The 72,089-nt window shown below is 32.3% G+C and overlaps 3 protein-coding genes across 4 annotated transcripts; all 3 read left to right on the top strand.

The window, feature by feature from the left end:
- The first annotated feature begins 28,965 nt into the window (after positions 1 to 28,965).
- Positions 28,966 to 30,447, top strand: LOC128037418 (zinc finger BED domain-containing protein RICESLEEPER 3-like). The gene is made up of 4 exons (XM_052627335.1): positions 28,966 to 29,386; positions 29,492 to 29,543; positions 29,642 to 29,751; positions 29,903 to 30,447. The coding sequence occupies exons 1-4, from the start codon at positions 28,966 to 28,968 to the stop codon at positions 30,445 to 30,447; spliced, it is 1,128 nt and encodes a 375-aa protein (XP_052483295.1).
- Positions 30,448 to 32,503: 2,056 nt separating this feature from the next.
- Positions 32,504 to 35,984, top strand: LOC105794407 (endoglucanase 8). 2 transcript variants are annotated; one of them, XM_052627336.1, is made up of 7 exons: positions 32,504 to 32,779; positions 32,873 to 33,280; positions 33,414 to 33,506; positions 33,623 to 33,784; positions 34,932 to 35,043; positions 35,221 to 35,315; positions 35,431 to 35,984. In XM_052627336.1, exons 1-7 carry the CDS (start codon positions 32,555 to 32,557, stop codon positions 35,752 to 35,754), a joined length of 1,419 nt encoding a protein of 472 aa, XP_052483296.1. In that variant the 5' UTR covers positions 32,504 to 32,554; the 3' UTR covers positions 35,755 to 35,984. The 2 variants fall into 2 exon arrangements, with proteins under 2 accessions (XP_052483296.1, XP_012479022.1); XM_012623568.2 differs by having other exon boundaries at positions 35,152 to 35,315.
- A 512-nt stretch (positions 35,985 to 36,496) lies between these two features.
- LOC105794409 (protein C2-DOMAIN ABA-RELATED 9) lies at positions 36,497 to 42,639 on the top strand. Its single transcript, XM_012623569.2, has 3 exons — positions 36,497 to 36,835; positions 41,970 to 42,065; positions 42,173 to 42,639. The coding sequence occupies exons 1-3, from the start codon at positions 36,722 to 36,724 to the stop codon at positions 42,479 to 42,481; spliced, it is 519 nt and encodes a 172-aa protein (XP_012479023.1). The 5' UTR covers positions 36,497 to 36,721; the 3' UTR covers positions 42,482 to 42,639.
- The last annotated feature ends 29,450 nt before the right edge of the window (positions 42,640 to 72,089 follow it).

The raw sequence follows: 72,089 nt of genomic DNA, 5'->3' as shown, positions 1-72,089 counted from the left end.
CAACCTTCTTTACTATTCTCGAACCTCAAATTCGTTTGAGTGTGGGCTCAAACAACACAAACCAAACACATAAAATGAAAAGCTTTATTAACTTTCAATAGTAAAGTTAATTCTCTCTTTAACCGAAAACTATGTGTTCTTCTGAGAAAATAAAATTTATTCTGTAAAATAAATTCACCATTTTTTGACAGAATAATAATGCTTTATGATGGGTGTTAATAGTTCAACACATAGTACCTATTTATAGAGAAATGACATAAGAGTTCTGTTCGAATAATGTTTAATTTAATAATAACATTTTAACAGAAAATACAACTTCTACTCCAAGTAAAAGACAGGGGCGGCATGCCCTATAGGATACTAAGGTTTGCCGCTCATTGTGTGTAACAAGGCATAATTGGGCCTTTCATGTATTGGGTCCAATTATATTGCTATCTAGACTTTTATCCAACACTTACAATTTATTCAATCCAATAACTATTTTCAATTTCAAAAAATATTAATTAATTAAACTAAATTAATTTCTCAACTCAATTCTAATTCGTTTAAGGTCATGATAGGTTTATTGTACTAGAATCTATGAGGAATTACATTTAATTGTCTTAATCAACAATACATGATGACTAATTTATTTAATTTTCACTTCAAATTTCAATTATTTAATTACATTTAATTAAATAATAATTTGAAGAAATTAAATTAATCTCTAAGCTAGCTTCAATACTTAGCGAGGCAATACATCCATTACGGATAGTCATACATGAAATCCATTTATCTTAATTTATTATTTTCATTCATTCCATATTATTAGCTTTACATGCAATTCATTTTTATTATCATGAGTTAGTGAAGGGATCGATTAGACATATAAAATTAGGGCTCAAATAATTTGTATTAAGTTCTGACTCTTGGCCTATTAATTTCAACATTATTTAGTCATGAAGTCATTCCACTAAAGTATAATAATGATTAAGCTCTCCCTTATTATATATCATTACAAAAGCTACTCATTAAGCGCTCGTTCAATGACCTTTATCATAAGTGTGTTACCCTCATTGGATATCCTTAATCTCTTTGGGATAAATATGTTCTCCTGATATGATCATATTTTATCTCATGGTAGCCATTACATCTTCCTTCATTAAAAGTCAATTATTAATAAATAGTAATTAAATCATTTATCTTTAATCCAAATGACCCGTAGCCACATTATTTTTCATCTATCATGTAATACCAATAAGATGATATCATTTACCATTTATTGGGCTATGAATTCCACTATTGTTGAATGATGCTACATTATGCAGAAGTCTTATACCCAACATACCAGCTTTCAGTTCCTTATCTATTTGAGCTCAAGCTTTTATTTACATTAAAAATATATGAGTTATGCATACATATTCCATCATTCACTTAGGATTAAGGTACACCACACTATGAACCTCACAAGTGATTAAATCCAAAAACGGATCTACGATCTATTCTACTTGGATCTTGCCTGATATACTATTTGACCAGTCAACCACATCTATGTCTCTATCTTCTAGGAGTCATCTGTTTTGATACCCAAGAAAAAATATTTCCCCAATTAGACTTGATAAACAACATATAAATCTTTCAATCGATTTGCTCATTTCCAATTAGACTAAGGACATGCTTAGATTATCTATTAATATAAGTTATCTTTTCGCATTACGATTCAACCACATAATATTGCTTAATATTAATTAAATGTTAGATAATCGGTGAGTTATTATTTGCTTTCATTTTATTTTATATGCAAAAACCATTGATGATAATATACAAAGATATTAATGATTTTGATAGATATTTTATTAAACCAAATTGTTAAAAAAAATTACAAGTATATAGACAAATTCACTACACTAAGGACACTAGATTCCAATATAAGGTGTGCAACAAGGACAAATATTTTTACTTCACTTTCTTTCTTATTGTTCATATTATTCATATTATTCAAAACAAATATAACTCGCGTGAGAAACATCAAATAAAATTGAGATGAAGTGAGAAATTTAATGCCTAAGCCCAATGCTACTACAAATGAACAACCTAACACACATCCAAATCCACTTAGAAAGTATCAGCCAATGAGATTTTAACTTACCAGGGAAGAACTTCAATCTGAAATTAAACAGTAAGACTGTTGACCAGCTTCAAACTCACGAACTCGAATGTGTCTCTCATGCCACCTTTTTAGTCTCTCTTTTCATAGCTTGGCATTTTCATATGAAAACTTTCGAAGTTCGTCTAATTCATTAAGCTGCAACATTCTCTTCTCTCCAACAAGCTTGAGGTCCAAATTAAGTTACTTGATAGCTCAGTAAGCTCTATGCTCTAACTCCAAAGGCAAGTGATAAGATTTTCCAAAAACTAACCGATAGGGAGACATCCTAAAGGTGTTTTGAATGTTGTGTGATAGGCCCATAAAGCATCATCTAGGCTCTTGGACCAATCTTGTCGGTTTGGCTAGACTACCTTTTTGAATATGCATTTTATCTCTTTGTTTGCCAACTTAGCTTGCCCATTTTTCTGTGGATGATAAGTTGTGGAAATCTTGTGCTGCACTCTATGTTTTTTGAACAACCATTTCAACCATTTGTTCACAAAATGGGACCCTCCATAACTAATGATAGCCTTTGAGGTTCCAAACCTTGTGAACACATGTTTTTTTAGAATTTCATCACCACATTGGAATCATTTTTCGAATATGCCTCAGCTTCAATCCATTTAGATACGTAATCAACTACTACTAGAATGTACTTGTGACCAAAAGAAAGAGGAAAAGGACTAAGAAATTCAACACCCCAAACATCAAATAATTCTACCTCAACAATGTTTGTTCGTGGCATCTTATTTCTGTTGGTTATATTTCCACTCATCTGGCATTGATCACAACTTTTTACATAAACATATACACCTTTGAACAGAGTTGGCCAAAAGAATCTGACTTTTAATGCTTTTGCCGTGACACGTGATCTTCCAAAGTGTCCCTTACTTGGAGCTGGATGACAATGACATAAAATTTCATTTACCTCATTTTCCGTCATACATCTCTTAACCATTTGGTCTTTGCATTGTTTGAACAAGTATGACACCTCCTAAAAATAGTACTTCAGCTCGTGAGAAACTTTTTCCTTTGCTGATATGTCTTGTCAGGTGGCATCAAACCATAAGCTAAATAATTAGCAAAATCAGCAAACCAATAGGTATTATGGGCGTGATTTACTTTAAGTATGTGCTCGTCCAGAAATATCTCCTTAATAAGTATATGAGAAGAAGTCCCTTCTTGCTGTTCCAATCTGGATAAGTAATCTGCTACTTGGTTTTCTACCTCTTTTCGATCTTGAATTTCTAGATCGAACTCTTCAAGTAGAAGTACCCCCCGAATCAATCTCTACTTGACATCTTTCTTATGAAGTAAATATTTGATAACAGAATGATCTATAAAAATTAGTCACTTTGGTACCTACAAGATAGGATCAAAACTTGTCAAAAGCAAATATAATAGCAAGTAACTCTTTTTCCATTATCATGTAATTCAGTTGAGCTCCTATTAAAGTTTGACTTCCATAGTAGATGGGATGAAAGATCTTGTTCCTTCGCTATCCCATTACGGCTCCCACAGTAAAGTCACTTGCATTACACATTAATTCAAACAGAGTCTCCCAATCTAGTGTGACAATGATTGGTGTTTAGACCAACTGACTCTTCAAATCATCAAAGGCCTTCAAAAATTCTTCATTAAAGTTAAATTTTGCGTCCTTCTCCAATAATTTACGTAAGGGTTTAGCAATTTTAGAGAAGTCTTTGATGAACCTCTGATATCTATCATGTCCCAAAAAACTCCTAACACCCTTAACAAATGTTGGAGGTGGGAGTTTTTCATTGACATCTACCTTTACTTTATCTATTTCAATCCTTTGTCTAGTTATTCAGTACCCCAAAATAATATATTCTCGTACCATGAAATGAAACTTTTCCCAGTTGAGCACAAGGTTTGTTTCTTCGCACCGCCTCAGTACCTTGGCTAGATTAGCTAGGCAGTTATCGTAAGTATCTCCGAACATTGAAAAATCATCCACAAAAAGTTCCAAAAACTTATCAACCATGTGAGTAAAAATTTCCATCATACATCTTTGAAATGTAGTAGGAGCATTACATAAAACAAAAGGCATACGTCTAAAGGCAAACATATCGTACGAGCATGTAAATGTTGTTTTGTGTTGATCCTTCGGTACTACTATGATATGGTATCTCAAGTATCCATTTAAAAAATAGTAATAGTCTCGCTTTGCGAGTCTATCCAGCATCTGATCCAAGAACGAAAATGGGAAGTGGTCTTTCCAAGTCGCCTTGTTCAATGTCCGGTAATCTATACAAGTTATCCATCATGTAACTGTCCTGGTCAGTATTGTAACAACCCATTTTTTAGTAGTATCAGAAATAGTGGTTTTAGACCACAATTCTGATAAATAAGTTAGTAAATATTATTTATTTAATATTTACGAGTATTTATTAGTGTCATATTAAAATTTAGTTAAGCAATTTTAACGTTTAGATAGTTAATTAAGTAAAAAAGACTAAATTGTAAAACACGCAAAAGTTAGTTCCTAATAGCTAAAGTTGTTAAGTGGCTATATAAATTAATGGACTTAAATGGTAAATATACCATGTAGATATATAATGGACGGTTGTGGACATTGTTTTGTTAATTGTTAAGTAAATTTTTAAGGGTAATTTAATAAATAATCAAATATTGTCAAAAATAAATATGTAAAAAAATGCTATTATCTTCTTTCTTTCTTTATGGAACCAAAAATCACCATTTTTTTAGTTTGAGAATCGACCAAGCCTAGTTTCCATGCATGGTATTTTGCCCATTTTTAATTATTTTTATACCTTTGTGATCGTTTTAGCTTAATCTAGCTAACCTGAGAGGTAATTCATAAAATTGTTAAATATTATAGCTTATGCCATTGATGAGTTTAAAATGTTTTTGAAGTTTAATGGTAGATTACTAAGCACTGGTTGTTAAATAAAATTATTTTGAAAGTAGTTTTAGTAATTTTAATGTTTAGGGATTAAATTGTTAAAGTAGTAATACTTCATGGAATTATTGTGAAATTGTGATAACTAAGAGCTATAGAGTGACGCTAGAAATTTTGCTTGCATGGTTTTTGATTAAATGTGGTTAATTTGTAAGTTTCAAGTTTAGGGACTAAATTGCATAAAGAGTAAAATGTTGGGGTAATTTTGTAAATTTATAAGGAAAGAACTTATAAACTTAAGTTTAATTATTTTAGATGTTTGAATGGGTTAATTGAGTAAAAATTATTATTTAGATCAAGAAATGAATCAATCGAACTCAAATAGTGGAAAAGCTAAATTAACGGATTAGTTGTCGACATTGTATTCGTAACTGTTTTTGTTTAGGTATGTTCATATATTGTTTAAACTTATTAATTGTTTCTTTTGGTAACATGTTAACTATTACTCATGTTAGGTATAGTTAAATTGAATGACAAACAGCGATTAGTGATTTTGGACTAAATTGCAATGTTGATTAAATTGATGATTATGGTTGGAAAATGTGAAATACATGGATGTGAGCTTGAAATGGTATAGTGAAAATGAGTTAAGTGATTTAGATTTGTAATGTGGCCCATATGGACCACATGAATACTTAGGGTACAAATGACATGTCATTATGGGTTATTTACTACTTCGGGTGCTAATCTTGGAAGTCCTATCGATAGCTAATGTCATACATTTGTTGCGGATTCTCCATAGCTTGAGTGAACAGCATCGTGTAGCTTAACATCCAAACACGCAGCTCATGTGAGCAGACCAATTTCATAGCTCGTGTGAGTATATACGATTATAGTCACAGCTTGTGTGAGCATTTTCCCGAGTATCCGATGTTATTTCATTTGGCTCAACGGGTAATAAAGGCTTAAACAAATGAACTTATTTATATGAAATGTTACGTGATCTTGATAGATGAAATGGAAAATGTTGACATGAATGCTTTGAAATGAAAGAGTGATGGTTATTGGATATGTGATGAATGAAATGTATATTTGACATGTTTAATATTACATGTTTCATGTTATGTTAAGATTATATGTTTCATTATTATACAACTAAACTTATGAAGTTTGAATTGTATAGGAAAGAAATATATGCTCATGATCTAATGAATGAATTTAAGCATGAATGGTTTGAATATATACATGTTTGGTAAGTTTAAGTTTACATTATACGAGCTTACTAAGCACTAGTTGCTTACGTTAGTTGTTTTCTTTCCTTGTTGATCATCAGAAGTCTTGGTCGATTGGGAGTTCAAGTCAGAGCGCACACACTATTCGTTCTTCACCTCAGTAGAAGTCTTGTTCATTTTAATGTTGGGTTATAAATGGCATGTACTAGGAGCTTTTAAGTTCGTTTGTTATGATAATGTTGTTTAAACTTTAGTTTAAGCATACTTGTGGATATGTATTCAAATCTTTTGTTTTGGTTTGTATATTTCCATATATATGCATTTGGTTATTTGATTCATGCTTCTTGGAAGTTGGTTGAGATATGGTAAAATGAATGTAAATAGAATGGATGAATTGGTATGTTTGGCATGTGCATAAGGTAAGAACTTGTAATCTGTGAATGTGAATTTAGTTCGAAATATGAAATGTGGTGCCAATGAGGGCATATTGGTTAGACACTTAGGTTGAATGTTTTGGTATGTTTTAAGCATGTTTGAATGTGTTTTGAAGGTATGAAAATGGTTGGAATTGGCTTGGCTTGGTTATTTTAGCTGCACATGGCCTGAGACACGGGCTGTCACACAGACGTGTGCCACACACAATTACTCCACAAGGCCATGTGGCCTATTTAATTTTGATACAGGTTTTTCCCACACGGCGACAAGTTGTTACACGGCCTGGCGCAATGGTCGTGTGACCCTATTTCAAATTGCACATGGCTTGGCAACAAAATTGTGTGACCTTATTTTCAAATTGTACATAGTTTGACCACACGGCCATGTCCCTAAGTTACACGACCTGGGCACTGTCACACAGCCGTGTGACCCTTGTTTTCAATTTTTCTATAATTTTCAATTTTGTTTCAAATTAGTCCCTAATTGTTTCAAAGTTGATTTTTAAGTTTCGTTTACTCGATTTAATGTTCGTTTTTGTATGAATACCATGAATGATGATTGGTTATGAATAAATAATATTTAAATTAGTATTTGATTGGTTTTATGGTGTATTGAGGTTTGTTATGTGCCGTAATACTCTGAAACTCTAATCTGACGACGGAGACGGGCTAGGGGTGTTACATTTAATGGTATTAGAGCTACAGTTTAGTCGGTTTAGGAATACATATCATTCTATAACTTGTGATAGTGTGATGTCTCCTGACTCAAATTGATTTTGTTTTTTTTATATAGATAAAAGATGTCATTTAAATCCAACTGAGCTAATTTTGATGAAGTTGAGAGCAATGCTCAAGCCTCGGTACATAGGGCTGTTCATAGTAAGCCCGTTTCTAAGGGCTGAGGAAGTGAGGCACAGGAAGCCTTCTTCTATATGATGTTTAAGTGGTTCACTATTTTTTTGAGAACTAATCTGATGGTTCAACAAACTCCGTAGCCTCTCATACGCCAATCGATACCCCTTAATCCTTAAGGTTTGGAATAGGTAGCTACTCAAAAACCTCATATTGATAAAATGCAAAACTATGGGGTTGAAGAATTCCGCAGTAAAGTCGAGGATGATCTGGAAAATGCCAAAGTATTCGACGAGTTGTCGTGTTCTCCCAATGGTTGTTTGAAGTGTGCTATTTTGTTGTTAAAAGATGAAGCATACCAGTGGTGGAATACTCTATCAACGGTTGTATCAAAAGATCAGTTGAGTTCAGACTTTTTCTAGACTAAATTCCAAAAGAAAATGTCAGCTAGCGATACCTTGAAAAAAAGTAAAAAGAGTTTTTTGAGTTGAAGCAAGGATGTAGAATAGTGGGTGAATATGAGAGAGAATTTATTTGGCTCAGTAGGTATGCCAGAGATTTAATTCTGACAGAAGCTACTATGTGTACTCATTTTGAAGAAGGCTTGAATGAACGAATCCAATTGCTCGTCGGGGCACTTGAGTTGAAATAGATCGTTGTGCTAGTTGATAGAGCTCAGAAAATAGAGAACGTTAGCAAAACAAAAAAAATAGATTTAGAAATTTGAGACTCGAGTAAAAGGAAATTGGTAACAACTTTATCTTCTCTTTCAAAGAAAGTAAACAAATCTTGCAGTCGTATGTTAGCTCCGTCTGGATTTTTTAGTAGAGATCGAGGAAAGCAAGCTAGTTCGAGACCTTCAATCTACCTCAATAGCTAGTGTTGACAGTGTTCATTATGTCAACAAGCTAGAGTGTCAACATTGCAACCAAAGACATTTTAGTGAGTGTCAGTTGAAAGAAAGATCGTGTTTTAAATGTGTCTTGTCAGATCATTTCCTCTGTGATTGCAAAGATAGATCTAACAGGGATAAAGTTTAGAATATACGATTAGGGGATATGCTTTCTAAAGCTAGGCCACCAAAGAACAGTGGAAATGTTGGAGTCAGTAGAAGTGGAATGAAAGATACTGCGGTTTTTTATTGTAGAAGTGTGTCGCTTCATTACTCACCAGAGCTCTAGGTGTTCCAAACCTTGAAAAGATATTTCTACGGAGAAACTTCACTACTGCTTTAGCATCATTAGAAGAAAAGGCTACCACTTCGACCCATTTGGAAACATAATCCACTGCTAATAGAATGTAATGATTCCCAAAAGAGTTGGCGAGAGGTTCCATAAAATCAATCCCCCATACGTTGAATATTTCCACTTTTAGGATTCCTATTTGAGGCATTTCGTCACATTTGGAAATGTTTCTAGTTCTCTGACACCGATCACATCTTCTAACAAATTTGTACGCATCGCAAAACATCGTTGGCCAATAAAAATCAGATTGCAGTATTTTTGTGATGTACTATTTCTACCAAAGTGGCCCCCGCATGGGGAAGTGTGACACCCCATGAGGATGTCCTCCATCTCTTCCTCGGCTGTGCACTTGTGTAATAGTTGATCTGCACATTACTAGAAGGCATAAGGTTCCTCTCAAATATAATCTTGTGCATCGTGAGTTATTTTCTTCTTTTGTTGACTAGATGCTTCTGGTGGGAAAATTCCTTCCACAAGGTAATTTACATTATCGGCGTACCATTGCGTTGAGATCATTTTTCTCATCACAAAGCAGCAATTGATGCAAAATAGTTGTTCATAAACGAGGGTGTCATCAACCGCTCTACTTTTCTTTTGGTCACCTTTATGCTCTAAACGAGATAAATGGTTTGCCACTTGATTTTCTGTCCCCTTCCTGTCAAGTATCCACAAATTGATTTTTGAAGCAATAATACCCATATCGTCAATCTACCCTTTTTTTCTTTTTCCTTCATCACATATTTAAGAGCTGGATGATCTACGTATAGATAAAGCATGTTTGCCATTAAATACAAACAAAATTTCTCACATGTGAATACCACGACTAACATTTCTTTTTTGGTGGTAGTGTAATTGCATTGGGTTGGATTCAAAGTTTTGCTAGCATAATGGATATCATGGAAAACTTTGTTTTTATTTTCACTTAACACAGTCCCGATAGTAAAATCGCTAGCATCGTACATGATAACAAATGGCTCATTCCAAGTAGGGCTGCAAATGATGCTACAAATGATGGGGGCGGTTACCAATTTTTCCTTCAAGGTAACGAAAGTAAGATTACGTTCTTCGTAAAAGATGAATGAAACATCTTTCTGAAAAAGACGGCTCAACGATTTGGAGATGTGCAAAAAGTCTTTGATTAAACACCAATAAAGGCCAACATGTCCTAGAAAATTACGGATTCCACACAACGAAGTTGGGGTGAGAGTTTTTCAATAACTTTAACTTTTGCCCAGTCAACCTCTAACTTTTTTTTGAGATCTGATGCCCCAGGACAATGCCCTCCGTAACTATGTAATTGCACTTCCCTCAATGCAAGACTAAATTTGTTTCCTCACATCGTTCCAGTACCTTCTTGAGGGTTCCCAAACATTCAATGGAGGAATCTCCATATACTGAAAAGTCATCCATAAATATTTCCAACCCTTCCTCGATCATGTTAGCAAAAATAGATGTCATACACCTCATGATTGTGGCAGGAGTATTACATAACCCAAAAGGCATCATTCAGAAGGCATAAGTACCAAATAAGCAAGTGAAGGTGGTTTTTTCTTTATCATCTAGGTGAATTGGAATTTGATGATATCCAAATTACCTATCTAAGAAACAATAAAACTCTCTCCCCGCTAGTTTATCCAACATGTAATCATTGAATGGAAAAGGAAAATGATCCTTTCCTGTAGTGTCATTAAGCTTCCGATAATCAATGCAGACACGCCACCCAGTCACAGTTCTAATCGGTATGAGTTTATCTTTTTTCATTTGAAACCACAAATATCCCTCTTTTTTTCGGGACACAATGTATGGGACTTACCCAATCACTATCAGAAATAGCGTAGACAATATCGACATCTAACCAGTTTGTGAGCTCCTTATTCACTACTTCTTTCATTGCCATGTTGAGTAATCGTTGTGCATCTACCACAAACTTTTTTCCCTATTCTAAGAATATTTTATGTTGGCAAAGGGGTGATCTTATTCCCTTGATGTCAACAATCATCCACCCAATCGCCTTTTTATGTGCTTTTAACACATGAAGGAGTGCAACTTCTCTTTCATCCCTAACTAAGAATAGATAACAACATGTAAGGTGTTGTGTTCTCCCAAATACCCATACTTTAAACCTTCAGGTAAGGGTTTCGATTCAAGCACAATAGGTCCAATTGTCAAAGGAATCATTTTCTCAGACGCATCTTCAAGAGGCCATACAGGCTTTTTGTAGTGTTTCCACCAATCAAGTTGATGCACATACTCTGCGCTAATTGAATTTCCATGTCTTCAAGCAAGTCATTATCCTCTTCTTCAACATTTAGTTCACCCATGTCTGGCATAGAGAGAACTTAACATTCTTCTATGCTCTCAATTTCAGTAGACTCAATACTTCAAATATCTGAAAATGGTTTCAATTCGTAATCTTCCTATACAAAGACTTCTCATGTTTCTTGGACCAGAGTCGTCCTTGGTATGATGGGTCCTTGAATCATTTCCACTTCCTGGCTCTCTAATCTTCTGAACATATCATTAGATTTATTATTATCAAAACCTCAATTATCCCTGGAAAAGGAATCTCTGATGCTAACATTCTCAAGCATGACTGTTATCTCTCTCACTATTCTAGTCCACATACTTCCCCCAGAAATTACCTCAAATTTTGCCTTATTGTCTACATCCAAAATACCACAGAAACATTGCAATTGTGTCACTATTTTTACTCCATTCACGATGAGGATTCTCAAATCCTTTTTAAACCTTTCCTATACTTCCCTAAAGTTTCAGTCTCTTTTGCTGGAACTCGAACAACTCTTTATAAGCATTAAGTATAATCACAATGGGCATATTCTTCTTTAAGAACAACTGAAGAAAGTCTTCCCATGTAGCAATAGTGTTAGGAGGCAACATATCCAACCATTCCTTCGTTTTCCCTCAAAGAGCAAAGGGAATCAACAAGAGTCTGATACTGTCAAGATGTACCCTTCATAAGTTACGGTGTTACATATGTCTTAACTCTTGTAAAGAAAGTTCACTGGATTTTTATTGTCGTTTACATGAAATTGAAGATTAGTCACAACCCACAAAATAAGGGATAGATTAATCTCGACATGCGGAACCTCAACATTAGGTGTCGTTATCCCAGGTCTTAACCATCTCCAATCATGCAACATAACATCAAGTAAGGAGGTCATGAGTAATGATACATTCTAGTTTCAGCTCAAACGAGAAGAGACTATTACTGGTTCAAGTCATACAACGTGCCTACAAGCACGAGAGATTGAAGAAAATTAACTAAAAGTTGAATAACACAAAAATAAATGGAAAATAAAATTGTATCTATAAATCCTACTTTGGCTACTTATCTATACCTAAAAGTGTACACTAAAACTTACTCAATCTTACATGGTCTTCCCAGGCAAAGATACCAACTTGACTGGTTGCACGTGTGCGCACTAAAACAACGAATTTATACAATAATTTTTAAAGCCCGATTTTACTACAAATGTATAGGTCAGTTAATTTATAGTGTTAGAATGAAACCCTAAAGTATTCCAAGGATCAAACCCAAAGGAAAAGGTGATTAAGTAATAACTAGCCTACACAATAGAGGCTAAGTGGCTACTAATACGATTTTATATTACGACGATTCACAAAAGATAAGTTTGCAAGAAAATTAAATATTCTACTCTAGGTACTAAATTGCAAGAAATATAAACTAGAGGGACTATCTAGCAAATGACTGATGGGGGTTGGTTGACTTCGATGTGGTTCACCAAATCTCAAATTAGGGCAAAAAATCACATAAATTACCAAGTGGCTCCAATTTATCTTCCAATCTCAATTTTACCGACTTAGACAAATTCGGTCCAGTTTATCTTTTGATCTCGCCAGTTAATCTAGGACTAACGAATGGGTGCGCGACAAGATGACCGTGTGAAAATGTTTTGGTATGTTTCAAGCATGTTTGAATGTATTTTGAATGTACGAAAATGGTTGGAATTGGTTTGGCTTGGCACCTGAGAAATGAGTGGTGATTTGCCCTTTTTTGAAAGTCATTTTGGGTGGACACAGGCTGTCACATGGCCGTGTGCCACACACGATCACTCCACATGGGCATGTGGCCTATTTAATTTTGGTGTACATTTTTCCCACATGGTCACATGTTGTTACACGGCCTAACAATACGACCGTGTGACCCTATTTCAAACACACAACCTAACGTCACAGTCATGTGACCCTATTTTCGAATTATACACGATTTGTACACATGACCATGTCCTTAAGCCACATGGCCTGGGCTCTGTCACACAGTCATGTGACCCCCTGTTTTTAGTTTTTTCTTCATTTTTCTATTTTATTTCAAATTAGTCCCTAATTGTTTCCAAGTTGATTTTTAGGTTCCGTATACTCGATTTAACCCTCATTTTTGTATGAATGCCATGAATGATGATTGGTTATGAATAAATAGTATTTGAATTAATATTTGATTGATTTTATGGTGTATTGAGATTCGTTATGTGTCGAATATTCTGAAGCCTTAATTAAGCGACGGAGACGGGATAGGGTGTTACAGGTATTAACTCATTGTTTTCATTCTCCACTTAATAAATACACCCTAATTCTTTTCTTTAGCAGGCACTGGACCGGACTTACCCATGAACTATGTGAGATGGGATAAATTATACCCGTATCTAACCATTTAATAAATTTCTTTTGTACCACATCTTTCATAATGGGGTTCAGTCTCCGTTGTCCATCAATCATTCCTTTTTCACCATCCTCTAAGATGATTTTTTGCATGCACACAGATGGACTAATACCACGGATACCGACAATGTTCATCCGATAGCCTTTTCAAATTATTTCAGCACTCCAATCAATTTGTTTTCCTACTTTTTAGTTAGTTTTGCTGAAATATTCACATGCAAAGTAGAAGCATCACCTAAATAAACATATTTTAAGTGTGAAGGAAGTACCTTAACTTTTAATTTAGGTGGCACCTCGATCGACACTTTTGGTTGGACATACTCCCGTTTAACTAAGTCCAAATGTTTAAATTGGGATTAAGGAATAAAACCCCTTGATTTAGTTTCAAGCAAACTAAATACTCTTCCCCTTCCTCATCACTTAGAAGGTCTGACATTAAGACTCGTTCTAATAGATCCTCAGCAGAATTGAGTTCCCATTCTTCGACTAACTCCACTAATTCGAATACTACAGAACATTCATCAATTGTGTCATGAAATCGCATAGACTTAAATACATTAAACGTTACCTAGTCGTCCTGAACACGCATGGTAAGCTCACCTTTCTACACATCAATTAAATTCCTTCTGATTTCCCAGAAAGACCTTCCCAAGATGATTAACACCTCTATGTCTGCTTCAAAATCTATAACAACAAAATCAACATGAAAAATGAAAAATGAATTTATCTAAACGTACCAATATATCCTCGATTTTTCCTTTTGGATGCGCAAATGATCAATATGCTAATTAAAGCGTAACCGTAGTGACTAACTTCACCTATTCCCAACTTTCTAAATACGGACATAGGCTTCAAGTTGATGCTTGCACCCAAATCACACAATGCCTTACCACAATAAGATGTCTTAATATTGCAAGGGATGGTTAACCATCATGGATCCTTCATTTTTGGAGGTAGCTTATCTTACAAGAATGCGTTGCAGTCCTTTGTCAGAGCTACCATATTAAATTCTTAAAGTCTCCTTTTTTTTGGATAGGATGTCCTTCATAAACTTAATGTAATTCAACATTTACTCAAGAACTTCTACCAACGAAATTTTTATATGAAGTTGCTTGAGTACGTCTAAGAACTTCTTGAATTGGACTTCCTGGTTTTGTTTTTGAAGCCTTTAAGGGTAGGGTCGTGGAGGATTCCTAACTTGTATAAGGTAATTCGTCTGCTGCGACATTTTTTCTACATCTAATGAAGATGCTAGTTTATCAGAATTGACTGGTTTAGGGGTTACCTTATCAAAATTTACAGATTCTGGATCTTGTGAAAGTGGAGTTTCAACACTTGGTTGAACTTCCACTTTTTCTCGAGCGTCAGCGGGCTCCTCTTCAATTTTGACAATGTTGGGCTCTAACTTCTTTTCGATCTTTAGAGTCAATGCTTTGTAATGTTCTTTCCTTGAATTTCTTAAATTTTTCATATCATTGGGAAAAATACCTTATGGTTAATTTTGAAGTTCATTAGCAAGTTGACCCACTTGATTTTCCAAATTCCTTAAAGTGGCGTCATTCTTTCTCATATAGGCTTTCAATAGGTTTTCCAAGTTATTAGAAGGTTCAACTTGTGGTGGTTTCTGAACTTGTTAAGTAAATCTAGGTGGTTGGGTTTGTCTAGGTTGCACATAAGTGTTACTTGGTCCAACTCCTTGGTTACTCCAAGAAAAATTCAGGTGGTTCTGCCATGATGGGTTGGAAAAATTAAACTGCGGTTCTTGCCTACCTTTGTTCTAGTTATGATTGCCCATGTAGAAAACTGACTTTGGGTTTGATGGGAAATTTTAAAACAAGTGCCCTTCCCCACAATATACACAAGCTATGTTCTCGAATTGATTAGGTGGCTTAGCTACAACATTATTAAACCCATTAGTAGTAAGATTCTTAAGCATTGAGGATATCAAAGATACCTGAGCTGCTAGTGAAGTGAAGACATCCACTTCATGTACTCCTGGTATTTCTTCTTGAGGCTTATCAGTTGGTTGGTCATGGATAATTATTGCTAGCAATTCTCTCAATAATTTAATAAGTTCTATTATAAGAATTAGAAAGGAGAGCAACATTCGCTGAAGCATCTACCACTATCCTCATATGAGCATTAAGACCATTATAGAATGTCTCTAACTGAATATAGTACGTAATTTCGTAATGGGGCTTTCCTTAATAACTTTTAAAATATTCACATGCCTCATATAAGGATTTGTCATCCATTTGCAGGAAGGAAGTGATCTCATTTCACAACTTAACATTCTTTCTATATGAGAAATACTTCATTAGGAAACGTTCTGCCAACTCTTGCCATATTGTAATGGAATCGGGTGGCAATGAGTTCAACCAGGCTTGGGTCCATCCCTCAGTGAGTATGTGAACAACTTCAGGCTCAGTGCATCTTCTAGTATTCCAACTAGATTGAAGGAATCACTCACCTCCATAAATAATTTGAGCTTAAGGTGAGGATCTTCAGTAGGCATTCCATTAAACTGAACCAGTATCGAAGCATTTAGAACATAACTGGCTTCAGCTCAAATTACGGTGCCTTAATCTTGGACCTTCTAATTCTCGGATTAAGCTAATTAAACAGTGGCATGGCATATTGTTTTAAGGCTCGATCCTTCTCATCAGCAAAAATTATGGTATTCTAAGCATGATTTTCACCATTTCTTTTATTCAGGTTCTCAAGGTTCATATCTTCTGTCCTTCTTTAAGCTGTTTGTCTTCTCCTTTGTCTAAAAGTCATTTCATTATCAAGATCTACATGGAATAGGTCAATGATTTGATCAATACTCGTAAACTCCTGAAACAATTACAGAAAATAATGGAATTAAAATTGAACGAAAAAAGAAACCAAAATGCAAAATTAACAATTTCACAAATAATGTTTTTTTAAAAATAGTCCCCAACAACAATGCCAAAAACTTGGAACGACGGAAATGTGCAAGTGTACACAACCGTAACAAGTAATAAAGTGATAAGTATATCAAGTTATCGTCTTTACAGGGACTGTTAAGCAATTCTTTGTGAAAAGTTAAAATTTATACAAATTGGCTTAAGTAAAATAATATGAGTTAAAAATATGGGTAAACAAATAAACGTGAATTAATTATTCTAAATTGATGAACTAAAGATTATCTCAAGATGCAATTAAACACAAAGTTAGGCAAGTCTTAAGAGTTTATCACAACAACATATAAGTGTCGGAACAATCATCTTTCCCGCTTTAGAATTATTCAATTTATTAAAAGATGTTACGAAAATTTCATGACTAAATCTAACATTTACTAACCCTAATCACGCTTAGTAAAGTATTTAACTTAATTAATTATTAAACCTATCTCACATATTTCTACGCTTAATGATTTAAAATTTAATACGTAAAACAATTTACAGTGTTTATGTAAGGTAATAATAGTTTTGGTATTATTACAAATTTAATCCCTACATGATTAAACATTACACCATACAAGTATTGTATCAATTAATTAAAATTGTGGTTGGATTAATTACTTAATTCATAGATTCCTTCATAAAAATCATGCAACAAAAACTTAATCATGATTTTACTTGCATGAATAAATAGATCAAAAAGCAGACAACATCACTTAACAAAATTAAATAAAACAAACTAAGGAAATCAGATCATTCCAATACAAATAAATTTAAGCAATCATGATATTATTGAAAATCAAATGCTTAATTGAAATCATGTCTATGAATTGAACAAAACAAAATATCTCTAGCCGATTCTAGACGTTCTTGAGGCAAAAATTGTTCACTCCTTCCTTTGTTTTATTGAGTTGTCATCGAAACTAAGCAAATTGCTCCCGACAAAGCTAACTAAGATTGCTCCCAAGGCTATAGAAATTCTATTTTTTAAGAGAGGGAATGGAAAGGAAAAGGAAAAGCTAGTGGAAAGAAGAGAAAATATGAGTGAATGAAATGAATGCTTGATGAGTGAATAAATGAGTATGGGAGGCACTTGAGGGCTCTATTTATACTAATATTTGAGGGCTAAAAATAGAAATAAGAGCCTCAAAAATCTCCCTCAAGTGGCCGACTATGCTAAGTGGGAGGGTAGGTTGGGATAGTTTACTAATTTTGGCTTGTGGCTAGAAATAAAATACATGAAAAGAGGATGGGTTTGATCAACATTGAGAGAAAGGTAAGGAGCTGTTTTGAAATTATTAAGTCAACTTAAAATGACTAATTTGGGCAGCAAATTGGGTTAGCTTGGGCTGCTCTCTTTCTTATGGATCAGTCCCTTATAATTTAATTATTTTGGGTCATTTTCTCTACATCAGGCTAGGAATGAATTCATCTCAATTTTTATTGGATCAAATAAACTCTTTAATAGGCCCAAGGAAGCTGATTTGGGGCATCTATGGTTGTCAAATAATCAGTTATCCTCAGGTGATAGATGTTTTAAGAGATGCTTCAGCAATCCTAGTCATTCTCAAGGTCCTTTAAATTAGGTTTTTTTTCATCGCGTAAAACTGCTAAAAATGGGAAAAACTTTGAAAGTTAAGCATAAAAGTACTTAAAAATATAAAATTGTTTCTAATTTGTCCAATTCTTATATTTTGTAATAAAATTACAAAAAAATATGTTAAAAGAGCTCAAAATTGATAAAAATTGTTAGTTAGAAAGTGCTGAAAAGTATATAAATTTTTTAGTTTCTAGGGATCTTCCAAATGCATCTACGCAAGAATTGCCTACTTTTTTACGTACCACAATGCGCTCCAACAACGGAATATCTTACTTCAATGTCGTCATTACCGTGATCGAGACAAGCAATCCGAAAGCTTCGATACTAATTTATTATAACAAACATTGATAATGGCAGTGGGAATGATCACAAAGCAATAAAAAAGAATAATAAGAATACACAGATTTTACGTGGAAAACCTAATCAAGAAAAAACACGAGCAGAGGAGGAGAAATTTACTATGTTGAAAAACACAAAATACAAAAGGAGTTCGACATCATCTATTTAAGGATTAAAAACCCATGTTATAATCAATGTCTAATAGAAGAAGTATAGTCCTATACGGATTCAACTTGTGCGGCATTCGACCCTCGGTCCTTCACCCCTACAGATTCACCTATTTTGACTCTTTATTTTATTTCTTTAACAAGTGACGAGATTCGGGTCAAACAACTCTAACAACCACGTTATTGTTCCATCTACCATGTATTGCCAATGAGAGGATATCATTTGCCTTTCTCTTGGGCTATGAATTCCACTATTGTAGATGAAGTTATGTCATACAAAATCTATATATTGAATGTACCAGCTTTCGATTCTATTACCAATTAAAGTCATGCTTTCAATACATCAAAGTATATGAGTGGCACATACAGTCTTTCACTTACTCGGGATTGAGGTAAGCCACACTATGAACATCACAAGTGAATAAATCCATAAACAGATCTAGGATTTATTCTACTTCATTCTTGTCCAATGTATTGTCTGCCTAGAAAAGCACATATGCATTTCTATCCTCTAGGAGTCATCCGCTCCAATACCTAAGACAAGGTATCTCCCACTTGGACTTGATAGGCAACATAATAGTCTTTGAATAGATTTTTTTCAATTTTGATTAATTAGACTATGGAACATTTAGGTTACCTACTAATATAAGTTGTCTTCTCGCATTATGGTTCAACCACATAATGTAACTTAATATTAGTTAAACTTTAGGTAATCAGTGAGCCAAGAATTGATTGTTCATTTTTCTTTGCGTGCAAAAATCGTTGAAGACAAATACAAACAATATTAATGTGAATGATAGAATTTTATTAAAATAATTTGTTTGAAAAATTACAAGTACATTATGATGAAAAACTACACTAATGGCATTAGATTCAATATATTACCATTTGGGGTGAGTTTGATTTACTTCCGAAGATGTACATGTTTTACTTAAGCTCCCTTATCTTGGAGAGTATGATGTTTCTTCGATTAAGCTTATTGAAGAGGAGAAAGATATCTCTATGTTTATCCGTGGCTTATGCTAAAATTAAAGTAATAACTTTTCTTTCGTAAGTATAATGTTAAGGATGGCGAAAGTTGTTGGGATCTAGTGCCCTTAGTGTAGTATTTTCGTCTAAGTATACTTGTATTTTTCGTACAAATTGGTTTAATAAAATATCTATTAATTACATTAATATCTTTTGTATAGTTTCCTTGATTTTTTTTACTAGAAAACAAAATGGAAACAAATATTGGTTCACTGGTTATCCAAGGTTTAACTAATACTAAGAGGTATTACATGGTTGGATTGTACTATGAAAAGAGAACTTGTATTAGTAGATAAACCTAAAGATGTCATTAGTCTAATCTAAAATGAACAAACTGATGGAAAGACTAATATGTCGTCTATCAAGTCCAAATGAGGAGATGTTTTATCTTGAGCATCAAAGCGAATGACTCCAAGAAAATAGAGACATATATTTGAATGAATGGAATGATAGTACATCAGACAAGACCCAAATATAATAGATCCTAAATTCTTTTATGGATCCATTCACTTGTGAGTTTCACAGTGTGGCATAACTTAATCCTGAGTGGATGATGGATTATGTATATGTGACTCATTTACTTTGATGTACGTAAAAACTTGAATTTGAATAGATAATAAACTAAAAGTTGGTGCTTTGGGTATATAACTTCTACACTATGTAGCATCATTTACAATAGTGGAATTCATATCCTAACTAATGCGTAAATGATATCCTCTCATTGACATTACAATAGTGGAATTCATAGCTCTGGTTGGCCAACTGTCGGCCATCAGCAGTCGCCATCGAGTTTTGTCGATTGACTCATTTCCAATCTTTTACCGGTTGGCTAGGTTAGGTTTGCATGTCTTGGGTCTCCGAGATTCAGCATAAAATTTTGTCACAAAAAAAACCTTAAAGTTCGTTTTCGACTCTCATGAATTATTTTAAAATAAATAAAATAAAATCTATGTAAAGATGATAGTCCATGATCTAATTATGGATCCCAAAAAAATTAATAAAACCTAAATTTACATCCAATCTAATTTCTAGGAATCACAACTTTGACAAAATTACTTAATTATATATATAATAAAATAAAAAAATCATTCTCATACATAACCCAAAATATGCATATAATGACAAGACTGTCACATTTGATCAAAATTAACCAAACATGAGTAAGAGAGAAAATTTGATATTGGTTTACCCTATAAGCATATCACAACCTGGCCTTGTACCAATTATTGGAAAATATTTGGTTTACAAAAGATTTTCAGCCATGACAAAAGTTTAAAAATTTTAAAACCAAGCTAGTTTGTGATATTTATAGCAATAAACTTTTTCCCAAAGAGTGCTTGTGTTTTTTATGAGATGGATATGTATTATTCCCAACTTTCAACCGAACAATCTTCTCCACTATCCTTGTATCCTGAATTGTGTCAAGTGTGGGCTTAAGCAACATGAACCAAACCCAAAACCAACAATGATTTATTACTTTCAGTAGGAACGTAATTCTCTCAAATCGAAATCTGTAGAAATTGTAATTCCAAGAAAATATTATTTGTTATTAGAAAATAAATTCCCACTAATTTTTGGCAGAATAACAATATATGGAACTGATGTGTAAAAACTAAAGTCAATAACTCTACTAGAGTCAATTATTTATAGTGAGAGATAAGAGAATCTTGGTTGAATAAATTTAACAAAAGTCATATTTATTTAATAAAAAAATATTCTAGTCAAACTAGAAGAGGGGTGGGGACGGCACACCCTCTCAATTCCCTTAGGGTTGTTGCCCCTTACATATTTATATGAGGCAAATTGGGCCTCTCATGTATTGGGTCCAATTATATATGCTTATTAGACTTTTGACCCAACATTTTATAATTTAATCCAACCCAATATTTATTTTCTATTTCTAAAATAAATATTAATTTATTAACTAAATGAATTTGCCAATTAAATATAATTTATCCAATCTAATTCTAATTACATTAAAGTCGTAACAATTTTATTGTAAAAAAATATGAGGAAATATATTTAATTTCCATATTCAATGGATTTATAATAACTAATTAATTTAATTTCAATTAGAACTTCAATTATTTAATTAGAATTAATTAAATAATAATTAAAAACATTAAATTAACTTTTAAGTCAATTCTATACTTAGCGAGAAAACACATTCATTTATGAATGCGACCTATTTCTCTAACTTCTTCATTTCCATTCATTTGGTTCTACATGCAATTCATTTTGGGTTTTAATGAGTTAGCAAAAGATCAATTAAACATATATAATTAGGGCTCAAATGATTTATAATTAAGTTTTTAACTTTTCACCTATTAATTATAAACTCATTTAGTCAAAAAGTCATTTTACTATAGTATCTTGATTGAGCTCTCACTAATTACATACCATTACAAAAGTTATTTAATCAGTGCTCTTCCAATGACCTTGCCATAAGGTGTATTACCCTTATAAGGTTTTCTTAATCTCTTTGTGATAAATTTGTTCTCCTAACATCTTCCTTCATGAAAAGTCAATTACTATCCAATAGTAATCAAGTCATTTATCACAGAAACATATGACCAGTAACCATGTTTACTTTTCATCTATTATGTAATGCCGATGAGAGGATATCATTTATCCTTTAGTCGGGCTATGAATTCCACTGTTGTGAATGATGCAACATATTCCAAAACACGTATACTCAACACACCAGCTTTCAGTTCATTATCTATTTGAACTAGAGCTTTTACTTAAATCAAAGTATACGAGTTATGCATAAATAGTCCATCATCCACAGGATTTAAGTATGTTACACTATGAATGCCATAAGTGAATAAATCCATAAAGTGATATATGATCTATTCTACTTCGGTCTTGCTCGATGTACTGTCAATCTTGTCAGTCACATCTATGTCTATCGTTTGGGAGTCATTCGCTCTGATGTTTAAGACGAAGCATCTCCCCAATTGGACTTGATAGGTGACATATTAGTCTTTCAATAAGCTTCTTCATTTCCAATTAGACTAATGACGTGTTTAGATTATCTACTAATGTAAGTTATCTTTCCATATTACGATTCGACCCTGTAATACCGCTTAGTATTAGTTAAATGTTAGATAATCACTAAGCCAATATTTGCTTCTATTTTACTTTGCGTGCAAAAACCATTAAGGACATTACACAAAGAATATTAAGTAAATAATGGATTATTTTATTAATCAATTTGTTAGAAAAATACAAGTATGCAAAACAAATATACTACACTTAAGGCACCATATCCAATAGTATTGATACCTTGCATAAAAATAATTATCATAAATTACTAGGTACTGTTACCTTCAAGGTAGGTATTGATATCTTATGAGTTAGAAATTTTATGATTTTGGCTACTAATTTCCAATTCACTAATACATAAGGCCTACGCATCAATACTTGGGGTACCTTAAGATTGGGTATCAATACTTTACACCATTAGAGAGTGTTTTTGGCTACTAACTTGCAATGCAATGATACTTGGGGGAATTTACCTATACCTAGATTAATGATATTGATATTTAGCCTTTAAAAAGCTTGGAAAACTCTTTAAACCAATTTGGAGGGATCTTGGGTGTTAGCTATGATTTTCAAATGTTTTGATATAAAATAAATAAATTTCAAAATTCCTTAATCAAACATGTAAAACTCATTTTTTAAGTGTTACAAACTCAAAAACAATGTTCTTAAATGAATTAAACAATTCACAAAAAATTTTTAGCATCTTTAAGACATTTCGAAAGTGTTTCTAAGCCTTACATAGTATTTCTTAAGCAAAGTATCGAGATTTAGTCTCCCAAGTCTCAATACCTAAAAAAAAATTCTAATAGAGATTTTGAGAAGGGTTCAACATTGAGACTTTTATTCCAAGTCTTGATACCTAGCAGCCAAGTCTCGAGACTTTAGGGTGCAAGTATCTAAACTTGTAAAACAATAACCACATGTCTTTTGAAAGCAATATAGTCTCAAGACTTACTACCTTAAGTATTGTGACTTGTTTGTTGGGTCTCGAAATCTTAAGATTTCTAATGACTAGTTTTTAGCCAAGTCTTGATACCTATCCTCCAAGTATCTATAACACCCCGTACCTGATTCTGTCGCCAGACTCGAGTTGTGAAATGCTACAATTAATACCGAAACAAACTCATTCAATTTAACACATTGATTGCTCATATTTATACACACATTAGTTATCACAAATGAAAACAGTACTATATCAAACTTGAAACCACTTTTAAATTATACTTGAGCATGTTTATAAATTTTAAAACTTGAATATAGTATGGATATTGAATAAAAGTACCAATATTTTCTAACAAGTATCAATACGAAAAACTTTATGGATACCATTTTGGCATTTTGTCAATTTTAGGTATTGATATCATTTATCGAGGTATTGATAAAAGTTATAATATATCGATACTAAACAAAATTATCGATACCAAATATATACTCTGCCAATTTTGAAAACTGTTCATTTAGTAAAGTATTGATATTTTTTGTCCCAGTTATCAATACTTTCTTTCTGGATGATGAAAATCACAAATTTGAAAGTTCATTTCATGCCCAAACTTCAATCCTAACTCATAGATACTTATAGGTATACAAATTACTTGCATGAAACTCATTCAAACCATTACAAACATGTAAAATATGCAATGCTTCAATCATCACAATTGAATACTTCCAAAGGCAAACAATAATACTTTGTAAACATGCTCAATACACACTCAAATACCAAACTTAAACATGACGCATTTCAAACTAAAATGCCTACTCAATGTGCCATTATGGCACCATCACAACTAAATTTAAAACATAAAAACCTTAATCACACATACAAGCATATATCATCCTTATGCTTCTTACAAAAAATGCTTCCTAATCTTTACATTTTATCAAGCCTAAAACATGCTTATCTCTTACCAAAATTGGTTATACATATATCTCAATCATACAAGTATTTTGGTTCATATTCAAAACTTACCATATCTATGAAATAACTTAATTTAAATAATACATATACTACAACTATCAACTATCACACATTCCCTACATTTCATCCAATAATACCATTTTCTAACCATTTCATGACCTAAAATTAAGCATATCATTTCCACACGTACTTTCAACATTTACCATATATGCATACCATCGTAATCTTTAGATTCAACCTATCACATGACAACCATTATAATACATTACAACTTCAACCTAGAATTTCAAAACCATCAACCTAAAATAGCCTATATACATGCTACAAAATCAGAATAAAAAGAGTCAAAATCTACCGAGACTGAAGCTTGATAGTGTGAGCCTTGAAGTTAATCTGACTACCTAGTTATGCAAAACGTTTACTATAGGAAACAAAAAAATGAAACAGAGTAAGCTTATAGAGCTTAGTAAGTTCTTAGTTAAATTCTAAACCAACTTACCTCATTCAAGCAATTGAAATTAAAACAACTTAGATAAAGGTAACCTGACATTCAATTTATAAAAACATGTGAGAATTTCACAAGATCAAATCACCAAGAATTTAGTCAAGATCATTCATATATTTTCAATCAAGATCATTCATGCATATTCAATCAAAATCATTCATGTATATTCACATAATTCAATAAATATTTTTTATAATTAATCACAAATTTAACTAGCCCGATGAACTATAGTAACACAATTCAGATACCCTGGTAACTACACCACACTAGAGAGCATCGTAATGCTATACGAAGGCATCATAGTGAAAGCAGAGGCACGATTGTGCAATCAGAGGCACCAGAGTGCAAACGATTGTGATGAAAGGCACCAAAGTGCAAACCCGTGCAAGCGCGCATTCTAACCTTATTAGCATACCAAACGTATCCCAACCGTTTACTATGTTCAAATGAGCATTAAAACAAAATTCGTAACACTTATAATTCAGAACATTTCCATGTTATCCGTACACATTTTGTAAACTAATCACATTCCTTCAAAAATCCGTATGCACCATATTACACTAGTATTTTACAATTCTTAATTTAGTCCTTACTCACCTTAACAATTATATATAGCATTTCAAGGTCAACTTACAATATCAACAACATATATATATACACATAATTTAACAGCAAACAAAATGTGTCAAATCATTTCGATACATTATTAACTTACCTAATATATTCAACTATAGAGTTGATTCGTAGGGACTATTCTACGATTTTCCCTTTTCCCTGATTTTCCTCCGTACGGTTCAATCCTTGATCTATATAATAGTTAAATTCAATTTGATAAATTGAATTACATTACCATGTTCACTTTTCATGTATATTACCCTTAATTTTATTTTACAAAATTTCCTTAAATTTTTACACTTTATTCAATTTAGTCCCTAAAACTGAAACTATTATAATTTCACATTTAATCCCCAATACTTAAAATCAATTATACAATCATCCCAAACTAGTCTTCAAATACTAAAGATTTACAACATTTTCATGATAAGATTAACTTATTTTCATTTTAGTCCCTAAGCTCAAAACTAACAAAAATTCCTTTACAAAATAGTCCTAATTAACAACCAAACTTGTAAATCTATCATTTAACCTCTTGAACATCTAGAATTCATTAATGGTAAGTTCCAAAAACTTTAACAATTTTATGAAATAATTTCTAGGTTAGTTAGATTAATCTACAACAAATTCAAAAACATAAAATTACTAAAAACAGGCTTAGGGAGTACTCACATGCAAGGGCTGATTGAGCTTGGATAAAATGACTATGGCTACTTTCTTTCTTTTCTGGTTTTGAGTAGAAGAAATCAAAATGGGGAAGATGACCCTTGTTTTTTTTTTATTAAATTAACTTTTTCTATTTTTATTTTTAACTTAACAATATAAATTACTAAACAAATCATGCACTAGATAAGCCATTTAATTAATAAAATTAAATAGCAATTAAGTTTTACATCTTTTACAATTTAATCCTTTTTTAATTAATTATTCAATCGTTAAAATTATTGGACTAAGACTTAATTTTTTCTCTATAATAGACTCGTAAATATTATAAAATAATATTTACTGACTCAATCATCAGAATACAAAGTTCCAAAATCACCGTTTCCTGTACTACTAAAATACGGGATGTTACAGTATCAATATTTGACCCTTCAAATTGCATTAAATGCATGAGTTTAATTCCTCCAATGACTAGAAACTCCCTCCAACAACTCTAAGCGTCCAAATATTAGTTAAATGGTATAAATACAAGTAGGGCTATGCATTATTTGGTTAAAGCTGAATATTTTCGGTTAACCGATCGAGTTCGGTTAATCGGTCGGTTAACCAAAAAAGTTCAGTCGGGGGTCGGTTAAGTTTTTTTGGTTTGTTCGGTTAACGGTTAAATCAGTTTGAAACGGGTCAGTTAACCGAAAAAATTTGGGTAAACCGAAATTTACATGGTAGGGCCTAAATCAAGTAAATTTAAACCCAACCCAATTATTTCTCAACCCAATTATTTAAACCCAGCACCGAACTAGAACCTGCTATCCATTTCTCAGCCTAATATTTTCAACCTGCTGTCCAGCCCAATTATTTCTCAACAGTTTAGTTTCACTCACACATAACACATTCACACACTTAACACTTAACACTTAAAGCCCCTAGCCCTAAATCCCTAAATCTCACCCTAATATTTTCAATCTCAGTCGACAGTAGAATCGGGAAAAAAACCCCACTATTTTCACACCTTTTTGGCTTTTGCTGTCCATTTCTCCTCCGCTGGAGTCCCCGAGTTGGACCACCACACCAATACCTAGACCCAAGGCCAGACTTGCTTTCTTCTAATTTCCCTTTCGTATTGCTCTTGCAACTAATTCAGCTAGGTCACGCATTATGAATCGGGATTTTACTTTACTATATATTTGAAAATATTGAGCTCCAATATCTTTACTTCATGGTTTAGCTTCTTCTTTTTCTGTCTTCCATAACAAAATCATTTATTCTTCTTTAAATTCATAATCTTTAAGAAAGCATCGCAAACACTGCCAAAACTTCATGTGCAGATTGGCACTCAAACAGTATATAGATCAAGTTTGGGTTATAGATACTATTCAATTGGATCAGACAAGAGAGTATAGCACGGCCTTAGCACCATGGTGTTAGAGCATAACCTAACCGATAGAATCACTTAAACTGAAATGAGCATAGTATTATTTTGAGTATAGTACGTGGATGGATATTGATTAGTATGTGGATATTATTATTTTTATTTTCAAATTAAATGTAAATATTTTGATTTTCATACACATAAATAGGGCAACATATAGGGTTGTTTCTGCATCAACTATATATTGATTTGAATAAATGAATAATGATGATGAGATGTGGGATAATATTATTTTGTTTATCAATTAGTACAGTACCCAAGTGAGTGATTGTTTATATTTTTATAAATACTAATTTTCAATCCTTTTTTAAGATAAATTTGATCGATTTTTGTTGTATGACGTGACAATATTAGCTACTATATTAAAATAATTTTTAAAAATATAATATGAACATTCACGTGTCTTAAAATTTATGTAATATATATTTTCTTCCTCTACATGTAATATAAATTATTAGTATATTGATTAGGAAGGTACGAACTTAATGTTAGACACAGCTCTATCGATAGGGCAGTGTCTGATTTAAAAATTACAGAGTAATTATGTTTAAAAGTGAACGTTACTGAAATATCAAACACATAAATAACATAAATCTTAAATGTAAATATTTGTTGCCCTTTTAATTAAGTGTTGAGTATAGTGCATGGATGAAAAGCAAAATTCGAACGTATTCCTCCTATTTACATCTAATGGAATACCAATTCTTAACTGATGATGCTAGGTTTTTGACAAGTTATTAAACCAAACTCTTGATATTTAATTAACTTTATATCATTTTGTAAATAATATTGTCCTTGACCCCAAGTTTGTTGTATTATTTTAATTTATTATATACTTTTTTCTTGTAGAATGTCAACCGAACCAACATCTATTGAGGGTAGTGTTACACCTCCTACTTCGATAGATTCTGAAAATTCGAGAGTTGGAGCTTCAATCCAAACAAAGGGGACTACCGGGGAAAATAAAAGCCACTCCTCAAAGGTCAAAAGTTTGGTCTCACTTCACTAAGATTATTAATAGTGAGGGTGCAAGTAAGGCTAAATGCAATTATTGTCAAAATGAATTTTGTTGTGATGTGAAAAAAATGGTACAGGGTCATTGAAATATCATATTGGTTCATGTAAGAAAAATCCTAGTAATGTTGTTGACACTAGTCAAGGACAACTAGTTTTACCTAGAAAGGGGTTGAAGGGGGGAAGGAAATCTTTCAACTTGGAGATTTGATCAAGAAACATGTAGGAAAGGATTAGCACAAATGATTGTGATTGATGAATTACCTTTCAAGTTTGTTGAAAGTGAAGGTTTTAAGAAATTTATGTTTGTAGCATGTCCTAGGTTTCATATTCCTTCACGAACTACTATGACTAGGGATGTTTATCAATTGTATTTAGATGAAAGTGTCAAGATAAAACAAATTTTGAGAAGTTCTTGTTCTAGAGTTTGCTTAACTACTGACACATGGACTTCTTTGCAAAGAGTTAATTACTTGTGTATCACTGCTCACTTTATTGATAACGATTGGAATTTGAATAAAAAGATTTTAAACTTTTGTCCAATTTCTAGTCATAAGGGTGAGTCCATTGGGATGGTGATTGAGAAATGCTTGTTGAATTGGAGGATTGATACGTTGTTTACTGTTACTATTGATAATGCAAGTTCAAATGATGTTGCTATTGGTTATTTGAGAAAGAAATTTAACCCTTGAGGGGGTTTAGTTCAAAATGGTAAATATCTTTATATGAGATGCATGACACACATTGTGAATTTGATTGTTGTTGAAGGCTTAAAGGAAATGAATAAATCTGTTGAACGTGTTAGGGGGTTGTTAGATATGTAAGACAATCTCCAGGTAGATTACAAAAGTTTAAGGAATGTGTTGTGGTGGAAAATATAGAGTGCAAGAAGATGTTGTGTCTTGATGTTTGTACTAGGTGGAACTCAAACTACTTAATGTTAGACACTGCTCAGAACTTTGAGAGAGCTTTTGAGAGATTTGAGGAGCAAGATACAAACTTTAGGGTTGAACTTGAAAGGGGAGAGGGTTGGCCTAGTTGGATGATTGGGATAATGTTAGAAAGTTGAGGGATTTCTTGGAACAATTTTATGAAGTCACTTTGCGTATATTTGGCACTTCATATGTCACGTCCAATAATTTTTTTATGAGCTTTCCGAAATTGATATTCTTTTATGAGATCCTCAGTTAAATAGTGATATTGATTTCAATGTTATGGCCATCAAGTTGAAAGAGAAGTATGATAAGTATCAGGGTGATATTGCTAAGATGAATTTGCTTATGTTTGTTGCTTGTGTTTTAGATCCTAGACAAAAACTAAAGTATCTTGAATTTGCACTTAGTGAAATGTCTAGTTCTGAAAAAGCTTGTGAAATGATGCAAAAATTGAAGGAATCTTTGTATGAATTGTTTGATGATTATAAGTCTCCACTTCATAGTACTTGTAGCCAATCGAGTGTGCCAACACATGTTTCTTTTGGTGAACCACAACAAAAAATGAAAAGGCGAATGCAAGCTGTGTATAAAAAGCGTAAGTTGGAAATTTGTGGTGAGGATAAAACATCTGAGTTGGATAAATATCTAGCTGAGGCTAATGAGGAATTTGTTGAAGATTTTGATATTTTATTATGGTGGAAAGTGAACAGCCTTAGATTTCCCACTCTTTCAAAAATTGCCAGAGATGTGTTAGCTATACTTCTTACTACTGTTTGCTTGAGTCCGTGATTTAGCACTGGGGACGTGTGCTTGATCAATATAGGAGTTCTTTAACTCCTAAAATTGTACAAGCTCTTGTGTGTACTCAAGATTGGATTCGAAAATCATCATCACAAGAAGACATAAAAAAGATTGAAGAATAAATCCAAGAGCTTGACAAGATTGAAAATGGTATGTTTATTGTTTTATTTTAATAGTTTCAATTTTTTACCATATCACTCCTACTTATTTAATTGATTCAATGTTTAGACATTTCTTGAATGCATTAGAGCCTACCCTAGATTCATGAGCTTTCGTGAGTTGAAGGGTATGCTTACTATCTTATTCTTGTTAATTTATAATCTATTCATTTGTTTATATTATTTGATTTTTCTTAAACGCATATATTTCTATTATATGCTAAATTTTTGCACATGTTTTTTTTTAGGTTTAATGCAAATGGAGATATTTTGGAGAGATGAAATGGATATAAATGGAGAATATTAAAGAATTATGTAATGTTTTTAATTATGTAGTGATTCAAATACTTATGTAATATTTTTAATTATGTAGTGATTCAAAGACTTATGTAATATTTTTAATTATGTAGTGATTCTAAGATTTATGTAATGTTTTTAATTATGTAGTGATTCAATTTGGGTAATTCGGGTAATTCTGGTAATTCGGGTAATTTTTAACCAAAAATGAACAACACATAATTTTCGGTTAATTCGGTTAACCGACCTTATTAACCGAAAAAATTTCGGTTCGATTAATTGTTTTTTTAAAAAAATTCGGTTCGGTTAACGGTTAAAAATTTTGGAAGGTTGGTTAATTCGATTATAGCAATTTCGGGTCAGTTAACCAAATGAACACCCCTAAATACAAGTAATGAACAATTGAAGACTTAAAAGACACATATCCAAACATAAAAGATATGAGAAAATTTTCAAATTCTTTATTTCTCATTTTTCTTTTGTACATAGTCTTAACCTTTTATCATTTTTATTTCATTCTCTTATATCTGTATTGAAATGCCATAATATTAATGAAATTTAACATAATTTAAAAACATCTTTATGTTACAACATCATGCTTAAAATATAAATTTTAGTTTTCAAAACTATTTTTTGAGAACAATCTTAAACATTTAAAATAGTGAAATCAAAATTTTTAAAAACACTCTCTATAAACAACGAAGAAATAGCCTTGGGCTATGAACTACACAAAATCTAGGTCTTCCGGTACACTATAGTGCAATCAACTATACAACTAAATGCACACCGCCTAGCCAGCAGCTGACAGAAACTCATATGCCCAGTCAACAAACCTCCAAATAAGTCTTTAAATCAGACGCTATACATGCTCATCTCCTTTTTCATCTTTGATGATCTTTTCCATAAGTTGGTCTCACTTAACTTGCTCTCTACGGTCAATCATTAATAAGCGGTGTCCACATGTGCCATCCCTTACATTTTTTGCTCTACCTCTCTCACAGTCACACACCGCCCCCACTCATTAAATTTCGAAGGTTTAATATATTTTGCTCTATTTGATTTATTACGTTACTACTTAAAATTATTATTTGATAGGTCCGTTGACGTGACATTAATAATTAATACGATAATAATATGTGAAAAGTTTAAATACATTTTGATTTAAATATTTTAAATAATTATTTATTTAAGTTTATTTTAATATAAAGAAATATTTTATATATATTTAAAAATGTTTGAATTATTGTTTGCCAAAGATTATCACGTAGTACCATCAGATTAGTATAAATTAATAGGCCTAAATTACGGAATTAAAATTAATGTATCAACTAAATAAAAAAATTATACACGAATTACGTAGAAATGCACAAGTGCTAAGGATATTAACCCAACTTCGAATTGAATGTACCGGAATTCAACCCGACCCGAATAATCTGGCAGTCAAGTCAAGAATGGGAATCCCAAATTTCGACCAGTTACAGCTCTACATGTGGCGTATCCCCATTGGTACAATCTCTGGAATCGGACGCCACAGTTTTAGTATAAAGAACCACGTTGGTTCTGCTGTTTTCTTAGCAGTGTATAGTATATATCAGCATTAAGCCATTAGCCATCCCAGTCCCCAACCCTTCCCAAAGAAGATGGCGCCAAAACCCCTTACATTTCCGGGAATTTTCTCGGCACTTCTCGCCTTCTCTTTTTCTTTGCTCCTCTTTTGTCATCCGATCATAGGCGGCCACAATTACCACGACGCTCTCCGCAAGAGCATTCTCTTTTTCGAAGGCCAACGATCAGGCAGACTTCCCCCTGACCAACGCGTCAAATGGCGCCGCGACTCTGCATTGCACGACGGCTCCACCGCCGGTGTAATTACTCCTTTTCGACAGCCTACATTTCCCATTTCACCTACGAAAAGTATATAATTTAATCATTAACTGCGTTTGATGTTTCGGTTTCAGGTGGACTTAACGGGAGGTTACTACGACGCCGGAGACAACGTGAAGTTCGGGTTCCCAATGGCATTCACGACGACTTTATTAGCTTGGAGTATCATAGATTTCGGGAGGAACATGGGGCCGGAGTTAAAGAACACCGTTAAAGCAGTGAAATGGTCGACGGATTATCTGTTGAAAGCAACGGAAAAGCCTGGAGTGGTGTACGTACAAGTGGGAGACGCCTATTCTGATCATAGCTGCTGGGAAAGGCCGGAGGACATGGATACTTTACGTACGGTGTACAAAATCGATAATGCGCATCCTGGTTCGGACGTCGCAGGTGAAACCGCCGCCGCATTGGCTGCTGCTTCCATTGTGTTCAGGAAACGAGACCCTGCATACTCCAGGTTGCTCCTCAATCGAGCCATTAGGGTAATTCATTGTCACCACCTCAGTTTCTTCTTAATCTTGTCACCGCACCAAATGGGAAGATATTTTGCATATTTGATTCATAGAATGTTAATGGAAAAATGACAGTCGGGGAAAATGGTGTATTGTACTGTAGGTGTTCAATTTTGCTGACAAGCACCGAGGTGCATATAGTAGCAGCCTGCACTCTGCAGTCTGTCCTTTTTACTGCGATGTCAATGGTTACCAGGTCAGACAGACTCCTTTTTTTTCTTTTCTCTTACAGTACAATTAAGAGGAACCGTTGCATTATGACATTGAAGTCCACAACTTTGACTGGCTGTAGCTACTGTAATGGTAATGTAGGACGAGTTGCTTTGGGGAGCCGCTTGGCTGCACAAGGCCTCAAGGAAGCGCGTATATAGAGAGTACATAGTGAAAAACGAGGTTGTCTTGAGAGCTGGAGATACCATCAATGAGTTTGGTTGGGATAACAAGCATGCTGGGATTAACGTCCTCATTTCCAAGGTACAAAATTAATTAATCACTGGATTATTTATATACGTTTTATGCTTAATCATTATAATGATACCAATGTTTTATTTTATTTATAAGTTTTATTTGTTTATTTATTTTTCTAGAACGGTGCTTTTATATTCTTCTACTCTTTGGTGCCTTTTGTTGGGGTATGTAAGTAGGATAAGGTTCATTTTATAGGACTGAAGAAAATGTGTCTTGGGTGTCACGTGGGTGATCCTATGTTTTTTATGGGAGCTGATCATATTTTTGTGGGGTGTTCTTTCACATTTTTCGAACCCCATTTTCTATGCCCTTTATAGACTTTCAGACGAACTGAAACAAACCATTTGCATGGTGTGAAATGTTGGATTTTTTGTTGAAGTTCACGGGAGAAAATTAGATTTAAAGTATTTTTATTGAACCAAAGGCAAGCTATTTGTTACTTTTTAGATTTCTATAAAAATGGCCCTACTACTACATGCTTGGATAAGATGGGAATAGAAAGAACAAAATAATCATGTGATGGGGGATAGGATGGCTTATCATTGCACATGATGAATGTAAGCATAAAATTTGGGTTTCATGTGAGCATCAATTTTACATTGGCAACCCAAATTAAAAGACAAATATTTGGAGCCAAAGAGACTAAAACTGTGTCTGGTGGAGTAGATTAGGGTTGGTTTTAGTAGTGTATTGTCTCCTCAATCGTAAACCAAAAAAGTCTAAGCGTTCTTGTTAAGATCTGGATCCTCGTGGGTCCCCAATCAGTGAGTTACTGCTACATGCATGTGCCTAAAGGCTGGGCCGATGCTTACCTCCCATGCTCATTCATTATCTTTCTACATTAACTTTTTCTTGAAAGGTGATCACCACTACGTTAAGGACCTTTCACCCTTTACAATATATATATATATATATATAGCTTGCATGATTTCGTCATATTCATGCATTTAATATCTTTTATTTTATTCTATATCATCAACTTATCTCTATGTGCATGAACATTGATTTTCTAGGTTTCTGAACACTAGTATTATCAGACTACGCAGTATTAACATTTAATATACATTGAGGCTGATATATTAATGTATATGTGATAAACGAAACAAGTAGTTATTATATTATTATTATCTAATCTGTGGAATTTCTGGGGCAGGAAGTGCTGATGGGAAAAGCTGACTATTTCGAGTCTTTCAAGCAAAATGCTGATGGCTTTATTTGTTCTTTACTGCCTGGAATTTCCCATCCTCAAGTTCAGTACTCTCCCGGTAATGTGCTTTCAACAATTTGATACTAAAAACAATAATAATAAGACATAGATCTCTGCTAATCAGAGAAACTAACCCCTTTTTCACTTTTAAAAAATAAAAAAAAAGGTGGACTGATGTTCAAAACTGGAGGGAGTAACATGCAGCATGTAACGTCGTTGTCTTTCCTTCTTTTAGCCTATTCAAATTACCTAAGCCATGCTAACAAGGTAGTTCCATGTGGTGAATCATCAGCCTCCCCTGCCCTTCTCAAACACTTGGCCAAACGCCAGGTAGTATGACATTCTTGGTTTCTATTTAAATAAATCAAACAAAATCAACGGCTTTTGTTTTGTTGCTTCTATAATGAGAAGGGCCTCACGTGATTCTTGTCTGTGGTAAATTTAGGTAGACTACATTCTGGGGGATAATCCTTTAGGGATGTCCTACATGGTTGGGTATGGTGCACGATTTCCTCGGAGGATTCATCACAGGGGCAGCTCACTGCCATCGGTCGCGGCCCACCCGGCTCGCATCGGTTGCAAAGCGGGGACTCGCTATTATCTAAGCCCAAACCCCAACCCCAATTTACTAGTGGGAGCAGTAGTGGGTGGGCCTAATGTGTCGGATGCCTTTCCAGATTCAAGGCCTTATTTTCAAGAGTCGGAGCCCACAACCTACATCAATGCGCCACTTGTTGGTCTCCTTGCATTCTTTTCAGCCCACCCTTGATTTTCCGCATATAGAGTCATTGTATTCAGTGATTTATTATTATCGTCATTGTGGAATCAAACGATTCCCAATTGAAAGCTACACAAAAAAGTGAGCGCCTTTTTATCTTTGTTGGGCTAAGTTTTAAGATTTATGCCATTACCCAAAGCACCCATTTCTCCTATTGCTAACAATTTTGTACTCAAGTTCTAGTTATTGCCTTACATATATATAAATTCTATCTTCAAACATATTTTTAGTTTTAAAGCTTGATAATGAAAAGAATCGAGTTTAGATATAAATAAGCTAAACAAATTTAACAATTTATTCATGGACGCGAGTGAAAGTTTTGAATTTTTTTTATTTTTTTAAGGTGAGTTGGAATCCAATCGATGAGGGATATAAATTCAATAAAAACTTTATAAATTGTATAGATTTCACATTAGTTATATCATATGCCTATATATATATTATATTCAAACATATAAGTTAAATTTTACAAGTAGTCGGGTTACACAACTCAATAAATTTTTTTATAAATTGTATAATTTCATATATATTATATTCAAGCATATAAATTTTGGAGTTCTATATTCTAATTTAATTGACTAAAAACAACACCAATGGTTAATATTTATTGTGAACTTCTTGTGATCAAGATGATGACACAAATATGCAAGAAAGCGGTGAACCACTCATCTTTCTAAAATTTAGATGTTCATTGATTATGGATTTTGACATTTTCTGTTATACATTTTTGAAAATGAATGAACCACAAGACGCTAGAAAGAAGGTGGAGTCTATAGACAGTGGAAATTAAAGATTCCTTCCAATTCCAAACCATTTGTTTCTCATTTGTCAAGTTTATTATTTTTATTGCAATACATTGGTATTCTTCCAAGAAAGAGGAAGTAAAAGAAAGTTGTTTCAGATTATTGTTTTGTTTGGATTGTAATATCTGAAAAAAAACAACAACGTGTTTGTTGCAATGGATACGTTGGGACTTCTCAGAATTAGGGTCCGAAGAGGCTACAATCTTATTGTTCGTGATAAGATAGCGTCTAGCAGTGATCCATATGTTGTCATCACCACCACTCAACAGGTTTGTTGTGTTTCCTTCATCCCTTCTCAAATTAGGAGAAATTTGATTATGTTACTTTCCACTTTTAACTATACTTCTGCTCAATGCTTAAAAAGGTCTGAAAAGTTATCTTGGAAAAAATTCTCAAAATTTACAATCAAGTACTCTAGAGTTTAATTTCCCAAATGAGTGAACTCAAGTATATGTTAAAATCGGTTGCTATTGTATTACCCAGAGCGCTCCTTTTTTTTCCCTAGAACTAGTTGACAATTGCCTATTGTTATTTCACAAATGAGCGCTCATATCTCAACTTAAGCCTCTTGTTTTCATAAATTTTTATATTTTTTTTATAATTTCTAATGTTTTTTAAAACATTTTTTTTAAATATTACTCTCCTCTTTTGTTTGCTTCACACATGGTCGTACATCATACCTAAATCTATTCCTATTAACTTCCCTCTCATCACGTCTTCTCAACTAAAATAATTACTCACCACTCATCTTCAATCACCAAACACTAAATTCATTGCCTCTCAGACCTCTTACTCAGCACCCTATACAAGTCTATCACCATCACAATTCAATTTCACCATTAAAACCAAATCCAAGCACTCCAAATAACTTTTATTACATATTTATAATTTTTATAACTTTTTAATACTTTTAATAAGTTTTTATAACTTTTTTAAAATAAATTTATATATTTTTATATAATTTCTTATTGTTTTATTTTTTATAAGTTCTATAATTTTATATTATTTATATAATAGTTTGATATCTTTTCATAACATATTAATAATATTTTATAATTTTTATAATTTTTAATATTTAATAACAATTTTTCTATAATTTTATATTTTCCAAGAAAAATTATAAGATTTAACAATTTTGAAACTTAAATAATTAAAAATAAATTAAGCCCATGTAAAATGATTAAGATCAATTAAGCCATCCATGTTACCATTTTTTTACTTCAAATGTCATGTTAGTCACCACCATCATTATTTTTACACATCAATTACCACATTAGCACTCAATGGTCCATTAGGGGCTTGACAAAAAACCATATTCTAATGGCTTAATTGATTGCTAACTTTTGATTAAGGACTCAATTGATTGCACTTTCTGACAAAAGACTCAATTTATTTTTTTTAATTATTTTAAAAGAGCTTTTTTAATACTTTAGCCTTAGAATTATAATTAATTGTGGGTTGAAAACTGAAATATATCCAAGCTTAGGTCGAAGTAAATGTGGACATGACCCACATTTAAGTTTAGAATAATCTAGGAGAGAATCGACGTATAACATTTGTACATGGTAGAACTTGAACTTGGGAAAATCTCAATCACATAATATTGCCACCACAACTAAGGTATCATTGGTTTTGAGCTCTTTTTCAATCTAGTTGACATGCATAGGAGAATCTTAGAATGGTTTGTAAGAGGCCTAATAGAGCATCTTATCTAGATGAAACTTAAAACAATTCGGTATATAAGTTTATGAGATGGATGCCATGCATGATAAGATTTGAAACATATTTGTGAATTAAAACTCACATTTAAGAAAAATTATTTAAAACAAAGACTTCATTTATTAATTAATATTCGTAAAACAAATATGTAAGAAATCCAACTCATTATACAAATAGGATGGCCCAAATTATTACAACCACAATATACAATCAAACGTAAAAATTATTGATTCCATCTTTAGAATTGTTCAAGTAACATCATACTACTCTTTTTGAACAATACTTAGCTTAGGTTTCCAATCTCTTTCCAATAAGTTTTTTTTTTCTTTCAATTTCTATAAGAGTTTTTTGCTTCTCTTGTTCCATCACATTGTTTTCTTCCTTCAACTTCTCATTAACTTTGCAAATGATCTCCTATTATTCCAACACTTTCTTGTATGTTCCCTCCATCTTATTTCTGTACCATCAATTATTGTTATTACTTGTGTTTGATTCGATTAAGACAACCTCTTAATTGGTTTTGACAATGAAGGCAACATAGTTTCTTACGTGTTCTTCACCATTTTTATTATTACTATTAGAGTTTTTATCGCTCTAAGTTACATAAAAAGATTTCTTCTTTTTTTAGGATGTTTGAACACTCGGCCTATATATGTTTAAACCCCTCGCATTCATGATATAAAATGTCTTTCTTCTTCTCTCTAAGCTCATCTTCATTAGCTATGGTTTTAGATCTATTCTTGTTGGCATTTGGACCTCTTTCATTACCCTTCCTATTGATATTTTTTTGTAAGAAGGGGCAATTGCTATTGTAAGTCTTTCGTAAAGACAGTTGATTCAGCATTAATTGCAACTGAGGCTACAATATTTAGAGCAATGTTCTCTAATTTGATTCAATCAGCCTCTTCCAAGTTTATCTCAAACGTTTGAAAGGACCATATCAATTCTTCTACTCTTATTGTATTCATGTCCTTGACCTATTCAATGGTTGTGACTTTGATTAATAATCTTTCCAACTGAGATTGCATCAACTTTGTCAATAGTTTTGTTTTTGAGTATTCTTCGTGGGCAAATGTTTGATCAGTTATATCACACAATTTTGCATAAAAATCAGACAAAGTTTCATCCTCGTTAGCATTTGCAACTTTGACTACTTCTCTCCAATGGTTTCCTTATAAGTGGTCTCGAGAATTTTCCAAGCTTCACGTATAAAGATGCATTTGAAGGTGCACCTAAACTCTTGAAGGTCAACTTCATTAGAACTAACATTTACGGCTTTGGAAATGTAGTTAGTAGCTTTATCCTCTTCAGCATGCTAGTTTATCTCTGACTTCATTGTGCGAGTACCATCATTATTTGTGGTGTCATAGATGGCTCCTAACAAGCTAAGCTTTTTATGCCTTGCTTAAATGAATGCTCTATTGTAATAAGTTTTGTGATATTTATAATTGGATCCATCTAGAATAGGGGTTGGACATTAAACTTTCTTCCTTTACGTTCTTCATGATTCAACAATAAAGTATAAGTGAGAAATCCGTCAATTCGATTTAGAAAACCTAAAAACCATTTAAATGGACTTTCATTTTTTGAAAGCTGAAAGTAAACCAAGTAAAAAAAGTTGACAAATTTCAATCCATATATTTTTGGCCAGTTTAGTTGGGAAGCTTAATTAGGATCCATTTGTTTACATGTAAAAAGTTTTACGGAAATTATTTTCTGCATTTTCCTGTGTTTGTTTCACAGAAAACAATTTGGTCAACGGAAATTGACTTACATGTCAACATAAAATAAGCCATTTTTCTTGTAAAATGACTTACCGTTTTAAAAAGCGCAAGTTATTTTTCGGAAAAGATCTCCTCTATAGATAAATTTATTTTTATATAAAGATTAACTTAAATTAAGGTTAATATTATTATATTGATAATAAAATTTATTTTTATTTTAAAATATTTAAAATTATTAGAATATTAATATAAAATATTACATTTTCAATATTATTAAACATACATATTTAATTATTTATATTTATTCATATAATAAATTATTAATATAATTAATTATTTTAATAAATTATTTAATATTTAAATTTTAGTTTAAAAATAAAATTTAAAAACAATAATTTTAAATAATATTCTTCACATATTATTAAAATATTCAATATGAAGATTTTAATAATAAATATTTATTACAATTATAAATATATTAATAATAAATGTTTTGTAGTATAAATGTTAAAATATGTCATAAGTCTATGTATTCTTCACAGATTTGCAATTTAATCTTTGTACTTTTATTTTCAAGAATTTAGTCCTCCAAAATCAAGTCCAATTGTTGACATTGTTAAATTTTTTGTCAACTTTGTTGATATCACATTTTAAATAAAAAATTATTTAGTAGTCACGTAACTAAAACAAATTACGTTGTAATAAATCAATTTAACAAAAACTTTTAATATATGCAAAAATAATGTAGCATATAAATTTATAGATAACAAAATAAACTCAATTAAAAAATGAAAAGATAGCAAAATCTCAAATGTATGTTTGTTTCATTGAAAACAGTTGAAATATTTTTAAGAAATGTGTCAAACAACAAAAATATTTTACACGGATTCATTTAAACACCATAAAATATTAACTTTTCCAGGAAAGTAAATCATTTTCCAAAAATCATTTTTCGGAAACCATTTTCAGTTAAACAAATAGACCCTTAATCAACTTAGCTTTTCCTTTAAAAAAAAAACTAATTGAACCCTGTGTGATGGTCAGGGCGTCCACCATCCTAGGTGTGACCTAGATTTGAGTCACGCTAGTTGCGTTGCCGCCTTAGGTGTGGCCTAAGTTTGAGTTGCGCTAATCGCGTTGTTGTTAGGGCTTTGTCTTCCTCTTATAATTTACAAAAAAAAAAAACACTAATAGACTATTTAACACAAATTACATTACCCAATAAAACACAAGCTACAATTTTGATCTGGTTTTAATGATTTTTTATAATTGAACTGGGTTTGAGTTTATGTTCATGTAATTTATTTATTTTAAAATCATAAATATATTTAATATATAATTTAAAGTCAATTAAATCAATTTTGATTTTAAAAATCAAAACCAAACCAATTTAATCAAATTGTTCAACTTCCCAAATTGGCATTAAATCGAACTAATTAAATTTTACCTAAAAATTGAAATTATTAATTTAGTCAATTTAGTCCATTCAATCCGATTTTTGCATACCTCTACAACAAAGAATAGGATTCCACTAAATATATCTAGCATATGAATTTGATACCAATTGAAAGTGTTGAGGTTATCGATTTGTTACTCGTGCAATTGTAATTAAAGACAAAATAATTACCAAGAACAAAAAGTAAATGGACACCAAAAACTATTGGGTACAGTGGTAAGGTACAATACACTTCTAATAGAAGATGCATGTTCAAACTTTGAAGACAAACTTATTAAGAGGGGTAACTACGAATCTCGAACATAAATTATAAAACGGACATGAATATTAAAAAAAAATATCTTTACAAATAAATATCCTTACGGATGCTCCATAGCATATCTTCACAAATAAGATCCAGAGACGGTTGGTGTCAACTGTAATGATTTCATAAAAAGAATGAAGGTTTGAACAATTGTTGATACGTTGATTTCTCTGACATTAATGTTGCATAAATTGGTACAGAAAGTGAAAACAAACGTGGTGAAAAAAAACTGCAATCCCGAGTGGTGTGATGAAGTGAGTCTTTCAATCAAAGATCTTAATGATCCAATCGAGTTAGTAAGTAATATATCTGATTCTGCAATTTGTATGCATGTATATACATGAATGAATGTGAATACTATTCACCACTACTACTTGCATGGAATTCCATTTGTGTTTTGCAGACGGTGTACGACAAAGATACGTTGGGTGCGGATGATCCTATGGGAACTGCAGAGATTGACTTAAAACCATACTTAGAAGCAGCGAGGTTGAGGAAAGAGTTGCAAGAACTCCCAAATGGCTGTGCACTCAAGAAAGTACAACCAAGCGGGACAAATGACCTCGCTGATGAAAGCCGCATTCTTTGGGAAAATGGCAGGATCACCCAAGACATGCGTCTCAAACTCAGGAATGTTGAAAGTGGGGAAGTTTTAATCCAAATAGAGTGGGTTGATATCCCTGGCTGCAAGGGTTTGGATCCTGATTTCTGAATCTGTATGTATGGCTTTAACTATATTATTCTCTCTACTTTTAACTCTTTTCGTATATATACCTCATCGGGGAATCATCAATTTTCTTTTTTATCGTAATTTGAAAACCAAACTGTAATTCAACTCCTATGTTATAATGCAGAAAAACATACACTTAATAGATGGTTTTGATTAATTCCAATTAATAATTGAATTTGAATCCAGATGTAATGACTGACCATTCAAATTCATGGTTACAATGAGCAAACAAACTGCATCAGATTCAATTGTTTTGCTATTTGTAAAATGTAAAATTTCCATTCCTGAAGCTATGGTTTAACAATGGAATACTATTTTGTCAACCTGCCTGTTAAAGTTCCATTTAATCTGAAGAAACAAAATGGATCATTCTCATTCAAAACTCAAGAATACAATTACATGTATTTAATACTTGCAACTTCAACTAACCAACTTTAGCTAACTAACTGTAACTGAAAATACTAACAATCCTAACTGCCAACCGCAACTAACTGCTATCATTCCTAACATGCCCCGTACTTATCAACTTCTCTTCTCATCAAAGCCTTTTCCCACTTGTATCAACAACACAAAGCCGATCGCGAAACTTGGTGAATGCTCCTATCGACAGTGGTTTTGTCAGTATGTCTGCAGTTTGGTCTGAACCAGGTATATGTCCTACATGAAGCACCCCATCTGCAAACTTTTCTCTGACAAAGAACAGATCCATTTCAACATGTTTAAATTTTGAGTGCATAACTGGATTCCCCGCAATTGCAACAGCCGCTGAACTATCACACCGTATCAAGGCCTTCTTTGGAACTAGAATGCATAACTCAGTCAGCAATGCCCGAATCTATACCATCTCTGCAGTGACATAAGCCACACTCCTGTATTCTGCTTCTGCTGTAGACCTAGAGATGACTTGTTGTTTCCTTGAGCTCCAGGAGATTGGATTCCCTCCAAGAAACACACAGAAGCCTAAAGTTGACCTTGGATCATCCACATCAGAACCCCAGCTTGCATCCGAATATCCTTCAAGTAAAAATCTTAACATTCGGGTGAATTTCAACCCATAATCCAGTGTCCCTTGTAAATACCTTAAGATTCTCTTCACAGCCTTGAAATGCAGGTCCAAAGGCTTATGCATAAACTGGCAAACCTTGTTTACTGAATAAGCTATGTCTGGTCTAGTGATGACAACATACTGCAGGGCACCAACAATACTCCTATAATGATGCTCATCCTCAACAGGACTCCCTTCATTGGCTGACAGTCGACATGTGGTAACCATAGGTGTTGGCAAGTTATTCAACCTGTCCATAGAAGCTCTTTGAAGAAGTTCAGCAATGTACTTCTTTTGTGTAAGGAACATCCCTTGTAAAGTGTAATTCACCTCTATGCCTAAGAAATAATGTGACTTTCCTAGGTCTTTTAATGAGAACTTGGCATTAAGCTGAGTGACAAATTCGTCTATGGCCTTAGCATCGTTCCCTGTGATGATAATATCATCAACATAGACCAACATGTACACCAACTGAGACCCTAACTGAAGAATGAACAAGGAATTATCTTCTTTGGATACTTTAAACTGCATGGTTACCAAAAATTCTCTCAGCTTGTGAAACCAAGCCCTCGGTGCCTGTTTAAGACTGTACAGGGCCTTTCGGAGTCGACGAACGAGCTGCTGTCCATTAGAGCCTTGCAGCTCAAACCCTGGAGGCTGCAACATGTAAATTTCTTAACTCAAATCCCCATTCAAGAACGCATTATTGATATCAACCTATCGAAGTGACCAATTGAAAGAGACTGCCAAAGCAAGAACCATTCTTATCGTAGTGGGCTTAACCACAGGGCTGAATGTCTCTTGAAAATCAACCCTAGCTTCCTGCAAGTATCCCTTAATGACAAGTTGACCTTTGTACCTCGCAATAGACCCATCAGCATGTCTTTTAAGCTTAAAATTCCACTTATAGCCAATTGCCCGACAACCTGCAGGTAAGGGCATGTGATCCCAAGTATGATTTGCCAGTAATGCACTATACTCAACTTAAGCAGTTGTTGTCTAGGCAGGACTTTGAAAAGCTTCAGCTATGGTCAAAGGTTCCTTCTCATCCAAAGCTGAAGAAAAACTTCTCGGCTTGAAAATTCCACTCTTGGCACGAGTCTGCATGGGATGAACATTTGTATTTTGAGGAATTGTTGTACTGTACTCATGCTGATCACAAGAGGGAGACATTTCAGTCGTTGGTAGGAAACCAGCAGGAGAAGTGGAAGAAGAATTAACTGGGGAAGATGCCACAGGAGATATTCTGACAGATCTCGTATCGGGTTGAACATGGGAGCACCCAGGAGAAATGTTATCCATTACTATAGGAAGCATAGTCTGTCGATGTGAGTCCCTTGTAGAATTCACTAGAGATCGAGAGAAAAATCCATTTTGAAATGGAAAACACATCTCATTAAACCGAACATGGCGAGAGAGATAAACCCGACCATCTGTAGCTAAACATCTATATCCCTTTGTATTAGGAGCACTGCCAAGAAACACATACATTTGAGACCTAAACTGTAACTTATGCTGGTGGAAAAGTCTCAAATCAGGGAAGCAAGCATAGCCAAACACCCAAAGCAGATCATAACTAGGTTTGTGTTTGTGAAGTGTTTCATAAGGACTCACGTTACGAAGAACTGAAGTAGGCAGTCTGTTTGTCAAGTAAACAGCATGTGCAAAAGCAAAATACCAGAACTTCAAAGGCATACCAGATTGAGCTAGAAGCGACAACCCCATGTCTACAATTTGTCGATGCTTCCTTTCAACAATGCCATCTTGCTCTAAGGTGTAGGGACAAGTGACCTTATAGTGTATACCCAAGCGAGAAAGCTCCTTTGACAGCACACAATACTCTTCCCCCCAGTCAATTTGTAGCATCTTAACAGAACAACCAAATTGAACCTTAACCATCTGATGAAAGTTGAGAAAACATTGAACCACCTCAGATTTGCTCTTAAGAAAATAAACCCAAGTATATCTACTGTACATATCAACAAAAGATACGTAATAATAAAAACCATTTGAAGCTACACAAGCTGGTCCCCATACATCAGACACCACTAGTTCAAAGGAAATGAATACACTATTTTGGAAGAGGAAAAAGAGAGCTTGTGAGCTTTGCCTAGCTGACAAGCGGTACATATACGAGGCAAGCTACTCTTTTTAAAAGGTACGTTACATGATTTCAGTATATGAGCTACTGTGTTGGAACAGGGATGTCCAAGCCTGTTATGCCATAAGGCAGCAGACGAGAGTTAAACACTGTTGACCAAGCACGAGTTGGGCTTTGAGAGAGAGCAGTCGAGGTTGGAAGAAGACTTTGAAAACTGAAACCTGTATAAACCCTCATGCATGTGGCCCTTGAGGAGAATCATCCCTGTCTGAATGTCCTTCACAAAACACAGAACAGGGTAAAACTTAAAATAAACACCATTGTCTTTTGCAAATTGACCCACAGTCATCAAGTTCTTGCAAACTGTAGGAACATGTAACACATTCTGAAGACGCAGAAGCCTGGAGCCAGCTAAGGCATTAGATGATCCTACATTAGCAATGCAGACAGACTTACCATTTCCTATAAGAATTCGACCAGTACCTATGTAAGAGAAGCAGTCATAAGAGTCGACCTTTCAGGTGTAACATGCACCCGAATCTGGATACCAAGTTTAATTAGAATGAAGAGGGGTCTGTGAGGGTGGCAAATGCGAACATGAGCCAGAGCAAAAAACCATAGATGAGCAAGCTGTCGAAGAAGGAGTAAAATCACGAGTCTGATGAAAATTGACTGAAGGGCTCTGATTAGAAAAATTCTCATCAAACCGATGATAACAATTCTGAACAACATGCCTAATTTTCCTACATAGCTGACATTGTGGCCTGGACCTAGACCAGCCACGACCAGTACCTCTAGTTCTCCCATGAGACCAGCCTCGACCTGAACCACTATACCCTTTCTTGGAAGCCTGAGAGTAAGTGGACTTTGAACCTCTTGAGTTATCTTGATATTTGGTTACCAAATTCGCTTGCAAAGGAGCTTCTGCCAATAAAGCTAAGTGTCTAGCCTCACAATCAAGAAGCATATTAGTAAGTAAATCCAATGACACTAGAGTTGTAGACGTAAAAACTCTAATAGACTCATACTCCATAGGAAGACCAGACAAAATGACACTGACTTGTTCTCTTTCCGTTACCAAGCTTCCAACTGCCGTTAGACTATCACTAAGAGTCTTTACCTTAGCTAGGTATTCTTTAACAGTTAAACTAGCCTTTTTGATCGAATACAAAGCATGACGCAGACTTGCTATTTTAATACTTGATGTGGTACCAAATCGTTTTTCAATAGTAGTCCAAACCTCAAAGCTTGTCTTAGCTGCTGTGAGATGAACCAAAATCTCATCAGTAACTGTTGAGAGAAGCCAAGAAGCTATAAAATTGTCCTGCTTCCTATGAACAAGAAACGCAAGATTATCCGTCAGTTGACCATCAACTCCTACAAGAACTACTGGAGGAACCAAAACTGTCCCCAATACAAAACCTTCAAGCCCATATCCTACAAGAATCAGCAACACTTGATGCTTCCATAACAAGAAATTATGCTCAGCAAGTTTGACTGTATCATGTTTGGCAAAGTAGTGAACTGTCGACGAACCACCACTACCAAGATTTTGTGAATGAACACCTTCTCCAGAACTGGTCGAATGACGCGGGGTCTCAGTCCTAGGGATTGTTTCCATGAAATAAAGCGAAAACACAAGAAACTCATATTATTAAAAAATTTTGGCTCTTGATACCATGTTAAAGTTCCATTTAATCTGAAGAAACAAAATGGATCATTCTCATTCAAAACTCAAGAATACAATTACATGTATTTAATACTTGCAACTTTAACTAACCAACTTCAACTAACCAACTGTAACTGAAAATACTAACAATCCTAACTGCCAACTGCCACTAACTGCTATCATTCCTAACACTGCCCAAGCCGAGCCTACTAAATTGGGTCCTATTGAAGTCTATTTGGCTCAATGAGAACTTGAAATCCCATATCCCATATTAAAAAAGCTTTCCACTTTGGAGATGAAGTTATGGCTAGTTGATCGCAAATTGGAAGACTCGCATATTTTATTTTAATATATTTTAGTATTACAACTTCTTTGGAGAAATAGAAATATATATTTTTTAATTTAAATGTTGAAAGATTTTTTTTGAATATTACTCGAAGTTTTAAAAAAATTGGTTTCAAGCCCTAAAACAAATTAATGCATCTGTAATTATAAATACAATATTTTTTAATATTATTTCTATTCAACAAAAAAAAAAGAATTATTTGTAAAGATGTGTGGGACTCTTTGCTCAGAATGCATCGATTCATCACCTTCATATCAATAATATATTACAGCAATGGCTTTGAGGTTGATTGGTTAGACGTTGGGCTTGTTGTTGTGCTCCCTAAGCAAGGCTGCCAGTTGTGGGATGGTAAAATATTATATAAAATTGTGATTTTATGTAATTCCTATCTTTTTCTAATAGGAGGATGACAAATTAAATTTTTTCTCTGATTTTTAGCATTTTTTAGCTAGATTTGAATTTTTTTCAGGAGGAAAAAAATTAGAAATCAAGTAGAAAAATCTGATTTGTCATTTTCCTATTGGAAATGAATGAGGATGATGTGAAATCACAGTTTTATACAATTCGTTCTCGTTGTGTGATATAATGACTTACAAGTAAATTTCGTTTTCAATTCAAACATAGTTGTGTTAAGAAGAATATATTTTTTAAATTGATCTATTTTTAAAAATAAAAGTATATTTTAAATATCTGTAAAATCCATATTTTTCTGATTTTTGATATTTTTAAATTTCTGAATTTTGTATTTTTTCATTTTCTCCTATTTTTTTATTTTATCTATTTTGAAAAAATATTTCTTTAATTTCTTGAAATTTTATAAAATTTTCCAATTTTTTCTCATATGTTACATTTTTTTGAAAAATTTCTGTTTTTTACATTTTTTTGTAATTTTACTCTTTTTTATTTTATGTATTTATAAAATTAAAATTAAATATTTTTAATTCTGAAAATTTTATATATTCCTTTTGTTTTTAAAATATTTTGAGATTTGTTTGAACTTTTTATTATTTTTAAAATTTATTTCAAGAAAATAGGAATCGTGGCGTTGTGAGAGCGCCACGCCATCCTTTTTTCTTAACACCGTTAACAGCTAGGGAAAAATGACACACGATTTGAAACTTCGAATACTAAATTGAAAATAAAAATTCTTTTAAGTATGAAAGTGATAATTGAGTGCAACTTTGAGAGATAAATAGTGCATTTACCCTTTCATTTATTATTTTCTATCATATTTATATTATTGTAAATACTCTTATATAGTTTTTATAAGTTATTAATTTATTATTATTACGGATTTTTATTTACTTAGAATTTCAATTTTGTATCCAATTGATTCACTTTTATCTACTATAACTTTCGGATAACTTGCGGTCTTGAGTAAACTTTGTTGAGAATGGTAGAAAATTGAGGGTAAAAAAGCATAATATATATTTATATATATACTAAATAATAAAGACATGATAAAATATAAAAATTCCTATTACTTTGTCTTTTTTGTCATAATTTATATATATTAGTAAAATTAAAGTGATGGACAATTTGAACATTGCAACACATCTATGAAATCAATAATCTTTGGAAAACTCATTTAAAGAAAAAGCTGATATAGATCCAATGGCCCAACAACCAACAATAGGCATCTTGCCTCAATTCATTGCCCTTGCTAACCCTGAAGACCTCCTGGACCTCGTCTATTCCATGACCAAGCTTAAAGATTTCTCTTAATTAAGTGATAATTAATCTAAACTAATATTTGTACCTATCTGCAATCCTTTTCAACTTTAATTTATAAAGTAGCAAAATACATCGAATTAGCATTACAAAAATAAAACATACCATACATAACAAGTATCCCAAAACGGATCAAAACTCTTTTGCCTAAACCAAACTAGAAAACAATAAAAAAAATTACCTATTCTCGATACTTACGACTCTTGTTCAGGTACTTTATTTTAGTCATTTTTAATTATTGTACTTTTCAAATTTTAAAATTTCACATCTCACCAAATGATAACATTAAATTCATTAAGTTCTATTATTTCCAAAATGTGATGTGGCAAACATTTTGCCATATGTGTAATATCAAGTTAACTTGTTATTTTATCATATAACTTCCTAAAATCCAGTTAATGAATTAACTATTTTCATTTGCATCAATACTAAAAATTCAAATTTTGAAAAATAGAGGACTTCAAATGATTCAAGTGAAAAATATGAACTAAATCTACAACTGTATGCATATTATAGAACTAGCAATCAAATTTAACCAAATGAAATTAAGTTAGGACCAAATTTGAAAAATATAAAAATTGTAATTGATTAAATAAAAATAGATAAAATAATTCCCAACATTCACAAAACACAGAACTAATAGCTAAATTTAACGCAAAGGGCATTGTCAAAACAAGTGTATCAAACATCAACATCTCACAATTCATCGTGGGGCTCCTAGAATCTTCACCCATTTTTAGCCTTGTCTAAATGGCCTCTGGAACTTACCTCTGCAAAGTCTTTTTGTTGGGCTGGGTCCATGAGTTTATTATCACACTCAGATATTATGATATTTTAATTCCCAAAAATGATACTTTTATTTTTATTTTTAAAAACAAATTATTTATTTAAGTAACCATTTAAGCCCTTAATTTTACCTCTCTTTTTCCCCTAATTTTCTTTTTCGTTCTTATTTTTTAAGCAAATCTTATATATTTTCTTATTCAAACTATAACAAGAGAAGGCAGAATACAACTTTTTTATGAAATATATTCACTATTTTTCAAATATTTTATCTTGCAGCTTTTTCCAAAACTAAAACTAACAAATAAGGCCCGAATTGGTAGGTCTACCTTATTAAAATGCCAGAACTACATGCATTTATCTCCATATGTATAAAGCTTTTTAGAGTTGAAGCCATCAACAATTGTATCGACAATTCTCACTGGTAAACCCATGTTTTTAGTTTGTACTGTATAAACCAACTAACATATTATTTTGATTGAAGACTGTAGTATAATGAATTTAAATAATTTGGGTGCATGAAACATGTTAAAATGCTACAGTTCGATTTATGGTTTGTAGCTCTAATACGTCCGAAGATATAGTTATTTTCTAAAAATGTTGAAGTTCAAACGAAGCCCATAACTGTTACTACGAGAAAAAAGATATGTTCAAGGGGAGAATAGTTGATGATTACAGGGACAATCAAAAGGTCTACCTCTTTGATGATAGTGAATATTGAAATATCAATAAGAAAATGTAAAAGATAGTCCCAACAGAAAACAAAATGAAAAAGATAACAAAAAAATGAAAGAGAAAACTACGAGAGAGGTGAAGGGTTGAATTGAATTTTTTATATAAATATTTTTTTAAGAAATAATCTTATTTTTGGAAATAAGAATAAAAGTATCTTTGATTAAGAATTAAAGTTTTGTAATACCCTAGAAATGATGGGTGAACCAACGAATAATAGCTTTGGCAGGGCGACAAAGAAAGTCCAGCGGCGGGAGGAGGATTCACCAGATGAAGGGGGAGGTGATACTCTTATAGAACCTATTGCTCCCAAGGCTATTTCTTTGAGGGATATGGTTATGAACTTTCCACAGGGGGGTAGTCTAAAGGATGACTCTTAGGCAGAAGATGACACTGAATTAAAAGAAGGTGATGTGAGGAAGGAGATTATTGACAGTGTCCCATCCATTGATTTCTTTGATCGAGTTTTTTCACTTATTCAGAAAATCATGGAAAATACTTTGGTAGTAAAGTTTCTTGGGAGGAAGATAGGTTACAATGCGTTGTGGAACAAAGTGTGCTCCATATCCAACTAATGGACATTGAGAATGATTATTATCTTGCAACGTTTGAATCAATTGAGGACTATGCTATGTTTTTTTCTAAAGGAACTTGGGTGGTGTTTGGACAGTACTTGATGGTTCAGCCATGGTCACCCCAATTCACACCCTTAGAACCCTTTCCGCATAATTTTGTTGCATGGATGCGTATCCTAGGTCTATTAGGAACCTTGCATAAGAAAAGCATTCTAAAGGAGATCGGAGAGATGATTGGAATTGTTATCAAGATTGATCTTCAAATTGATAAGGGTTCAAGGGGATAGTTTGCAAGATTTGTTGTTCAAGTGGATTTGTTGAAGCCCCTTGTATGGAAACTCCAGATTGCCAAAAGAAACCATAGAGTAGAGTATGAATCGCTTCCTACGATATGCTTTCACTGTGGTACTTACGGTCACATGAAAGACGACTACCCCAAAACCATAATAAGGAACCAATCGATGGTGCAAACAATGATGTTCAACAGCCAAAAGCTTCTGTCCAACAACTAAATGTTTCTGTGCAAGAAAGAGTAGAGTGAAAAATTTGGTGACTGGATGGTGGTGGAGCGCCGACAATTAAGGCTGACCAAGAAGAGCAGAGCTGGTTTGAATGATAATCAAGGAAAGAATCTTAGTGGATCAAGATTCAATGCTTTCACGAGTTTAGTAGATGATGCTGGAGAGATTGAACTAGGAAATACCTGAATATTTAAGTTTGCAAAGAAGAATAATTCTTAAGCAAATTTTTTGGCGGGATCTTCGGGAGTAGCTAAAGGAAAGCTTTTAAAAAATAAAGGTAAAGAAATCTCTGGGAAATCGAATGAAGGGACATTAGTAGTAAACAAAGCAAAGGTAAAGGCCCGGTGAAGAGTCAAGCCCAAAGTGAAATACAGTGCCTAAAGTAACCTTTGGTGGGCTCGGTTGGAGGTAAAATCAATAATGGGAAATTGGAAAGTGATAAACTGGGGCAAGAGTCAGGATTGATGGGCCTGGCAGATGGTTCAGATGGAGTACCTTCATTGTTTAATTTGTTAGCCTACAAAATCCAAATGGGTTTAGATCATACCCACCATATAGTTGTCTTTGTTGAGGAGAATCTGTCCTCAATGTTAACTATTAGGAATGAAGAAGCTCCTGATTCTAATATTGTTATCCAAAATTTGATACCTTTATCCTTTCTTCCATCAGATTCGAAGAAGAAATTATCCAATTATGCTTTAAGATTAGGTAATGGGAGAGAAAATCATGATCGGTCTAAAGTCGATGAGTCAATCCCAGTACAACAAGCTATCAAGGGGATTATTGATAGATTGAAACTGCAAACCAAGAATGATAATTAATCTGCCATGATCTAGGTTGTTATTTACATACCTTTTTCACTAACTTTAACCTGTTTAATAGTTAAATCAAGTCATTTTAGTATATATTTATGTTTTTATACTTGGATTAGTAATTCATGCTTTCAAGTAATTTTTATTACACTTTAGATACTTAAATAAAGTTACATGGCCATGTAGGTCAAACCAAGAGTTAAAAATGACTATCTAGGTTGAAACTATTGCCAATGTCACGACATCAAAACATCAATGTCACGACACTGAAGATAGAAGCAATCAGGGACAAAATAGGGGTGATATCGTGATGATGCAACATTTACTCGGTTAAATCAGTTGCGTTTTTTTACAACCTAGCAGGGTTTGCTTCCCAATCGACATCTATGTACTTCATCTATTTAATCGCCTAGAACTAATTCTCAACCTTTAAACTACACAAAGCTACTCAATTCATCGTATCAAAATTTTTGACATATTTATGACCATTTTCATGAAAATTCATTAAATCCTTAAAAATCCTTAACACAACTTTAAGCTCAATTTATAAACCTTCTAATCATGTCAAAATTAATTGAATAACACTTTGAAATCACGTTTTTACTCAAAAATCTGAAATACACCATTAACAACCCAATTTTCGGCTTTTAATCAGAACATGCAATTTAATGATTAAAAACTAAAGTTTAAAGACTATATAATATCTGAAACTAATAGAAAGACAAAAGGTTACCTTCGATGGAAGAAAAATAAACTTTTGACGCGAATCTAAGAAAACCCACAAGTGAGGAAGATGATGAAATCAATGAGATTTTGGGGTGTTTTCTTGAAATATTATGTAGATTAATGACTTGGGTGATGATAGTAATCAAAAGGATGAAGATTTAACAAAGAAAATCGAAGATAAGAGGTTGGGAGATCAATGGACGACATAAACTAGCAAAAAAGAAGAGTTAACTTGAACCCGGTAGGTAGAGGATGATTTTAAATTGTATTTTTAAAATTTGGTAAAGCTGCTTCATAAACACACAAAATTTTGACCCTTTTATAAATCAGTCCTTTTTTTCAAAATTAAAAGCCTTTTCAGTATTATTTTCAAAAATTGGTTTAATTTTCAAAATGCCATAGACAAAAACATTTACGATTACCATGCTTACAAAATTTCGAGCACACTAAAGGTAGAATCCCTAAAATACCCCTAAAATTCTAAGGTTTTATTTTAGGGTGTTATATTATGTATAATGCCCGGTTGAACGTATCGCTAGGATATGATAGGCATGCCAATAGGGTTAGTATGCGAGCTAGTACAGGATTGCACTTCGGTGCCTCTATTTGAACTTCGATGTCTCTGATTGAATAATCGTGCCTCTATCTGTACTTCGATACCTCTGTTACGCATTTATGATGATTTTGCTGTGGTGTAGTTACCCAAGTATTCGAGTCGAGTACTTATGTCATCGGGCTAAATGTTAACAGAATGCACAATTGACTTGTGGACTTAAATGTTTATGTATATTCAAGATATTAGAAAGTGTTAAGTGTTCAATGAACTACTTATTTATATGTGAGTACATTTACATTGATGAAATGTTGTTTATGGAATTGATAAGTTATTTAAGAAGAGGATTATTATTGTATATTTTGATATGTGATCAAGAACTAATGTGAGTTATGAATGTGTATTTGGCTATCAGGAATTATAAATTATCTCTTTATATTTTGATGTCCATTGAGGTAAGTTAGTTTGATGTTTTAAACTATGAGCTTACTAAGCTTCTTTATCTTGTTTCATTTATGTTCTTTTGTAGTTGTCAAGTTTGCGGACTGACTGGATGGATTGACTGGAAGCTTACACTATCCAGCTATTTTGGTAATTGTTGTTTTCTATTTTGGGATGTGGCATATATATAGGTGTTTTGTTGTAATTATGTAAATGATATGCTAAATTGGTGTTCCTAGTGAAATGCTTGGTTTGAATGTGTATGTTTGAAGTTTTTTGGCGGGGTTCATTCCCAATGGTCAAGAGTTAGATGTTAACACTTTGGAATGGTGAAATTTGAGTATGTTTATACTTTGGTCAATTTGGCTGATGGATTGAGCATGAATAGACGATTAATGCTATGTGATTTCTTAGTGAGGTTAGTTGAGTGAATGATCTTTGATTGTGGTGCCTTTGAATGGCCTATTGGTTTGGTATAGGATGAATGAATTTTTGGCATATAATTGGTGATTTGAATGTGTTTTTGAACCTAGGAAATGATCTAGATATGACATGTCTTGTTGTGCAATGAATGGTGCATAACTTTTCTTGATTTAATGGTTAAAAATGATGCACGCAGCCTAGGACACGGGCAGTCACATGGCCGTGTGCCACACACGGTCACCTTACATGGTCGTGTGTATTATTTGTTTTTTAGGTGCAGTATCCACACGACCTAGCACATGGCTTACGACATGGCCATGTGAGTGAAAACATTTTGTTACACAGTCTAACACACGGCCTGCAACACGATCGTGTGACCTAACTTCGAATACACACACAGTCTGGCACACGGTCGTGTGGCCTTATTTCAAATGTTCACACAGGCGGACACACGGGCTAGGACACTACCGTGTATCCTGACTTCAAATGTTTACATGGTCTGGGCTATGTCACACGGCCTGGGCATATGGCCGTGTGACCTTTGTTTTGAAAATTTTCAAGTTTTTCTGAAAGTTTCTAATTTGTTTCAATTTAACCCGAGATTATTCTTAAACTATTTTTAGGGCTCTGTAAGCTCAAATTAAGGCCCATAAGTGTATTTACATCCCGAATTAATTTATTTGTTATGTGTTTGCAATTTTTTTGGTTAACTATAGTGAATTAAGTGAAATGTTCTGTTTAGTTCGATAACACTTCGTAACCTTAATCCGGCAATGGAGACGGGATGGGGTGTTACACTAACTTTGCAGGAAAGCGTCCAACTAGAAGCGCTTTCTTCCACAATCAAATGAAATTGCATCCAGTTGGACACACTTTCATCTTCTTTCTCCTAAACCAGGTTTAAGGATTTTTAGGCTTTTAAAGGGTTTTTAAGGTATTTATAGTTTAGGGTTGGAAATATAGAGAGACTGATTTAATGATATTCGGGTTTGAGGTAGAAATTGTAAATGCTTAAAGTTATATTCAATTGACGGTGATGCGAGAGCGCTGGGAGACCTACTATAATATCCCTAAATCGGGTCTAGTAGTTTTAGGCATATTTTTCGAGTTCTAAGTGTGAATTTAGGAATTTATCGGATTAATAGTAAATTTTTTAATTTAATTTAGGAGGTCAATTTCATTTAAAATCGATTAAAAAATAATCTATAAAAATAAAATATTTTTGGAAAATTAAATTTAAATTAATTAAATAATTATTAGTAAAAATAATGAATTTGGGTCGAAAAAGAATTTTAAAATAATTTTTATTAGGGGTTAATTTGAGTTAAATTTAAATATTAATTAAATTAGATTTAATGGTAAAATAAGATAAATTTGAGAGTATTTATTTGGCAAATAAACCTTTAAAATTCGTAAATTTGGAGGGAAATGATCAATTAGTAAAGTAAGAGAAATGTGGGAGTGTCCACTAGGCAAATTTCCTAATTTTTAAATTTCTGGTGGTTGTTTCAGTTTTAAATACAATGCATCTAGCCTACTTTTCACACCATTTACATCAGATTAGAGAGCTATAAAATTCGTTTTATTTGCATGGTTTTAAAGATCTATCATCAAAGAATATATTCAACAAATTTTCTTCTCAAAATACTCTCTCTTTTCATCCGAAATTATTCACAAAAGTAGCAAAAAATATTCTGAAATTTCTTAAGATTCTTGAATCAAGATTTTCAATCAAAGGATTTAGAACGAATCAAAGGTAATTATCATTTCTAAACTTATTTTTGTGATGATTAGAAGCATATTTACATGATTTGAGTGATAATTATATGATTTTTTATCAATGTCATCTTCTTTAAAATTTTAATGTGCTTTAATGGTGGATCTTGAATTTTGAGAGGAAATCCACAAATCAATGGATGTTCCAACTCAAAACGGATTTATTAGAAAGTTTTGATCTATTTATCAAGATTAAACATGTTTTATAAGGTAATTTAAAGAAATTTGAATTTCATCATATTCATAAACTAATTTTCCAGAATTTTGTGAAATTAATTTAAATGTGAAATTGATGCTTAGTATATGTTTATTTGGTCTAGTATTGATGTTTGGAAGTGATTAGGAGGGCTGGAGTGATCGATTTTGTGAGGAATCGAGTTTTTGACTTGATGATACAAATCCAGTAAGGTAACTTTGAGTGAGAATTTCGTGTAGCCTAGTGGATGAAAATTTGTGTTTAGTATATCTTTTAAAATGTGGTAGTATCTATTTTATCTCTGTTGAAGCTTCAAATCTTGAAGAGGATCGAGATAATTGAAATTGAAGCTTGGAGTTGCTTGGTTGATCACTTGGTTGTGGTTGAGTTAGTTGTGTGGTGAATATTATTAAAATACGATTTGGTAAATTGACCCTCACTTATGCTTAATTGGGTTTGGTTAAATTTGAGTTTTGGTTGGTTAATTTTGCAAGATTATTGATATATGTTTAAGTGATGAAATTTTTGTTAAGTGTTGGTAAGTGAGCATTTAGTGATTTTATGTGCTTGATTTGATTGATTATAATGGTGAACTAAGAAAGCATGCTGGAGTTTTTGGTTCATGGTATGTTGATATTTCAATTAATAAATGGACATTGATAATAGGTAATTGGTATGCTAGATTTAATTTGATGTTAAAATGACTATGTTACATGATTCACATATGCATTTTTGCACTTTAAATTGAACACATTATTGACTGAAATTATATTATGATTGATTGGTTATATTAGCATTATAGCATGGTTGATCCATTGGATATAGTTGGCATGCCATAGGATTTGTTAGTACTCACCATATTGATATGTTATTTGTGAGCAATGAGGCTCTAAGTGGACTGATTTGGAGTAGATAAGGGAGTGTTGAGCTTGTGTCTCCATTCAACGGACCTGATTTGAGGCAATATAAGGGAGCTTGTGGCCTCGGCCCACTCAATCTGGAACTAATTCTAATTCTAATTGGGAGTAAGGAGATCCGTTTATCTAATGTATGATCACCCGATTAAGCCATGATTGCATATGCCAATATAAATGTATGAAATATTATATGCTAAATTAATGATTATATGCCATGATTAATTATGATTTTTGATACATGGTTGAGCATATGGCATTGAACTATTATGGATTGATATTATGATTGGAAATTTATATTTGATTGGTTTCAATTTAAGCATGATTTGGGTGCTAATTTACTCGTCATTTTATTAACATTCATTGAGCTTTTTAGGCTCACACCCTCACATTCGTGCAGTTAACTATCGGGATTGAGGAGTTGAGGAGTCGAGCAAGAGAGTTGCAAGAGATTAAGGCTCAGTAGAGATTTAGTTACACGTTTTAGAGATGTTAATCGGGTATTGTGGAACTTTTGGGACTTAGTCTAATTTTGGTTGTAATTAGACTTGGACACTGGACATTTTTAATTTTGGATGGTTTTATAATATCATATATACATGCTTGAGTTTGATTATTGAATAATTTACGGTGTATTGTTGCTTGATAACATGGTGATTGATAACACAGTGTGTGAGGCATGATGTTTACACTAACCATTGTTTAAATGAAGCTTCCATGGAGTGGTTTACTAGTGACTAAGGTACGCCACATGTTTAAATTAACTGGTGGGTGATATGCATGAAATTGAATGTTTAATTCTATTTAATTGAGGCTTAATTGGGGTTAATAAATTCAATTGAAGGCGTATGAATCTGCATGATATTTAGTTTTACCTAAATCGAGTTAAATTGGCCTTTAAATACTCAAAATCAGGTTTAAAATCAAATTTTTCGCACAAAAAAAACTGCAATGGACTGTTGGGGGTTTGAATTCTGGTCTTTTTAAATTGGTTCTCTAGTCTATTTAAATTACAAATTAGTCCTGTAACTTGATAAGTCTAATTAGAGCCTTAAATGATAAGGAAACTTGATAAAATTTTAGGATTAGACTTGTAATTGATAAAATTTGTTAGAAACACACTCAATTTAATATTCGAGTATAGTACTGATAGTTTGAAGTTGTTATGATTTAGTCCTTAATGATGAAACTTAAATTAGACATAGAAAATAAACTCAGGTTAAGCTGAAATTTTTAGGGCTTACATAAATTGACTAAAATAGGGTTGATAATGTATAGATCTAAATTTGGGTTAGTTTAACCGTAGATGGTAAAATGACAAAAATGCCCTTAGGTTAAATTACTTATAAAAAGTTTAAAATTGGTTCACAAATTGATTCTGCATTAATAAATAACTAATAAATGGATAAGATTGAGGTGTTATAAGGTCGAGGTGTGTCTTGGGAGGTCATTAGTTGGAGAGTCACTTAGGTGGCTAATGTAACGCTTCGAATTCGGGCCGGTCCATCCTGGTTGGGTTTGGGGTGTCACACCTACACATTTCCACTGTCGTGCCAGGATGGAATCATTGTCATAGAAGCCCATCCTATTGCAAAGTCAGAATGGTGTTTAAGTGGTGTTGAATACATACCCATGTTAATGACTTGTGTTCGCTCCCTGTCAGAATGGTATTGTGCGTGATATTTAGCACCTACATGTCTTATACAATACCTATGGTGTATGCGTCCTAAAAGCTTCTCTGTCGTTCAATTGCAGGTAGTATTCTGGGTCCCTTATCGGAGATGACACATATACTGGGTTGTAAAACAACATGCCTTCTCAAGTTAGAAAGGAAAAAATCTCAAGATCTGCCTTTTCGCTTGGCATTATTGTAAAGTCAACAATAGGATGGATGTATTTTCCTACAAAGTAAGCTGAAAACGCATCAGGCTAGATGCACTTTCTTATTCTCTCTCCAAAATCAACCTATTCTGTTATTTTTAAAAAAAAAATGGTCTTTTTAGATAAATTAGCCAAATTTTAACTTTTATAATTTTATAATTTTTATAATTTTTGAATATGTTAATAAATTTTCTATATTTTTCTAAAAATTTATCACATTTAAATTTTTCTAAAATTTTAATAATTTTCTATAATAATTATAAATTTCTAATAATTTTATTATGATTTTTATAATTAATAAAAAATTAGAATTTCTAGAACTTTAATAAAAGTTTTCACTTAAATAATCAATTAAGTCATTGTAAAATAAAATAAAAAATCAATTGAGCTCTCTACGTCATTATTTTTCTACTTCAGTTCCATGTAATCATTTTTTTTATGTCAACTGTCATGTCAGCACTTAACAATTTGTCAAGGGTTTCAATAGAGAAAAAATGAATTCAATGAGCTTAATTGAGTACAAATCACGATTCAAACAACTCAATTATGTACACTTTTAAATGAAAATTTTAATTGATTTTAATTAAATTTTAAGGGATTATTTAATATTTTATTTTATTTTATTGCATCTAGTGACTAATTATTTATTTATTTATTTTATTAGACTTATGCATCAACCAACAAGCTCACCCGACAATTCATCGTCGGAGTGGGTTGAATAGTTTAATCCATTAAGCAATATATTGATATTTGATGCCATATGAGGACAACTAAAACTACCGTTCTAAAATAAAAGATAAAATCAGGTGGGTGATTAGTCACGTCATCTCATAAGCCTATTCATGCAAATAAAATCAGTAGGACCGAATTTTGACTTGTTTTTACCCTCATGTTTGGGCTTCTTCCTACTGTTTATATTGTATCCATTTGTGAGTATTATTTTTGTATCTATTTTTACCAAACAATATTTTTATATTAGTTTACTATAACTTTTTTCTCACATCATTATGAACAATTATTTTATGCACCCTGTAAATTTAAAATATTGTTGTGTACTTTTTTAATGGATTATTATTTGATACATTATTAATGAAGTATTTTTTCGGTAGAAATTATAACAGCCTTAAGCGAAAATAATAAAATTAAACAACACTATTGAAGATATATTTATCTGACTGTAAAATATCTTTAATCAAATTTGGAGGATCGTCGAAAAGCGTCAATCCCAAAAAATTGTCAAAAACACATTTCGCCATTTGATCAGCAGCCAAGTTCTGAGTCCTAAGAATATGTCGAAACTTTAGCTTCCAACTTCTATGAAGGTAACCATTGATTAATCGTAACTCTGCTAGATTATTATTTGCCGCACTACCTGCAAGAAAAGACTCCACATGAAGAGCATCGAATGCTAGTGCAATATTTTAACTCTATAAATATGATTAAAAATCCTCAGGTGCCCATTTATTTAAGGATATATGATTTTTTTTTCAACTTTATTTGTAGAATTAAAAAACTCTAACTACTAATGTATTGAATAATGAATTTTTGAATTTCTATAAGAATTTCTGACAATATTTAAACCTAGAGGTTTTATTTATAACATTAATTTATATAAAATAACTAATGTATTAAATAATCATTATGACCATCATTATTAGTGTAAGAGGTAAATTTAAATATTCTAAAACATAGTTATCTTTTTATTTAAGACCAAGAACCAAGCTAAATTTAAATTTTATAAATCCAATATCTTTATCATCTTTCTTTCTCTTTTTTTGCTTGTTGTTTCAGCTGAATCAGGTGAGTCCTATTGCAGTATCCTTTCATCCTCACTTCCTCTCCAACTCATTTCTCATCTAGTCTTCCCATTCACGTATCTCTCATTATTTCATATATAATGTTCTATTTGCATCATTGATTAATAAGTCATATCTTATAGCAATTTCATGATATTAGTGAAAAATAAATAAAAGAATAAAATATTATGGTATTCTTTTTCAAATCTCACAATGTATAGAATTTTATTGAGTTTATATAAAATATCTTAAAAAGATAAAAACATCTTCATATTTTGTAAAAATAATATTTTAATTATTTTTAACTGAGTTGGTTTCTAATTAACTTGTGACACTAACTCAATCAAAGTTTAAATAATAATATGGATTCTTTAAATATTTAAATTTTCAAACTACAATTTCAAATATCTTTTAGTAATAAAATGATTTTTTCAAAAAAAGTAAAATAATAAAATATTTTAAATTATGCCACATGCAGGTGAAACTTTTACATAAAAATATATTTGTTAACAAAAATATATGAGAATTAAATGAAGTTTTAATTGAAAGGATAAAATAAGCGTTGACAAATTATAATGTTTTAGATTCAAATTTTATTATGTTTGAATTTTATTAATTTTATATAAAATTAATAGAATATTATATATATATAGATATAGATAGATAGATACTACAATCATCGTATACATCATTTCACAAGCAATTTAAACGTAAATATCATTAATTAATAATTAAACGTAAATATTTAAAATTTCTTAATTCATAACTGTCAAGTGACGATATAGCAATCTTGTAATAAAGATTTTTAATTTTAAAAATTAGTATGGTACTGTCAGCATTAACAATTTGAAAACGCAAAACAAAATGATAAAATATATTTTATAAAAAAATATTTTAAAAATAACAATAACACGAAAGGATTACATAGATGTTTCAAATTTTTTTATAATTCAAGTTATTAACTAAAATACAGTATAAAAACTGTTCGAAAAATACAATATAAAATATAATATGTTTCAAAAATAATATGGATGTGATATAAATAAGCGAATTTGTCAAAAAAAGAAGATATATTAAAATCACTAACCAATGAAAATATATAAAAAAATTCATACTTCACATATATTCAAACTGTCATTGGAGTTATCTATAACGACACATTCAATGTTTGAAAAATTACAAAACAGGTTACATTTAAGAAATAATTATAATTTATAGTTATAACAATAAATAATTAGAAATCATAGATTTCGTTACGTATTTGGAAAAGTAATTAATCAATATATAATTACTAATAAAAAATAGAAAGTTTAAAATAGATTTTAATTTTACTTTTTTTATAATTTGAGAAGAGAAATAAAACTAATAATGAAATAAATATTTAATTTGAAATATTTAATTTTTAGGGTAAACTACACAGATGGTCATTCAATAAAATTTTTTTTCATTTTAGGCACCTAAAATAAAAAGTTTGCAAGTTAAGCACTCATGTTATATAGTTTGGTCATTTTGGTCACTCCAATCAAAACCACAAACGACAAGCTAAGGTGGCAGTTAAATAGTCAGTATAATAAAAAATTTAGCCCTCAACTTTTACATATTATATCGATTTAGTCATAATTTTAAAAAATTAACCTTCAAAATTATCATATGTTTTCAATTTGATCGTAATTCTAAATAAATAAAAATAAAAGTACAAAAATATTTTTTAAATATAATAATAAATTTAATATTAATATTAATATTAATATTAAATAAATACAATTATATTAATATTAAATAAAATAAAAATCCTCCACATCGTCCTACCTTTCTCCCTCCCCCACTATCTCTATCCGTTTTGTCCCCACCACTGTCCCTTTCACTCTCCTTCCCCCAACCACCAGCAATAACTTTCACAGTATTAATATATCGATAACTATGCAAGCGAGACATGTTCTTGCTTCTCGTGTATATCTTTTGACTTTATATTTAGGGTAAACTACACTCATGGTCACTTTTGTTTCCCTTAGGTTATATTTTAGTCACTTATGTTTGAAATGTTACGTTTTAGTCACTTACATTTTTGTGTTGTAACATTTTAATCATTGAGCTGTTAATTACCGTTAACGGTGTAATGGTAAGCTAATTTGGCACGTTAAATCATCATTTCAAACAAAAATTTTAGGTTAAATTATACAATCGATCATCGTATTTTTTTGTTTTGAGCAATTTAATTTTTTTTCTTTTATGATCTTGTAACATTCCTTCTTCTTCTTTTTTTCCATTCTCTTCTACTTCTCATTCTGTTTTCCTACCTTCTCCATTTCTTTTATGTATCAGGAAGTTGAACTAACAGTGAAGAAAGAAATAGGAAGTCGAAATTCATCATTGCCTATAACCAAAACCCATAAACCCATACCATCTACTAACTATCAAAACCGTCCACCACCACCCATCATCTTCATTTCATCCACTAACTCCTTCACCACTACCATGACCTCATTCATGACAAATCCAATAATATCATCCCCTCATCAAATAAACCCATGTTCAAATCAATCATGAATCCAAGTAAAAAAAAAGCCCAAAAAAAATCACAGAGAGCCAAATATTAGACTTGCAACAAAGAAAAAAAGTGTAAATAGAGAGAGAGAGAGAGAGAGAGAGAGAGAGAGAGAGAGAGAGAGAGAGAGAGAGAGAGAGAGAGAGAGAGGTTAGATTCAGGTCAGGGGATTCAAAGTACTCTAATAACTTTCTTGTCGATCCTAACAGTTAGGAATGAGCTATTGGTGAGGAGGAGCACATATTAGAAAATCAAGCCAAACTAATGGCCGATAATGGAGATTTTATCTTGGGTAGTCCAAAACTTGGGGATTTTTTTAGATGTTTTTGAAAGGAGGTCATGGTAGTGGTGAAGGTGGTAGTGGATGAAATGAAGATGATGGCTGGTGGTGGAGAGTTTTGATAATTAGTAGATGGTATGGGTTTATGGGTTTTAGTTATAGGTAATGATGGGTTTCGACTTCCTGCTTCTTTCTTCACTGCCAATTCGACTTCCTAATATGTTAAAGAAATGGAGAAGGTAGGAAAATAGAGGGAGAAGCAGAAGAGAATGGAAAATAAAATAAAAATTAAAAGAACATAAAAAAAATTAAATTTCTCAAAAACGAAAAAATATGGGGACCAATTGTATGATTTAACCTAAAATTTTTGTTTGAAATGATGAATTAACGTACACGTTAGCTTACGGTTACACTATTAATGATAATTAATAGCTCACTGGCTAAAATGTTATAACACGATAACGTAAGTGACTAAAATGTAACATTTTAAATATAAGTGATTAAAATGTAATATGAGGTAAACAAAAGTGGCCATGAGTGTAATTTACCCTTATATTTACATCAAATAGAGGCAGACTATACAGGGAGAGAAATCAAGAGTAAAATCTAATTAGCTTGAAATTCTAAAAAGTACGAGCTTTGAACAAGTTCTCGAACAAATAACTCATTGTTGTCTCTTAATGAGGTGGTTTTGGTGCAAGACTTGATCTATTATGTTTCACTTGCAGCGCAAGCCAAACTATTCCCCGATAGATTGAATCTATAATCTTAGGATCAACAGGATTTCCTGTCAAATCCGTGACAGATAGTGTTGGGGGATGGGAAGGGGAGAGGTAGAAGAACCAAGTGGGGTGGGATTGGGGATTTTTTATTTAATATTAATATTAATTTTTATTATTATAATTTTTGAAACTATTTATGTAATTTTTAAGATATTTCTTTGAATTTCTTAGAATTGAGATCAAATTGAAAATATTTGTAAATTTTGAGGGTTAATTTTTTAAAATTTTGACTAAATCAATATAATATGTAAAAGTTGTGAGCTAAATTTGTTATTCTTCTGATTTTAAGCGCCACCACAACTTGCTATTTATGATTTTAACCGGAGTGACTAAAATGATTGAACTATATAACGTGAGTACTTAAATTGTAAACTTTTTATTTTGAGTGATTAAAATGAAAATTTTTTAATTGAGTGACTATCTATGTAGTTTACCCAAAATTAAAAACTATGATTATAAACATTCAAATATTTAAAATAATTAAAAATATTTTTATTTAGTATAAGTAAAATTATATAAAAAATTTAACTTTGATGAAGTGGGAAGGCGATGGTAAGGTTCGTTGCATTTTTGAAAGGAGATGTAGGTTCGAATCTTAAAAATAATATTGTTGGAAGGAGCAGTCTTAAACCTCAAATATGAATTGTAAAATAGACATAAAAACTAGTAAAATGATTATTTAATTTTATTATATTTTCATGTATATTCATATATAAATTTTATAATATATGAAGCAGAAAAATAAAATGTGTAATACAACAAAATAATATTAAAAATTATTAAGAAATGAAATTTATTAAATTATTTAAAAACAAGATAGTTAAAATTATTTAATTTAATAAATACGTAATTATATTTATAATAAATTCTCCACGTGAAACGGGAGAAGTTATACAAATTTTAGTTTATATAATACAGCTATTCCAAAATTGAATCTTAAGCATCGGATGCCTGATGACATTACAAACTTCTTTTATTTTTTATACATTTAACGACAATGTGCACCAAGCAACTCTCTCACCTGGCATTTAATTGTTGGAGTGGGTTGAATTAGTTGCATGCAAAGGGCTCTTTTCCTTTATTGCTTGCCCACTTCTCTTACCAATATTTTTATTAACTGTTTTTTAGTTGCTTTTAATCCAACGTGACTGTTTGCGATGAATTGTTTCAAAGTTAATTTATAATGTTTGATATATTTTAAAAAAGTATTTATTAATTTTAAAAAAAATTGTATTAGCTTTGTTACATATTTTTTAAAATTGTAGTGATAATATAATAATTATGTATTTAATATTTTATCATAAATTTTATTATTAACAAATATTTAAATTAAATTAAATAATAACATTTTAATTGGCACTTTTAAGATTTTTAGTTTTTATGCTACGTGATTTTACGTGTTTATTTTTAAAATTTATTAAATAATTTTAAATTATTTAATAAATTTTAAAATGTTTATTTGCAAATTAAATAAAATTTAAAAACAATCGTTGGTAAACTATTAATTAATTAGATAAAATAATTTGTCCTTAGAATATGTGTCAAATTTCACTTACAAATAACTCTTGCTTTAATACTTCATTACCTTTAAAATAATATTTTACAATATAATTGTAAACAACATTCACAATTATGTAAATATTGTTAAAATCAAATAAGAGTAAAACTATTGAATATCAAATAATAATAACTAAATATCACAAATAATAATGAAAATTATAACTTTTTTGTGATAGAAATAAAAATTATTCAATAATGCTAAAATCTATTTTTTTTCAATAATTCTTTAGATGTTATTTTGAATGAAAATGGCTTGCTAATGCATATATTTATAGTACTAAATATTCATAATCTCTCTAACCTGACCTAGACGTTAGACCCGAATTTGAGAGATTACATCAGCCACCGAAATGGGCCAGTAAGTTGTCGGAGTTTTAAAAACAGTCATATTAAAACATTTTTTTATTTTTAGAATAAAACTTAGTCTATTTTTTTTTGAAGAACCCATGAGCTATCAAAAACCAATTTAGTTTAATGTTTGCCCTATAACGATGATTTACCTTAAAAAAACTTAGCTAATTTTCCTTTTTATTTATTACTCAAAATTTTAATTATATTTTTAACAAGGAAAAGGGATATCTTATTTAGTTTTAATTAAGCTAAATCATAATTATTTAATGCATAATCAAATCTAATTCCAAGTTCATTATCCTATATTCTAATTAAAAATCATACATGCTAAATAAACCCTAAACAAGAATCCCATGCCACAATAGAGGTAAAATAATACATTTTCGAAATAATATGAATTCTAAAAACAAGCCTAATAATACTCTAATATAAATAAAACGTTTTTGAGCCCTCCGTATGCCGTGTCTACGTTCTAACCTGGTGAGTTATCTGTTGAGATGGAAATAAAACAGAGTGAGCTATGAAGCTCAGTGTGAGTGCAATCATAAGAAAATTAGTGCAAACAGTAGACAAAACACACTGAATATCAATTCATAAAATAAATCACAATTAATTAACAATACACAATATCAGTAAATTAGATCAATTCATCAACATAATATCTCAGTGTTCAAAGTCATGTGTCTCATGAATGCAATGCAATTTCAATTAATCAGAATAAGTTCTTACCCCACCACTACACACCACAATAGGAGTTTCCCAGAATTCCCCTTCATTTACACCAAGGTGTGGATGAACCACTAAACATTGCAGATGAACTGCTAGTACGGTGTAGATAAACCACTAATAATAAAAGGGTGGATGAACCATCGAATTTTTTAATAAAAAAGCTTTTGTAGGTAAGCTGCCAGTAGGTTATGGATGCACAACACATTTGCATATTAAAGTTGCTAATACAGTGTGGATAAACCACTAAATGGTGCAGGCAAGATGCTAACACTTCTTCCGCACATATAGTCCCACCCCATGCAATGTAATAAGGCAAGCTCAAATTGATCAATACCATAGCATTTAATTACACTTTCAATTGAAGAATTCAGTAGCAATCAATATGCTTATAACAGTTCGATACAGTTGCAATTAATATGCTTATAACAGTTCAACTCAGTAGTAAAATTCATGCTTATTAAGTGTTCAGTTTAATGGTGTCATAAAGCATACTATACGTACAATCGCAAACACCAAAGCAATAGTCATACGTATTGTTCACAATTCATGCAATTATATAATCATCATATTAATATGGTCAGTCAATTCATGGATTCTAACATAATTCAAATTGCAAAGTTTTCAAAATAAATCAGGATCGATATCACAATATTGAGGGTATGGTGTCGCAACAACGAAAATAGACAACTAAGTCCTTATTTTTCCAAATATTTCGACCTAGTATATTAACCAACATTTGACTCTAAAGCCTTAAACCAACCATTTCATGTATTCAAATATGCCAAAACATAGTTACCAAATCATCAACCTTAGTTATATGTATGACTATACCATTTTCATAGAATCATAACATATATACAAACCATTTTAATGCATTTCTAGACATTAGAACAAGTATTCCTTAGGCGCATGCCATTGACTCAACAAAAAGAACTATACAAACTTAAAATGAATCGATTATTGTTGTCTAGATACCAACTTCACTTTCACGGGGCTTCGAGAATACATGTATTTGCACATGAAACAACAAAATCGTACATTGAGTGATATGGTTTAGTGACACTTTCATGATTCAAGATATTAAAGCATAAGATTATCAATATGACATTATGCATACAACTCTTAATCTATCAATACATGACCAATAGTACCAAATATTGCATATTCATCTTCACATGTAAACATTTATATACCAAATGACAATGAACCTAATCAACCATTCATCATTTTAACCAATTCTATTAATTTGTTAATTACCTTTCAAATAGTCATTTAGTATTTATACTCAACCAAGATTTCAATATCTATACATGTATGACATTAGCATTAACTCAATCCACTTTCATAATGATCCCATTTTACTTACCTTTTTACTTACCAATCTATCATTTTCTAGAGTCTATCGACTTGTACGTATTTGTTTTGATCCTCTAGGGCTCGTTTTCATCTGTGTTGCAAAATAATTTATGTCTTTTCTTTATTACATATTTAATTATATAGCATTATATCAATTCATTTCAGTATCGTTTACCATGCTTACTATTTTTAACCCCTATTAACCTGACTCTGACTTAGACGGATACACGGATAGTCAACCAACACACTAATTTGGCACTAAAGCTCATCTCCAGAATAATTGTGTAAGGAAAGTTGGCACGTAACATGTATACTAGTGCCCGATACGTGTCCTAGCACACAAAGCACATATTAGCACACTAAGTGCATCATAATGCGTAAGCGCATAAACCCATACACAACCAATCCTATGGCATGCCAACTATATCTGAAGACCAAGATTGTTGAGGAGATTAAGTGCATGGAGCGTGAAAAGTGGGGTAAATAGAAAGTTTAGCCTAAGAGAGAGGTTGACTATGCTGGGCCAAATACGTATCTTGTTAAGTGGCCTAGAGAGGTTGGGCCATAACAAAATACTATAGCAGCGGGCCCAAGAGATTGTCAGATTTAGGTTTGTCATTACTGTGAGAGGCGCCATCTAGACGAGTGCTGGAAAAGGCTAGGTGCCTACTTGGGTTGTAACTCGATGGAGCACAAAATTAGGGGTTATCCTCGTCAGGTTGTTTAAATGCAAGCTCCGTTTGAAATAAGGGTCCGGCTAGGGGTAAGGACTAGAAGGGTAATCAGTTTGTTCAGAGGGGTTGTAATTAGAATTGAAATAGTAATAGTAATCAAGGAAAAAGAGCACCGGGTCAGGGTGTAAATCGGGCTAAGGCTAGACAGCCTGCATTGGTATATGCGACTAGACACCGAGAGGATAGAGATGAAGCTAACGCCATTGTAGTTACTTTTAATGTTCATTCGATTTCGTATTTTGCATTGATAAATATTGGGTTTATTTGTTCTTATATTTCATGTGATATGGCTATAAAATAGGGGATTAGGGTAGATAAAATTGATAACATTATTAATGTAGTCAGGCCTCTAGGACAATTTGTACTGGTAGAAAAAATTATAGGAGATATCATTTGGAAATTGAAGGGGAAAGTTTTCTTGCCGACTTGATGGAGCTACCTTTTGGTGAGTTTGATCTAAATTTAGGGATGGATTGGTTGGTTGAGCACCAAGCTAGTTTAGGCTATGCTTTGAAGAGAGCGATGTTGAAGACATGGTCTGGAAAAGAAATTGTTATGGTTGGTGAGCGCCGAAACTATCTATCCGTGATCTTTGTTATGGTAGTGGAGAAAATGGTTCGAAAAGGTTGAGGTGTTTTTGGCCTATGCCTGTGATGAGGGTACAATTGATCCTTCTATGGATAGTATTTGTATAGTAAGGGAATTCTCGAATATCTTTGCTGAAGAACTGCCAAGGTTACCTCTGGATCGAGAAATGGAATTTGGTATTAAGTTGTTGCTAGGTACAACACTGATGTCCATTGCTCCTAATCGTATGACACCTAAGGAGTTGAAGGAGTTAAAGGTCCAGCTTCAGGAACTGTTGGACCGGGGTTTTATTAGGCCCAGTGTTTTTCATGGGGTGCACAAATATTGTTTTTTAAGAAGAAAGATGGGACACTTCGGTTATAAATCAATTACAAACAATTGAATTGATGATCTGTTTGATCAGTTCAAGGGTGCAACTGTCTTCTCTAAAATTGATTTGAGATTTGAATATTACTAACTTAAGGTGAAAGAATTTGATATACCTAAGGCTACATTTACGACTCATTATGGTCATTACAAGTTCCTATTTATGCCATTTGGATTGACTAATGCAGCAATGGCATTTATAGATCTCATGAACCGTGTTTTTTAGCCTTTCTTAGACCACTTCATCGTCATGTTCATTAATGATATATTAGTATATTCTATGTTTGAATCTAAGCATGAGGAGCATTTGAGGGTAGTTCTACAAATTTTTAGTGAGAAAAAGCTTTTTGCTAAGCTTAGTAAGTGCGAGTTCTGATTGAAGAAGGTCATGTTTTTGGGGCATGTGGTATCTACTGAGGGTATCTGTCTGGATTCAAAAAAGATTGAAGCTATCTTGGATTGGAAGCAATCGAAGAATGTATTAGAGATTCGAAGTTTTCTTGGTTTGGCAGGATATTATCAAAGGTTTGTTAAGGGTTTTTCCTTGATAGCAGCCCTATTAAGTAAGTTGTTAAAGAAGAACACTCCATTTAAGTGGATAGATGATCAACAAGCCAGTTTCGAAAAGTTAAAATTCATATTGACTGAGGCTCCTATTTTGATACAACCAGAATCTGGTAAAGACTATGTGGTATACAGTGATGCTTCACATGTTAAGCTTTGGTGTGTTCTAATACAGGATGAGAAAGTGGTAGCTTATGCCTCGAGACAACGTAGATCGTACGAGTGCAATTATTTGACTCATGACTTAGAGTTCGCGGTTTCCATTTTCACTCTTAAGATATGGATTGTATGGTGAGAAGTGTATTATTTACACGGATCACAAGAGTATCAAATATCTCATTTCACAAAAAGAGCTTAATTTGAGGCAGCGTAGATGGATCGAGTTGCTAAAGGATTATGATTGCACGATTGAGTATCATCCTAGGAAGGCTAGCGTAGTAGTCAATTCCTTAAGCAGGAGAGTGATGACTGAATTGAGGGCGATGTTCACCCGTTTGAGTTTATTTGACGATAGAGGTATTTTAGCTGAGTTGCAAGTAAAGTCTGTTTGGGTTCAAGAAATCAGAGATAAGCAGCGACTAGATGATCAAATTTTATATAGATTTAGGAATGTTCAACTGAAGACTTTGAGATTAATTCTAATGGTATTATGTGTTTTAGAGATAAATATTGTGTACCGAATGCTCAAATTTTGCGATAATTTATACTGTAGGA

Source organism: Gossypium raimondii, unplaced genomic scaffold (assembly GCF_025698545.1).
Source record: "Gossypium raimondii isolate GPD5lz unplaced genomic scaffold, ASM2569854v1 Contig00255, whole genome shotgun sequence".
Taxonomy (NCBI): domain Eukaryota; kingdom Viridiplantae; phylum Streptophyta; class Magnoliopsida; order Malvales; family Malvaceae; genus Gossypium; species Gossypium raimondii.
The sequence above is the reverse complement of the archived record's forward strand: the minus strand, read 5'-3'. Positions and strand labels throughout refer to the sequence as shown.

Coding starts and splice junctions, on each gene's coding strand:
- LOC128037418 (XM_052627335.1), top strand. CDS start 28,966: ATGATTGTGATTGATGAATTACCTTTCAAGTTTGTTGAAAGTGAAGGT. Junction 29,387..29,491: donor TTCAAATGATGTTGCTATTG/GTTATTTGAGAA, acceptor TTGTTGTTGAAG/GCTTAAAGGAAATGAATAAA. Junction 29,752..29,902: donor TGAACTTGAAAGGGGAGAGG/GTTGGCCTAGTT, acceptor TTCTTTTATGAG/ATCCTCAGTTAAATAGTGAT.
- LOC105794407 (XM_012623568.2), top strand. CDS start 32,555: ATGGCGCCAAAACCCCTTACATTTCCGGGAATTTTCTCGGCACTTCTC. Junction 33,507..33,622: donor GCGATGTCAATGGTTACCAG/GTCAGACAGACT, acceptor ATGGTAATGTAG/GACGAGTTGCTTTGGGGAGC. Junction 35,316..35,430: donor AACACTTGGCCAAACGCCAG/GTAGTATGACAT, acceptor TGGTAAATTTAG/GTAGACTACATTCTGGGGGA.
- LOC105794409 (XM_012623569.2), top strand. CDS start 36,722: ATGGATACGTTGGGACTTCTCAGAATTAGGGTCCGAAGAGGCTACAAT. Junction 36,836..41,969: donor TCATCACCACCACTCAACAG/GTTTGTTGTGTT, acceptor AAATTGGTACAG/AAAGTGAAAACAAACGTGGT. Junction 42,066..42,172: donor TTAATGATCCAATCGAGTTA/GTAAGTAATATA, acceptor TGTGTTTTGCAG/ACGGTGTACGACAAAGATAC.